This window comes from Scardinius erythrophthalmus, assembly GCF_964197995.2.
Source record: "Scardinius erythrophthalmus genome assembly, chromosome: 2".
Classification (NCBI taxonomy): domain Eukaryota; kingdom Metazoa; phylum Chordata; class Actinopteri; order Cypriniformes; family Leuciscidae; genus Scardinius; species Scardinius erythrophthalmus.
In genome coordinates this window covers 45,566,194-45,638,282 of record NC_138222.1, presented here as the reverse complement: position 1 = coordinate 45,638,282, position 72,089 = coordinate 45,566,194, and the positions used below count along the sequence as shown (strand labels likewise).

At 39.6% G+C, this 72,089-nt stretch overlaps 1 protein-coding gene across 1 annotated transcript; it reads left to right on the top strand.

The window, feature by feature from the left end:
• Positions 1 to 16,072: 16,072 nt before the first annotated feature.
• tub (TUB bipartite transcription factor) lies at positions 16,073 to 66,881 on the top strand (the record flags this gene model as incomplete). The annotated part of the gene is made up of 13 exons (XM_081389873.1): positions 16,073 to 16,199; positions 17,958 to 18,066; positions 25,746 to 25,797; positions 41,297 to 41,459; positions 49,297 to 49,431; positions 53,999 to 54,175; positions 54,748 to 54,869; positions 61,224 to 61,415; positions 63,530 to 63,642; positions 64,117 to 64,231; positions 64,499 to 64,597; positions 65,424 to 65,595; positions 65,800 to 66,881. The coding sequence occupies 13 exons, from the start codon at positions 16,073 to 16,075 to the stop codon at positions 65,931 to 65,933; spliced, it is 1,710 nt and encodes a 569-aa protein (XP_081245999.1). The 3' UTR covers positions 65,934 to 66,881.
• Positions 66,882 to 72,089: the final 5,208 nt, after the last annotated feature.

Below are 72,089 nucleotides of genomic sequence, written 5' to 3'. Positions count from 1 at the left end.
GTTTTTTATTATTGTATTTTTTTAATATGTGAAGCTTGTAACCTGTAGGCTCCTCACTGTGCATAATGTTATTTTGGTCATGAAAAATGAATATAAATAAAAGAAATCAAGCCACAATGTCTCACTTTTTTATAGATTTTTATTCAAAAATATTAATTTCTCTGCTGTGGAAGGACTAAGCCTACTTCTTTTTTACAGATAATTTCTCCAGCCTTTGAAAAAATCCTCTTACAAGGGACACTTGTTGCAGGCATGCAAAGATATTTTTTAGCAAGGACATACAAATGAGGAAAGATTACTGCTCTCTCTTTCCAGTAAGTTAGGGGATCATGAGTTCTGGGCAAAAGTTGAGGATTTTTTTCACTTCCACTGTGGCATCAGCTGTAGCATTGTGTATCATCTGGGTTTCACGATTACGATTACGATTATCAAAAAGTTCCCATAAACTGTCCTGTGTTGATGTTGATGATGATGATGATGGGCCTGATGTTGACATTTGTGGCTCTGAATGAAAATGAAAACAGTATTTAGTAACAAATCCTAAACTGACGGCATATATGAAGTATAAATGACATGAATCAGATTACATAACATAACATAACATAACATAACATAGTGAAAAGTTGAACAGTGAAGATGTTTTTAACATGATTGGCAGTTGTGATTGGGACGTTTGGTTGTAGGGCTTAAGTTGACACAGGCCTATGGACTTTCTAAACAGTGTCCCAACAGTTTGTTATTATATTTCAATTATAGGCCTAATTATATTTCAAACAATGCATACCTTGCTTAGATGGCCCAGCAGTGTCAGTAGCAGGCCTAGGAACAGGGGGAACGCTACCATCCTCTGCACCCTGCAAAATGGCAGGATGAGTGCTCCTCAAATGGCGCATCATGGATGATGTATTGTTGCAGTAGGCTAGCTGCCGATCACAATACATACATCTCACTTTATTTGGGGTTCCTAAATGGAAATGCTCCCACACCACAGATGTACGGCATCTCTTCTGTGGAGCCTCCATTTTTATCTATCTATCTATCTATCTATCTATCTATCTATCTATCTATCTATCTATCTATCTATCTATCTATCTATCTATCTATCTATCTATCTATCTATCTATCTATCTATCTATCTATCTATCTATCTATCTATCTATCTATCTATCTATCTATCTATCTATATTAATGTGTCACTATATGTATACTCTGTCTGTCTCTAGCCTATTAGTCAATGTGTAAATTTAAATGTAAGCTTAAATTTAACTCAACAAATCGCACTATAAATGTCACTATATCACCAAAAATCCGCTATCTCAAAATCAAACTCCTCTCACAAAAATACACGAGGTCAAGATGCGTTGACTTCACTTTTATACAGATGTGCGATTGTGTGGTCTGTTCCCGACCCCGTCAATCAAACGCTGATTCGGCGGACCATGCCATCTGTCGAAACACTTGTGAAACACTCTGAAGCTTCATTTAGCCGTAGTCACGTGACATGGGTGTTTTGAATCACGCTTCGGATCAGTGATTCGAAACATCTGTTTGCAGTTTGTAACAAATACATTGTATGGGTCAAAATTATCTTTTTCTTTTATGGCAAAAATCATTAGGATATTAAGTAAAGATCATGTTCCATGAAGATATTTTGTAAATTTCCTACTTTCCTAAATATATAAAACATTTATTTTTGTAAATGAATGCAGCATAATTGTGAACATAAATGGACAACTTTTTTTTTTCAACTCAACTTTTTTTTCTTTTTTTTTCACCCTCAGATTCCAGATTTCCAAATAGTTGTATCTCGGCTAATATTGTCCTATCCTAACAAACCATACATCAATGGAAATCTTATTTATTCAGATTTCAGATTATGTATAAATCTCAGTTAAAAAAAATGGACCCTTGTGACTGGTTTTGTGGTCCAGGGTCACATTGAATCTTGAATCAATGTGAAAATTTAACATCTTGAACACTGAAAATTGAATCTTCTTAGAGTGCTTTTTGTTCTTCATCACCTGCTTGACGTAATGACATTACCTTGACAACCATGCACACATAGATGTTACCATGGTAACTAAAATTACCTGCACCTTGGAGATGCTCTTTGTACTTGCCAAGTCAAAAAATAAAAAGTCAGGTTCACGAGGTAGACAAGCAAGGGCAACTTTGTATGTTTCCATATATATTTTCAGAATTAATCACATTATCTATGATAATCGGATGCTGTCCTAGTGGATTATTGATAAGAAGAACATTTCATGCATCACATATTGATATTTTGATAGTTTGGTATTCGTCCATTGCTTTGAGCAAAGATGTTTGATTGATTGAGCACTACCAGAGACAAATAACTGTAGTCCCTTTTCCTCCTTTGGATTTTGACTTGGACATTTTGAGTGTAGGTTATTAAGGTCACTGGTTGTCACCTCACTACTAGTCACTGTATCCATCACTTATAAGACTCTTAATTGTTTGCACTGACAGTGAAAAATGAAGGTGATTTTAGCTGTGGCATTTCGGAGAGCTGTGTGGTTGTCAGATGATGTCACTGAGGTAGATTCAGATTCAAAGCGTTTTGTGATGTTTTCCTACACTAATGTAGCCTGGGTTTCCCCATGCTGCCTTGCGCGCAGCGCGATTTTATTCACGCTGCTAGGCAACCTGGACACCATGGACCAGATTTTCCCCTCAAAAAGGGAACCAATCACAGAACGGGGAGGGAGCAGCAAATCGATGACGACGTCTATGCGACACACCGAAGCAGTTTGTTTATATCTATGGATCCAACATGGCATCAGATGCGAAGTTACCTTTCGATGCAGCCTTAGATAGTGTTCTAAGTAGTTTAGAATGCAAGTTTATTTTGTCTTCTTCCTTGTCGAATTTCTGTCGCTCTACATAAGTCATCTGGTATAATTGAAACGATTGACTTTGAGCTACGTACAGGCGCATTTGATAGACATTCGTAGCGCCCAATAAACGGCTCTGGGCCCGGTTCCCCAAAACGTTCTTATCGCTAAGTAGTTCTTAACCTATTCCTTAACCTCTCTCTTAACGTTATGGCGTTACGTTCGTACGCTAAGTATATCTTCTGTAAGTCCCACTTTCGTAAGGTTGGTCTGGACCACTCTTAGCTTTACCTTATCACTGTTGCAGGTCTATACGCATATAACTCTGAAGTTTTAATACTCCCAGACAGTATTCAATAAGGCTAATTCAAGTGTTTTCATGCAAAGAATAAAATTGTCATTACACTGATTGTTGTTAAATTTTTAATTATATTATTATACAATATTATTAATTTAATTAAAAAGCGCTTTTAAAGGCCAGTGAAAGCATAGGCTACTGTCAGTTCAGTCCTATTTTGGACGCTAATATTGTTTCTCATGGGCTTGTATAGTATTTTAAACATTTATAGGGGTGAGTCTGTGATTTTAGTGCCGTCCGAATCCATAATATCAGTGTTTTTCTCACCCAATCCGCGTAAAAATCCCTGGCCAAATTAGTACCTACTGTTTTTTGACAAACAGGTCATGTGGTAATTTAATTGCCGTCTGAATCTACATCTCTGAGTTTACAAGAAGAGATTCAAAATCCACTGTTTAAATAGTTTTTGATCACTGCCGAGCACCGTACATAACATGTCAACTTTTATTACTGAAATGCTGGAAAGTATTTCCAAGAACAATATTTCATCGCAGCTCCACCTCAGCGAACAAAAATGGGAAAGAGAAGAATGCACGTACAAATTTGAAATGGTTATTATGGCAGCAATATATGATACAATTTAAAAATATGTAGGCTAGGCTATTATTGGCTATTATAGTTTGGATTTTTTTTTATAATATCCCATGAGTCCTAATAAATTCAATTTCAACTATTTCTGAAGTGCTTCTTTTATAAAGAACACCACTTTCTCACATAATGCAGTGAAACAGCCCTGCACGAGAGAATAATTGATTCTCGAGCCATCGATATCAACCAATTCAGCAGCATCGCCACGGACAACACCCGGTAACGTCGCATGTAAGAAGGTATATCTTAAAGCAGCTTCCTAAGGTATGGTTCGGGGAACACACTTATGAACATAAACAACTTTGGTAAGATATATCTTTCGAGTCTTCTTAACACGCTAAGAGTGAGCGTTATCGGGGAACCGGGCCCTGGGCATTCGTAAACCACGCCTCAAATACGAGAAAATGAACATGTGGTTCCCAGACCACGTCTCAATGAGAAGAGGTCTGACGTTAGCCAGGCTAACACTAAAGAGGAATGATGCATGACAGTGCTCATCACTCACCCCTGCAAACACATTTACTAGCTGTGTATCTAGAACCCGGAATTATTGTAATTCTGAACATGTTTTAGTTTTCTGTTTATTATTTTATTTAACCACCAGTATGTCATTTAGCCACTGCAGATCCTTCATGAAAATCTTGTATATAAGGCACATTGGGATCCACATTGTTTAGTCATCTTTTGCTACAGTTATCAGAATGACAGATGGGATCTCTCCAGGTCTACTGCACCAGTAGCTTGACCATGCTGACGTTTTCAACCTCAGATCACTTTCGATGTATGCGCATGTTTCAGCATGGTGCTGGAGTGGAGCTGGGGAATTGTGGACCGCAGTGAGGCTGAATTGCTTAAAAGTGTGGAGAGTAGTGTTGCATCACCTTGTGCCTTCTGGTTCATGCACCTGCGCTTTACACGACTGCCACAGCTGCTGTGTGTTACGCTGCTCCTTTGATGAAATGGAAATTAACTTTCATTTAAAATTCTGAGCATTCTGGACACTGGAATGAGACAAGAAAGCCAAGTACTGTTACAGCTTCAGTTGACTTGTTAATTTTTTCAGTTACTACAAATAGTATGTTAGGTGTGACAAACATAAATTGAATCGGAAAACTATTATGGCATTCATACCCCTGAAGACTTTATTGAGTCTCGGTTGTATGTTTCTTTTACTGTAAGTATCAGCTTTATCTCAGATGTTTCTCATGAAATTTCTTTGGATAAATGAAAATAGACACATGAGACAATTGTTGACATCATACAGAAAGAGTATAGCACAGAACTTACTATTTTTATTGGACTATTCTGGTGAGAAATAATTATTGAATGAGTATGAGAATGTATTCTATAATTAACTTTTCACACTATTACTATTTAATTCTAAGGACTGGTTGGTTACTGTCGTAAAGATAGCACAAAAGTATGGATTACCTGGTCCTCGATAGCAAAACATGGTATTTCCTGGTTTTAAACATGGCAAGATAAATCTGATCCATATTAAACTTTTTTTTTAACAACTAGGACCTGGAAATTAAATATTTTCCAGATAATCTTTTAAACACACACACACACACACACACACACACACACACACACACACACACACACACACACACACACACACACACACACACACACACATATATATATATATATTAAAAAAAAAAAAATATATATATATATATATATATATAATGGGTCTTTGTTCATGAAAATACACTACCCCTCAAAAATTTGAGGTCATATATCTTAGAATAAATTATACTTTTAATCGACAAGGATGCATTAAATTGATCATGTAATTAAGCAAACAAAAGATGTATTAAGCAGCAATTTCAGTAATATTCATATTTTATAATATTAATAATATTAAGAAATGTTTCTCGAGCACTAAATCAGTATACTAGAAGGATTATTTCTGCTTCACCCCTAAGTTAAAGTTCATGGCATCATACTTGCCTTCAAGCGTAATTATACTCATTCATACACATTACATAAGTTCTGTTGCAGAACTAGGGCGAGTGCTTGTGCGCAGTCATTAACCCTGAGGTTCCAGACATCCTTGTGTGTCTCTTCCTCTTGTCTGAACTACTGCACTGAAGTATTTGTATTTGTGAATGTTCATTTTACTTGCCTGGGAGTGTCAAGCACTGCTTTAGTTTGGTATATCCATTTCATTGCGTCTTCAGCCCCTCACCTGAAAACTCCATGAACTTCTCTGAAAATCAGTTAGCTCAGAACAAATGGCACTAATGATGATCCCATTCAAAGCGTCCCATTTCGATCTCTTATGCTATCAAAAACATTAATCTTAATTATCCCAAATTGATGTAAAATGGCTTTTGCTTTTGCATGTCAACCATGATTAATCACAATGTACGGAGTACTTTGCAGAAAAGCAAATTAGATATGAGAGCTACAGTGGAAGGGAGGTTTATTGGTCATACGAATTTGGAACCACATGACGGTCAGTGAATGATGACAGAACATACATGATTTTTTTTTAAAATTCAATAGTGAATAGTCTGTTCATACTCGCTTCCCTAAGGAACATCTCTGGCTTATTAGCCATGTCATAGTGCTCTCCAGAGCTGAAACATGTTTCTAATTCGGGCATATTAACCTGAAGCTCTGCTCCACTAAATGAAATGAATGAGGGAGCATGCAATTTGGGATAAAGACTTGGCCTCATTAAGAGAGCTAATGTAGACCCTTTGTTGAATTGTCACCATCCAGACAGAAAATCTTAAAGTGTTGACAAAATAACCATATTATGCTCACATTAAATGCAGTGGCAGTTACTTAAAATTATAAAACTAAAAATTAAAAAGCCATAAGTCGCACAGAGCATTTGCGAACTTGAACTGGTAGCATGAAGGCTGACTTTAATATTAAATAGATTTTTTTTAAGTATCTTATAAATATCTGACTGTGTGTTGTAAAGAAAGTAAAGACAGAGCTGTGAAGCCTTATAAAAGAGAAGATTAATCTTTTCTGTCTGAAAGGGAAATATTTCAGTCTTAGGTTTTAGTATATCATCAAGTATTTGTTGCCATTCTCATTCATTTTTAATGGTAGCTGCATTGCTGTTATTAATTTAATAGTAAATGGCATTACAGATAAAAAAATGTGATTCAAGCAAAACCTCATGCATTTTCTGTTGGATAAGTATAATTTAATGATCAAATTCCTCTTATAATACATTTTTTAATGAAATTAAGTGCCTTGCAGAAGGTTTTGTAATACTGTAGCATGTAGAAAATTAATTGTTGACAAAAAGGAATTTGAAATTTACACATCTAACTTGACCTGGAACTCCTATACGTGAACATGTTTTCTTGTGACTCTTTGATCCTGAGACAGGGACGGGAAAAAATACACACAGTCCACACAGTTTAAGAGCCCTGTTAAAACAAATCAGGTACTGGCGAAAATATCTTCTATATAACAAACTATTTCCTTGTAAAATGTTTGATTTCAGCAGAAGACATGGATACTTTTGAATATTTGTCAATGCAGAAAGATGCTTTTTGCTGCCAGACGATGTAGTTATCAGCAGAAGCTAATGCAGCCATGCTAAACAAACCGTTGCCTTGTGGACAGAATTGGAAATACTGAAGTACTTTCTGGTTTCGTATTTTTCAATGCTTACACCTCCAGCGTCTGTCTCTTTTATCATGAGTAATCTGTGAATGAGATCTAAATGTCACCCTATAGACGAGACTGCAGACCATCAGCCAACATTTCTCGTACTTCCTCTTTGCCCTTCCCCATCTCTCGCCGCTCTTCACCACATAAAGATTTACTCCTCCGTTTGGAATAAAGACTCCTCTGTTTGCATAGACCCTCCTCTACAAACTGCCCAGCTGCCCATTTGGGATTTCCAGCCACTGCTAATGCAATCTCAATTAGATGTCAGTAAATATTTATCCTCACAATTGTAGCAGTAATGACAAAAGGTCATTGAGAACCGCTGCCGTCTGACTGTTTTTTAATGAAGAGGTCATTAGATTGTTTTAGATTAGAACTGATGGGCTTGAAATCGCTTGTGGTTCAGTGATCCAGTTTCTGCCTAAATCTAGGAGCCATTGACATAAAACGAGGAGAGAGAAAGCCTTGAGGAGTATCATGGAGGTTTAGTTTAACTTTGTATTGATTCCTTGTAATTTTAATGTAATTTTGTGAATCTTCGTCCCTAAACTGATTAAAAAAACACAACCTAGGAGCGAATGGAGCATCAATTGATCCCCCAATTAAAATAAAAATCCTTGGGATTGGTTTAAAGTAGTGTGCAGAAGCAGGAATATGTAATGTAATCAAAGGGGACGTCAGGATGTGTCGTCAGATGTGCTGCCTGCAAAATCACTTCACTAGCACTCAAGATGAGAGTGAGAAAGACTCTTGACATCCCTATATATCTTCTGTCCTTCTGCACAGTAACCATCTTATTTCAAATCATTGGTCTGCAGATCCAAGAAAACCACAGAACCCTATGACTTATTATTCAATTCTACTGAATACAAAATAATAATAATTTGCAAATGTTTATTATTATTATTATTATTATTATTATACTTTCTTTTCAGTTTTGAATAAAAAAAAGAGCAAAATCTTAATACAAATCCTAAATTTAACTGGTAGCCAATGCTGAGAGGCCAGAATATGTGAAAGTGATTTTTTGTGTGCAATTTGACAGTCAAAAAAAAAAACAAAAAAACCTTTTGCTACACACATACTCACTTGTCAATGACAGTGTCATTTGATCAGAATAATAAAGAAAGATCTTACATTCACATACTCGCCCACACACAAAGCGGTGTAGATTTATGTTCATTCATCAGCGACCGTTGGCACCTCGTGACCTGCATGGCTAATGGAGTCTCTGCATTATTAACAAAGCTCTTCATACTGTGGCTCTGCAGCTGCCCGCACGCCGGCCTTGGCAATGCTAGCTAGCCCCATGCTACACAGAGACCCCCTGTCATAGCTCTTCTCAGCACTGAAGCGCTACAGTGCATCAAAAAAGCCAATAACTACTTAGCATTTGTGCCAGTGTCACACTTTATTGACTATCTTTGGGACTTGGCCAATCGAGTTAGCGGCGGGTGCGTGCTGTTAGCTCAGCTTGATGGGGGGCTACATAATTTTAGGCACGGTGGCCGTAGGTTTCACTAATGGATCTGCCCAAGCGATGAGCTCGGTATAGTGTGACTTCAAACGGCTTGCAGTAGCATCAAATATTTACCAGCCATGCTGCTTTTCCACCTGCTCTCCCTCTGCTGGAGCGTAGCGGAGTGCGTGTGATCCAGCAACATCCCATCGTGTTCGCTGTTTTTGACCGCTGCTAGGAAGAGTGTTGACCTCGGTTCCCGTGCAGGGGCGGTTTGCTGGTCTCTTATGAACAACTTTGGCCACAGAATATGTGGCGTGATAATATCAGTTTCTTTTTTGAGCACCTGTTGAGAACAGGGCAGATATTCTGCTGGTCTTTGGCTTCAGTTCTTTTGTCTGAAAGCAAAATAACAGTGACTTCCTTTCAGAGAGATATAATAAAATGGTGTAATGTGGTCCAAATCAAAATAATTGCATTGATTTGAGTACCTTTTTTCAGGTAAATGTTTGAAATCTTATATATTTGTATAAGTGTTTATGGTCTCATACTCCGATAACAAGAAATACAAAGCTGCCTTTGGGAAATGCATGTTTCTTAGAGCGGTCAGAGCTCCTTCTGAGAAGTAGGCTAAACCCAATGGAAATAAATGACTGTCAATGATACTCAATTCAGGAACTAAGTTAATGGCTCTCTTTGTGAATGGGCTTCATTGAATTGAATCACTGGTTCACCCGATTGATTCGCTCAAAACGTGGATTCATTCAGAAATTATACGCAACAGTTCTGCTCTCGCTTTATAGGTAATATTTTCATTGGCAAAACTAAGCAAAAACAGACAATATTGTGTCTAAAATATAACACAGTATTAACTTCTTATTTATTGAACTATCGTAATAAATCAATATTACATTTGTACTGCTATTCAGGACTAAAACATCACTCGAGTAATATTGCACTTGTTATTCGTGTGATTTACTTAAAGGGGTCATATAATGGTACATGCACTTTTACAAGTTGATTGTACTGAAATGTGTGTTGGCAGTGCCTGTACACAACCATCATAAAATGATAAAAATCCATCCAGTGTTTTTTTTTTATCTTCTTATATGTTTCCTCCTCTCTCAAATCAAGCTGTTCGATATTGTGACGTCACAAAATCGACGCCCCTCCCACGATGGCTGATTGACAGCAGCGTTTCAACACAGACCCGCCCCGTGAGCGAGCTGTCAATCATAGCACGCGCCGACCGGCGTGTTCATTGTTGATAGCTGGAGTGCTGAGTAGAATGGCGTCTGACGATTGTGGTGTTCTGTTCTTGGGTGTAATAACGAACACAGCAGTCATATTGATGATGTTTCTAAATCCGTACAGCTGAAGACGCAGTGGCTGAGTTTGTTTTCGAAGGGAATATTCCCCACGATCAACGTCAATGCTGTCATGTTTGCGCGAATCATTTCACCAGACTGCTTTACAAACGAGGGTCAGTGTAAAGCTGGATTTGCTAAGAAGCTGCTCCTGAAAAAAGGATCAGTACCAACTATTCGTGTTCCTGCTGAACCTCCAGAAGAACAAGTGAGTGTAACGTTTTATTGACCTTTATTTTAATCTTTATATTAATCTTTGCAAATAGCTTGCACGCTTCACGATGAATGTGGCTATTTTTACTTTCAGGTACATTATGGCATGTTTTCTATATACGACGTTATCAATATAATTCATAATCCCACGTTTATAATGAACAACGCGTTATGGTTATTGTGTTATTATAACAAACAGTGTACGCACAGAACAGAGGGGCGGGGTGAGCAAAGCTCATTATCATTTAAAGACACATGCACTGAAACGGAGTGCTGAAAACAGAACTGTTTTTGACCAGGTAAAATATTTTCTTACAATACTAATGAGAATTTTTAATTAAAGTATATTACAAACTTTTAATTTAGACCCTTAAGAATCATATTAGCTTGTACAAAAATGACATTATATGACCCCTAACTATTTCATGATATAAATATGAGACAGAAACTCATAAAGGGGCATTTTTGCCCTGAGAGCTTGAATTTTAAGGGCATTCTGTTCATTTTATCAGAGAGAAGTTTGTCTTTTTCACTTGAAGATCCAGTCAAGACATTTTGATTAATCATTACAACATCACAAAAATGTGGACAACGAAACGTATATTCACAATACAATCATTAGCATGCATTTAAAAAAATAGATCGGGTGAATTTCATTTCAATCCAATGTCTCTACTTAATTTGGCTGTTTTCTGACATGCTATTTTATTTTTTAAATATTTTTTTTGTCTACATCAGTCTATCATTGTCAGCCGGCGCTTTGCATTGCATAAATGTACCCTAAACAAATTGTGATTGATCGCTTTACATGTCATACATTATACTCTTCCTGTCTGAGCAGGCCAGAATAAGTTACGATATGGACCTGGCCTTTTGCCTGTTAGTCAAATGTGCTGCTACATGAGACTTGTGTATAAGCGTGGTTCTTTCCTGAAATAATGTGCTCCAGTTTTACTTGTTTTCTTGTTGATTTTACTTATATTCTGATTCATATTAACAGCAAAAACAACATGCACACAAAGCACCAGGAGCATTTTATGAGCAAGGAAGGGTGCGCGCCTGAGCCATGAGCTAAATCAACATGACTAAGTGTGACACTGAGGAAGATGAGGGAGTCCAGAGGAAAGATAAGAAAGCTGATATACAGTAAAATAGAAATACGCTTCAGGCTGCTTGAGGATATTACAGAGAAACACGAAGGCTTGCAGGAGTGCGCTTGAGACAAATACGGAAGGACAAATAACCATAGGAAGCTGAAGAAAATAGTTTTTCATTTTTGGAACCACCGCATTATGCTAGCTTAAATCCAGCATAAATATTGCAGCAGAAGTCATGTAGCGTTCTTGAATTCTGAATATCATTTTGACATTTTAGCATTAAAATACAACATCCACAATATGTCACGTATCACACACAAAAGAGAGAGATCCAAGTGCAGTTAATTTATTGGGGTAATCCGTACTCACAATCAGTTCAGGCAAATGGTCAAAATCCAATAAGTCAATCCAAAACAGGAACAGGCAGCAAACAGGAACAGAAGTGTGAGGACATTAAACAAGGACTCCGTGACAAACACTGAAACTGACAAGGTATATATACACAAGTGTTAAACGAGGTGACGAGAAACAGCTGAACACAATGAACACTCAGTGACAGACAGGATCATGGGAAATGTAGTAACAGAGTGTAGGACACCGTGCGGGAAGAGGACCTCCAGTGGACACCCAGGGAACACAAACCAGACACTGTGACATAACCCCCCCTCTACGGAGCGGCTACCAGACGCTCCAAGACAAACAAAACAAGAGTCCAGACGGGAGGTGAAATGGTGGAGGATCAGGGGGCGGGATGGGGGGCCAGGTCCATGGAGGGGAACAGAAATAGGGAGTGGCGGCTTAACTGGCGGCCAGGGCGAAACAGACAGTCCATCGGGCGGCCAGGGCGAAGCAGACGACCCATCGGGCGGCCAGGGCGGAGCAGACGACCCATCGGGCGGCCAGGGCGGAGCAGACGACCCATCGGGCGGCCAGGGCGGAGCAGACGACCCTTCGGGCGGCCAGGGCGGAGCAGACGACCCCTCGGGCGGCCAGGGCGGAGCAGACGACCCCTCGGGCGGCCAGGGCGGAGCAGACGACCCCTCGGGCGGCCAGGGCGGAGCAGACGACCCCTCGGGCGGCCCGGGCGGAGCAGACGACCCCTCGGGCGGCCAGGGCGCAGACGACCCCTCGGGCGGCCAGGGCGGAGACGACCCCTCGGGCGGCCAGGGCGGAGACGACCCCTCGGGCGGCCAGGGCGGAGACTTTCCCTCGGGCGGCCAGGGCGGAGACTTTCCCTCGGGCGGCCAGGGCGGAGACTTTCCCTCGGGCGGCCAGGGCGGAGACTTTCCCTCGGGCGGCCAGGGCGGAGACTTTCCCTCGGGCGGCCAGGGCGGAGACTTTCCCTCGGGCGGCCAGGGCGGAGACTTTCCATCGGGCGGCCACGGCGGAGACGACCCCTCGGCCGGCCACGGCGGAGACGACCCCTCGGGCGGTGGAACTGGCACCACCGGCTCAAGCACTGGAACTGGCACCAACAGCTCAGGCACTGGAACTGGCACCAACGGCTCAGGCACTGGAACTGGAACAGACTCCACCGGCTCAGGAACCGGAACAGACACCACCGGCTCAGGAACCGGAACAGACACCACCGGCTCGGGCACTGGAACTGGCACCACCGGCTCGGGCACTGGAACTGGCACCACCGGCTCGGGCACTGGAACTGGCACCACCGGAACTGGCACCACCGGAAATGGCACTGGAACTGGCACCACCGGAAATGGCACTGGAACTGGCACCACCGACTCAGGCACTGGAACTGGCACCACCGACTCAGGCACTGGAACTGGCACCACCGACTCAGGCACTGGAACTGGCACCACCGACTCAGGCACTGGAACTGGCACCACCGACTCAGGCACTGGAACTGGCACCACCGACTCAGGCACTGGAACTGGCACCATCGGCTCGGGCACTGGAACTGGCACCACCGGCTCGGGCACTGGAACTGGCACCACCGGCTCGGGCACTGGAACTGGCACCACCGACTCGGGCACTGGAACTGGCACCACCGACTCGGGCACCATCGGCTCGGGCACTGGAACTGGCACCACCGGCTCGGGCACTGGAACTGGCACCACCGGCTCGGGCACTGGAACTGGCACCACCGGCTCGGGCACTGGAACTGGCACCACCGGCTCGGGCACTGGAACTGGCACCACCGGCTCAGGCACCATCGGCTTGGGCACTGGAACTGGCACCACCGGCTCGGGCACTGGAACTGGCACCACCGGCCCAGGAACAGACACCACCGGCCCAGGAACAGACACCACCGGCCCAGGAACAGGAACAGACATCACCGGCTCAGGAACAGACACCACCGGCCCAGGAACAGACACCACCAGCTCAGGAACAGACACCACCGGCTCAGGAACAGGAACAGACACCACCGGCCCAGGAACAGACACCACCGGCTCAGGAACAGGAACAGGCACCACCGGCCCAGGAACAGACACCACCGGCTCAAGTGTATGCATAGCCCACACACACCACATGGCTGTGGCCATAATGGCCAGTGTCACGGTCACTGAGGGCTCAGGAACAGACGCCACCGGCTCAGGCTCAGGAACAGACACCACCGGCTCAGGCTCAGGAACAGACACAGGCTCGACGGCGGCCATCTTGTCAGGGGACACAGGCTCGGCAGGCGTGACGTGAACAGGCTCGGCGGCGGCCTTCTTGTCAGAAGACACAGGCTCGGCAGGCGTGACGTGAACAGGCTCGGCGGCGGCCATCTTGTCCGAAGACACAGGCTCGGCAGGCGTGACGTGAACAGGCTCGGCGGCGGCCATCTTGTCTGAAGACACAGGCTCGGCAGGCGTGACTTGAACAGTCTCTGGATCGACAGACGTGACCTTCCTCCTCCTTCTCCGCCTACGATGGCAAGACGGTAGCCTCGAGCCCACCGCCTTAGGGGGAGTTCCACTCACCAGCTCAGGTGTGTCGGTCATCTTCTCAGGAGACCCAGACGTGACTGCTGTATCCCACTGACTCCGATGCTCAAGGTATTTGGTAAAACCCCAAAAGTCCAAGACTTCCAGACCCTTCATTTCCCACCCCGGCAATGGGTCATCAAGACAGGTATTAAAAATGTCTTTTAATGCTGCCTCATTGTATCCCATTCCCCTCGAGAGCGTCCAAAATGACTGAGCTATGCAACCCACCGGCAGGCCCTGCTGACGAAAGCTCATCAAGTTCTGGACACGCCCCATCCTCTCTTTCTCCGTGGCAGGAGGGAGGATACGGAACCCCATCATGCTGGATCTCTTAGGGGACGGAGTCCTTCTGTCACGTATCACACACAAAAGAGAGAGATCCAAGTGCAGTTAATTTATTGGGGTAATCCGTACTCACAATCAGTTCAGGCAAATGGTCAAAATCCAATAAGTCAATCCAAAACAGGAACAGGCAGCAAACAGGAACAGAAGTGTGAGGACATTAAACAAGGACTCCGTGACAAACACTGAAACTGACAAGGTATATATACACAAGTGTTAAACGAGGTGACGAGAAACAGCTGAACACAATGAACACTCAGTGACAGACAGGATCATGGGAAATGTAGTAACAGAGTGTAGGACACCGTGCGGGAAGAGGACCTCCAGTGGACACCCAGGGAACACAAACCAGACACTGTGACACAATAGTGATGAGTTCATATACCTTTGTTCTTGGCGGCAGCTAATGAAGGCCGTTGCGTGATGATGCTGATATTAAAATATGTATATGAAGTCATACCCTCATTTAGTTGAGTGAAGTACCAAGGGGACTAAAACAAAGCGCAAAGCCAATAAACAAAGACAAAATGGTGTGCTGAGTTTGGATTCAGCATGTTAAATCAAAGACAATTACAGCTGCGCTGCTCTGTCCCATGTTAATGAGCCCAGCTCTGAATGAAGGGATGAATAAATCATGGTTCAGAAAACACATTTGAGGCTCCCGCTTTTCAGAGCCAGAGTCTGTGTGTGTGTGTGTGTGTGTGTGTGTGTGTGTGTGTGTGTGTTGATAGACCAGCGGAGCATCGCAACAAACATCAAAGCAGCTAGACAAAAGGGATTCACTCTTATATGTTCTCTCCTTCTTAGGGCCGTGTGTAAGGTTATAATGACAGTGCTCTGAAAGAGAGATAGAGCGCAAATGAGAGTGAGAGAAAGAGTGAGAGAGAGAGAGAGAAAGAAAAGGGAGGGAATAAAGCAGTCGGTACAAGGCACAGTTGAGGAGAGCGAGAGCCACAGTATATAGAGCAGCATAAAAGATGATGACGAGAGACACGCAGTGAAGGTGAACGGAAGAATAAAACACGAGGGATTGTGAACAAGCAGAAAGAAAACTGCGCATGACGAGGGAACTGGATTCACAGCAAGGCAGCTGAGTCCGGCTCATGATGAAAAGGATCCGTTGCAGGCTGCAGGCAGGGGTTGTGTGAATGGAAGAGACACTAGATCTGTAGATAGTGGAGACAGAAGTGCAGGGGATGGTTGGGCTGCATGGGCTCTGTTGTTGGCATCACTGCTGCTGTCCTACACCGCTACACTCGAAACCCTTTCAACACGCTCAGATATGAGCTCCAAACACTCATCGGACTGGATCCCTTACAGGTACATCTGTTTATCGGTGAGCTTGCATGTGTTTGGTTGGAGAAGATAAATGTGATAGGGGATCGAGGATGATGAATGGATAATGCTGGCAGGGCTGCAAAGGTGACAAAGGTGATTCTCTCGTCCTTGTACTCTTGGGTTTGTGTAGTTGCTTCTGAGGTTTTTGTTTATATCGGCTGGTCTGATATAATATCTATTACAAGACTCAACGATAAAGATGGGCCGATGGCTACCGGAGCCAGTTGACGTAACTGTCACTGGTGCATTATCACTATACATTATCTTATGACTGTTTATGTTAATCTTGTACATGTTTTGAGAACTTCTTGAAACAATTTTGAGACTAAAATGATATTTAGCTGGCTAGCATAGATGAAATTCCGTTGAGATTGTGAGAATTTGAAGTATAAGTTAGAATGGGTAACGTTTTAGTTATGTTTTGTACTATATTGTGGTATATTTTCCAAAAAGGTGTGCTTATGAATTTAGAAATTATAATAAATATAGCTGCTGCTTTTATTTGATCAAAAATACATTAAAACAGTAATATTGTAACTACTCTATTTTAATATATTTTAAAATGAAATGTATCCATCACTTCAGTCTTCAGTGTTACACGATCCTTCAGAAATCAGTCTAATATGCGGATTTGGTGCTCAAGAAATATTTATTTTCATTAACGTTGAAAACAGTTTTGCTGCTTGATATTTTTGTGAAAAACTGGATTATTTGATGAATAGAAAGTTCAAAAGAACAGCATTTATTTAACAGCACTGTAAACTTCTTTACTTTTTATCCGTTTAATGCACGCTTGCTGAATATTATTAATATATTTAAAGAAAAATCTTAATATGTTAATATGTATTATTTTAATTCCATATTTTCCCTAATATGGCTAATATCTCATCATTAAAAATTCTTTGCATATATTTTGCTTTGTATTTTTACTGACTGTCTTTATTTCCATCCGGTATGGTGGTCAGTGATTATCACTGTATATAGTGAAGACTCAAATTTCATCATTTACTGTTGTTTTTAGTATTATTATTACTTTTTATTAATATGCGTAATCAGTAGTATTATGTATCTCTTTTATACTTTTTATATATATTCACAATCATTTGTACAATGTATTTTGTGAAGATGTGGGAGAAAGAGACACTTTGGGGGACTTTGAGTGTGTGCTGAGTTGGAGACTGAAATGTATATGCAGGGTATACATTCCTATGTTAATGGAAACCATATGTTCTTCTGCTGAATGTATGTGTTGCTATAGTGATGTAGTTTTTTCTGGTCAGTGGTATAAAAACCAAGCCCTGTTTGTCCGAAAATCAGGAAGAGATGGAAATGTAGGAAAGATGACTAAGAAGCTGAATTAGATCTTCGCTTGGTCCATTGTCTCTTCCTCCTATGTTTTATAAACCAAATAAATAAGAGATCTCTTGGCAAAATCACTGGTGTCTGTTTCCATGAAATTAAACAACAGGGGAAAGCCAGATTTTTAAATCAACAATAGGAACATAGCCATGCTTTTGGTTTATGTTTGCTGTTGAAGGCAGTCTTGCTGCTGCCTCATTGTCATGGCTGCACTGCCTCCTCTGCTCTCTTATTGGCTCTTGGTTGCTGTAAGTTACAAGCCTACTTTCCTCCACTCTTTCTTTGAAAGATTACATCAGGGAGCACTTGCCGCTTGTTGCAGGGAGCTAAAGGTACCGCTCAACATACCCTGGAGGGTCTTAGGCTGTCTCTATGGGAGTGTGTTTTGTTTGTGAAGATCTGCCCTCTCCCACACCCCAGTTTCCTGTGTGTGAGGTCTGTGATTGTGACCTGAATGGATTTAAGAAATCTAACGAGCTTTGGCACTGGATGAGCTCAAGGAAACAGTAACGGAAATTCTTGTTTTGAGAGATGCATACATGAGTCGTTTGTTTTATCTGAACCTGGAAAAAAAAACCTCAAATGATACAGTTGCTCTTACTTATTTGTCATAGGCATTAGTGGGATTAAAAGGAGGATGATTTGAACCTTTTCAAAATACTGTCCTTTACTCACTCTCATGTCTCTCTACACTTTCTTTCTTCTAAGGAACACAGAACAAGATGTTTGGACACCATTGACAACATATACTTTTTGGTCTCATTTGTATCTATTTTAAATATAGAAACATATCTGGCAACTCCATTAAAGCAGCTTCACATCTTGATAACAATTACTAAGTTAAGTAGCCGTATGTGGAAGGCGTAGGACCATAAAATGTTGATCAAATTATTGCATTACAGTCTGAATGCAATGATACAATGTCCTAGCTGCCTGTCAGCGAATGTATTTCCATACCTCCATGCACCCTGCTCACGCAGACATCACCCGTCATCGGTGCGTTTCATGCTATGAGTTAGACAGATGTCAGTCACCGAGACCGCAGCCAACTTTAACAATTCCTCCGGAACCAAAACAACGAGCTTATGCTGCATTCGCGTCATAACTACTGTAATTTGGAAGAAATGGAAACCTGTGAAAGTTATACTCGGAGCGGTTCGTGACTCGAATTTATGCTAAACAGTTAGGAATCAGGAACAGATTAGCTTTGCAAGTCAGGTCACCTTCATTTATTGTAGCACTTTATTTCAAATGTATTATAGTGCTTTATTTTTTTTTGTTTCAAAGCAGCTTAATAAACAGAAAAATAACTGAATCAGTGATGCAAACTATCAAATATGTGACACATTCAAATTATGCTGAAAACCAGCTCTAAAATGAAGATACTGTCATTTATTCAGATCAATTCAGTTCAAGTTTTGTTCTCATCTGATAGTATCAGTGTAGTCAAATCAATAATATTCTTGAATATTATTTTAAATATTCTTTGAAACACAGACTCAAGCAAGCCAAAGGTGACAGTGGCAAGGAACCCAAGTTCTATCAGGTGACAGAAATGGAGAAAAAAACTTTGTCGGTGGTCCAGTCCTCCTCTTGCCAAATAAATAACGAGGTGATCTCATAGATTAAATACTGTGTGTCTTCCATATTGTACATTAGAGTTGTGGTTAGCTGCAAAGTAACATTTGAATTGATCATATGTGAATTTCAGGCAATGATTTCCATCCAAAAAAGAAAATGGGTCAATAGAGGAGCAGCAGTTGGGCGATCTGCTATTAAGTGGCTTGCTTACAGGCAGATTGGTAATGCAGCAAGATCTGGATCTTTGTCTTTGTGGTAGCAGTGAGAGCAGGCAGCAGCAAATGTGTCCTTCTCTTATCTCTCCCTCAGTCAGAAGGGCCGTTGGGCCCTTCATGGTATTTTTTTTCCTGGTGTGATGAACATCTCCTCCCCTGCAGATGGGGCTTGCGATGAAAAATGTATGGAGCTTAAAAGTCGTGCTGGCAGAGCTGAGGTTGCCTCAGTTGGACCTTCTGCATCACACGCACTAATTTCACAGCCTTGTCCAGTTTATTTGAGGGCCAGTCTGCTCTGTTAGGTCACAGGCCCTACACATGGACACACACACATACTGTATATACACAGAGCTCGCTGGAGGTTAAGGACCTTGTTATCCACAAGCATGGAAAGATAAGTTCCATTGCCTGTTTTCCATTTGAGTGCTGTCATGCTAGCATGCTCGTACATAAAGAACACATGCATTTTTAAAGAGTCCTTACAATGTCCACATACTGCTACAGTCTAAGAATTTTGTCCAGATCAGAAAAATGTTCTCTAAACAACAGCAGCATTTTTTTTATTATATTAGATAAATGGATAGATGGTGTTTAAAAATTTTCCTCAGTCAAAATGTCCATGTATAGACTGAACAAATTAACAGTCAAAGGCAATTGTCAAGAGCCTTAAATTGATCAATGTAGAGTTTTAATTTTTTTTATGTTCTGTGATGCACTTAGTAAATTGCAGCAAATAGTAGTGAAAAGAGAAGATCAAAATAAGAGTCTAATTGCAGGTGGAAAGCACTGAGAAAAAAAGATGCAGGAAGATGTGGTGCTGAGAAAAAAAAAATTAGTAAAGAAAAGTCTTTAAAACTACCTCGAAAGTTTCATTGACCGTCTTCATATTTGAACTCTGCTGTAGTGCTGTGTAAATGCATCCATACTCCTTAAATGTATATCTCCCACCCTTGTCTTCACTTACCCACAAAACCTGTATGAGGTTATTTTTCATGAAACATGAAAGATATTTAGCAGAAGAAAAGTTAAATTAATTTAAGATATAGCTCTGAAAACAAGCCTTGTCTGATTCTGTCTTATGTAATTTTGATTCTAAAGTAAATCTTATTTTAAGGAATTTTAGACATTTTTACTGCAATACAAGACAAGAATGATTGCTTAGAGTGCCCCCTTTATGCTATTTTAAAGTTTCCTAATTTTGTTTTGGAGGTCTCCTACAAAAGGTTTACATGTGTCAAAGGTCAAAAAACACTTTAATTTTCTCATATTATACATTGCACATCTCCACATTTTTCAATGATTCTCAAACGATTTGTCGGATGATTCAGTCTATCTAAATCCCTCCTGCGAGCTAACTCTGCTCTGATTGGCCAGATGGCCCAGTCTGTTGTGATTGGTCTACCGCATACAGTGCGTGTTTCGGAAGCTAAACACACATAACCACAACTGAACTTCAGCTCTGTCAAGAGGCTTCCTAAAGCTCAGCGATTGTACACACAGACAGTAACAATGACGTCAATTTTACCATATCAATCCAAGTCTGATGATGAAACATTGGAAGAACTAGTTATTCAACCCGAACCTCCATCGCAAGGATGACTTGAGCAGGACATTTCTCAGTGATACACTACTTAGTTTGAGGTACATTATGATGTTGCAACTGTAATTCCTCACCATCAGCATTAACAAGTTTATGTCCATCAACAAACAAATTATTTCTAATTTATTGCGGTGCACATGCGGGAACTGTATCAATAACGGTGCATACATTAGCCCAGCACTAATGTGAATGACTGATGTAACATAAACGTTTGTAATACAAATCTTGCTCCATCTTTTATCTTTACTTAAAGTTGTAAAAACAACAGACAATCTGCATTACTCGACAATTTTAGGTAATAGTGGCCCACAGCTGCTTAGCAGATGTATTTCAGTAAGACAGTAATAACGTGAGCTATCCGGTTAACCGGAGCATTACACAATATAAAACACAAAACTACGTATTTTGAACGCCTGGTAGAAAATATATACATCAATATAATTATTCATACTTACAAGTTGTGATTCTGAGGAGCAAGCTGGTCCAAATAAACTGGGTACAGCCCATCTTTCACGAGCAAGTGTTTTGCGAATCCCAAGTTGTTCGCGGGCGGACAACGTACAACATAGGCGGGCATTATGCAAATGTATCTTCTTGTGACGTAGAACCGTCATGCAGTAGGATTCAAAACAAAAACGACTCGTATAGGCGGTTCAGAGTCGATTCTTTCTTTTGGGAGACAATAACTTTATTTATCGTGCACTTTCAACTTTACCACTTTGCAGAACGTTTACATTCACAAACAGCTATATTACACACTGCATGGAAGGGCATATTCGAAAAACCATTAGGGGCACTTTAATGCCTGAACATTCCTTCAGGTCATCGCTGTTTTGTAAGTGCTGCTTTTCACTCTGAAACACGCAGCACAACAGACTATACTTAATACTTAATTTAGGGCTGTCAAAAGATTAATCGCGATTAATCGCATCCAAAATAAAAGTTTGTGTTTACATAATATATGTGTGTGTACTCTGTATAATTAAATTTGTATATATAAATACACACACATGCTTGTATATATTTAAGAAAAATGTGTAATTTATATATTAAAAAATTATATTTATATATAATATAAATTATATATAAATATATACAGTATATGTATGCAAATATTTCTTAAATATATACATGCATGTGTGTGTATTTATATATACAAAATAATTATACAGAGTACACACACATATATTATGTAAACACAAACTTTTATTTTGGATGCGATTAATCGCGATTAATCTTTTGACAGCCCTAAATTATATCGCAGCCTTTGGTATGATAATCACACAAAGCTATATCACTGATTTAGTTTTATTTCGATTAATTGTTCAGCCACTTTTTTTATTTTAATTTAATTAGCTTTTTATCAACTATAATGAACCACTTTTGGGAAACCCTGCTGTAGTGCATTTGTACTTTGTTTTGTTTGAGAATTAACAGGTAAAAGTAAAGAATACAAATCGGCAAACATTACTTTCTGATTCCAGTACACACATACAGTGAAACGCCCACATGCATATACACACAAAGTGAATTGTCACTGTCATCAGTGAAGCTTGATGGTGAGGGAGAGAAATTCTCCCGCACATTGTAGGCAGCTGTCAGCACATATCAATTTATCTCTCATCCCTTGTTGACCCTCATTAGAAGCGCTCTGTTTATGTCATTATCTGCCAATCTGATGGGAACTGACACCCTTGACTGCTGACATTAGGCACTATGCTTTGTGCATGTGTGCATGTATTTTAGCTTTGGGAGGGGGATCATGAATGTGTACAAGTACGCATTACTATTTCTGTATCCTGCGGTTTGTCAGCTTGTGAGTGCACTGAATAATAGGTGTCTGTATTTCTGAATGAGTGTCTGCTCGTGGGCATGTATTTTCGTGCCTATGTGCGTGTGTGATAAGAATGGTGTCAGTGTTGGCAGTCTATAAAGAGTGAAATTTCTCAGGTTTAAATAGGAAAGTAGAGACTTTTAGTTGGGCGCTGGAAGATCCTTCTGAGTGAGAGAGGGAGAAAGAGATAATCCTCTTGAAAAGACAAGCTCAGAGCAACATGAATTTCCATGCTGGTTGTTATGCTACTGGTTTGAAAGTAGCCAACGTAGCCAAACTGTTTTCCAAAATGTCTATCTATCTATCTATCTATCTATCTATCTATCTATCTATCTATCTATCTATCTATCTATCTATCTATCTATCTATCTATCTATCTATCTGTCTGTCTGTCTGTCTGTCTGTCTGTCTGTCTGTCTGTCTGTCTGTCTGTCTGTCTGTCTGTCTGTCTGTCTGTCTGTCTGTCTGTCTGTCTGTCTGTCTGTCTGTCTGTCTGTCTGTCTCCTTCTGTCATTCTGTTGTTCTATTTATGTTTCTGTCTAATGTTGTACCTATCATTCTGCCATTCTATCTATCGTTCTGTCGTTATCTATAGGTCTTCTAACTATTTTTGTATCTTTCTGTAAGTCTGCCTGTCTGTCACTCACTCTGTCTGTCTAGTTTGTCTGTATGTCATTGATTCTAGCTATCTATTGTTCTAAATGTCATTCTATTGTCTTCTCAAAAACGCAACATAATATGTTTTTTGTACTATATATTTCCTACTATTATCATCTACTGTTATTATATACCTTTTATGTTACTTGGGGTGAAAATAACAACTGCCCCAATATACAATAAAAAAAAATAAAAAAAATCTGTATTACAGTTTTTCTCAGTCGCTTTGGTGCATTTCTCACTTCACTATTTACATTTGCACAACAGTTAGTTCAATCTCCACAACATTTAGTCATTTGTGCACATCATAGTAGCAGTTTCTCATTCCTTCCAACAAATTGCAAAGGCTTTTGGACATGCATCAAATGCTTTCATACAACTCTCTGCTGTTTTATAACATTATCATTTGCTTATGTCATGTCAGTCAAAATTAACTATACTTGTGAATGCTGAATAGTCATTCCATATAAAATAGTCCTCATTTCATTGCTTTAGTCATTACATACAAAAATGTTATACAAAAATGTTGAACAAATTTTACACATTTTTTTTTTTAAATCTTTTTTTTCCTGAAAATGTCTCCTAAATTGAACAATTACTCTCAGGTGAATCTCAGCTTTCATTGATGAGGAAAGTCTGGATGTGCATGAATGATTACAGCACTATGTATGTTGTATGTTCAGTTCCAATATGTACTGCAATATTGTTTACAGTTGTGCACAACTCTACCCAAAGGGAGTTTATGTTTGTTGTAAATAAGGGTGTATTTTTTCTGTTGCACAATGCTGTGAACAAATTAGAATTGCAAAGAGCATATGCATTAAAAATGTGAAACATTCATATTCAGTGTCTTGTACTCAGTTACCTCGCTAAATACAGTAATGTGTAACTTTACTGTATTTTTCAAATGGCTGTGCAAATATAGTGCTGTCTTGAGCATTTTCAGGTAGTGTCACCAAGATCTGACTTTTTTGCATTGGAAAACATTTACAGAGTAAACTGTCATAATGAAAACATGACAAAGCCATTTGACTATCTTGTTCATAAACAATGGTGTCAGGACTTTTCATCTTGATGACACTGACACTTTCATTGACATGAATACTTGCTTTAGAGGAATGGGCTATCCATTTTGAGTAAGTGACACGCTTTTGCAGGTTATCAACTAGGTTTTGCAGTTTGTACTAATTGTTTTGAGAACTGCATTAACTGTTGTGCAAATGTAAATAGTGATGTGAGAAATGCACCAAAGTGACTGAGAAAAACTGTAAATAAACTAGCTGTCAAAGACCTTATAGATTTCATATTCTTCACATTTGTGTGTTTGAACATATTTTTTTTATAGTGAAAGTAAAAATAGAGCGTCTAATTAGCATGTTTGTGTGTGTTTTATAATGTCAGCAAGAAAATGAGTAAAATGCCTGTGGTGTTCTGAACTCAAACTGCTGTAAATCTTTTATAAATATTTTGTATTGTCTGATGACATCCAGAGGGAAGCCAAATCAAAACAGATATAAAAGATAGCAGAATTCTTGATTTCCAAACAGTATTCTTACATGTGCATCTCTCTATTCTGATTGTAACATATGTTCCTACCACATGTTGAAAGCTACACCCTGGTTGTGCATTACAGATTACAGAACACAAATCCTTTTCCACACCACCCTTGATCTGTCACACTTCTTCTCTCCGCATGACCCACCACAGCCACAGAGGAAGCCCTCCATTGCCATTTAATTAACACAGCTTTTGGCTGAGCAATAACAGGCGGCAGAAATGCATAAGGGGATCTGGAGTGAATGTGTCATAGCTGACTAAAGGGAACGAGAGGAGGGACAGGCAGAGCCTCCCTCCTCTCCTCCCTCCTCACATGACCTCCCTCCTCACAGGACCTGAAAGAGGACAAAGAGGCATGATCAACACAGCAGCGCACTGTCTGTGTCCTTTGAAAAAATAATGTTCATACGTACAATTTACATACTGTTCTTCTGCCCATATTAGGTTTAATGGCCAGTAAATAGAGACCAAATCGCTGATTTATTTATATGATTATATTGGATTCGCTAGACATCAGCTCTTTTAATGATGCTCTATGAGATAAGTTAAATACTGAATACTGATGCCATGTTTTGTGCAGCAGACTTTAGTGAAGGACATGAACAGTTGGGAATTGTACATAGTGGACTGGATTTTTGTGTACGCAAAAGCTTGTTTGAATCGTATCTCTGCACTACTCTTGCTGTGGCACATCTTTTTTGTGAGCTTTCCCCGTTGAATCTTGTTTTTGTCCTTCTGCAGCACCTTGGATGATGAGGGGACGACCCTGCGACAACAGAAGCTGGACAGACAGGTGAGTCTTCCTTTGGTTTATTTTCAGCACTGTGGACAGAAGGCTCTGCTCAAGGAAATGAGATCAATTGAAAAGAATGAAAAGAAAAAACAGGCAGAAGTAGAACAATGAGAGAGAAACCATTCATTGAGGAATCACATCACAGAAACATATTCTCAAGACGGTTTAAAGAAAATGCCTTTGATAAGATTCCATATGCCATCCCTCCCTTTATATTACATTATGTGCTGTTACTTCAGCAGACTTGCCCCAGATAACTTTGAAGAACTTTGCCAAGATTGTTATTCTTACAGTTAGTAAGAGTTCATTAGCCTTGTGGTTTGTATTCTGATAATCTGATAATCCTTTGTTATTAAACACTCTGGATTCTAAGGAGAACAGGTGGGTTCCCTGGAAAGCTTCACAAAGTTTTTGGACAGTACATGTTAGTTAATCATAACTGTTAGTTATTCTTTGCCACAAGCATATTTGCCACACATCTGTTCAAAAAGGATTTTCAGACAAAATGTGGCATAAGGCATACTTTTTTTTCAAGTTGAAAGTATTTTAAAGTCTTAACTTCAGTGTCACATGATCCTTCAGATATTAATACTAATATGCTGATTTGATGCTCAAAAATAAAATAAAAACATTTCTTTTAACACCGGTATTATCAATGTTGTAAATGGTTGTTGTTCAAAATTCAAAAGAACACCATTTAATTTTTTGTCACAATATAAAAGTCTCACTCTCACTTTTGGTCAATTTAATATGTCCTTGTTAAATGCTACTGGCCCCAAATTTTTAAATGGTAGCATATACATTAAAATGAATATGAACATCCTTCAAGGACATTTTTACTACAGTCTGTTGCGACCCATTTTATAGGGACTGAATTTCATAATTTAACATAATTATCATGAGATTTAGTTCATAATTCAACATAATTTAAAAACTTGTGACTGTTACCATTATGTTCTGTTAGTGTCATTATCATGGACTTTTAGTTTGTTTTCATTCTCATAATGTCTTCTTTTGTTCAGTTTTCCTGCTCCTCCTCATTTGTGTTCTTGGTTTCAGCTGTGTTCTATTAATTATCCTAGTTTGTGTTTTCTACAGTATATAAGTTGATCCCTCACATTGATTCTCTGTTTGGTCTACGTTACATTTAGTGTGTGTTGCCTTGCCTGTCTGAGTATTATTTGTATTACCCTCATTAAACTCTCATAAATCTTCATCTTCATCTGCCTTCCTGCAACCACCCGCAACAGTGACCTACTGTGAAATGCTTGCAACTAGCAGTATTGAAATCAGGGTTGTTCATACAGATTTAGTGGGTTTACTCTAAAATCCAGACAGATATAGAAAGATTCAGTGAAGCATTCCCAGAGTATCAGAACTACAGAGCTGGGACAGATTTAGGGTGTTAGAGGAGACAGAAAGAGCATCCGCCTCAACCTTTATGGCTTTTTTTCCTGAGAAAACTGACAGCTCAGAATTCTTAGTCTGTATTATCCTTGCTCTCTTTAGCTGTCCAAAATATCTGGAGGTGGACTGTAGATGGGAGATAGGATTTTAATGAGGTGCGAATATTAGGAAAGCAAGCCTCCATGTTCCGTGCAGTGAGGGAGTTTGGTGGTTATTTCCTCGAGGGTACTTTGCATCGGTTTGTCTGCTATTTTGCTGTAAACATCAGTGGTTCCTGAAGCTGGATAGGGAGACAAGCATAATTTGGTCCAAATTTCGAATCAAGCCAATAGGTTTAGCCCACAGCACTCGGCTGCTCTTTAATGAACCTCCTACTCTCATCACAAGACCATGAGATCAAATTACCATGTTTATTGCCTGACTGCTTTACATAATAACCTTGAAGGAGCCAAGCCTGAAATTGTTGAGCATCACCTTAGCCAGCCTCTTTGTGCTCTCTATAGCTTCAGGAGTCTTTGACCACTGCATTTCAATGAATTTTAAGGTGCTGTGTGAGCACATATTCCGAGCGATCTGTTTCAATGATACTGAAAATGCTTATTTGGCACCGCATCAGTCCTTAGAATAGAGGAGAGCACAGACGGTGAACGAGTTTAGGCAATGTGTATGCAGATAAACAACTTTTTATTAGAACATCAATATGGAGATCTGTGCGCGCTGTGCAAAGGCATGTTTCCCCAAGCAACAAGGTACAGCCAATAGAACGAGCTTTGTATAGAATCCTCTGAGGGAGACGCGATCTTAGAGGAACACAAAGCATTATTAAAAATGCATGAATTCATTGTGTCTCTGTGAAGATGACACATTTTAGAGTTTAACAAAAGCACAGAGTGTGTCAAATCAAATGATTCTAAATCTCTTGTTTTAATCCTATCTCTATGATACAATGAAAAGTAGGGTATTGACATATAGGGCTTGGTATTAACATTGTTTCTGATTCACAAGCTCTTGATTCAATTTGATTTTAATTCTATTCGATATCGATTTGTTTGGATATATATCAGGTACAGTGCATGTCAAGTGCATGTAAATTTGTTTTGGGAAAACAATCTCTCATTTAATGCTGTGCATTACTATAATATTAAAGGAGTGGTATAATGCCCTTTTCACAAGAGGTAAAATAAATAGCTGATGTCCCCTGAGTGTGTATGTGAAGTTTTAGCTCAAAATACCCCACAGATATTTTTATATAGCTTGTTAAAATTGTCACTTTTTGAGGGTGTCAAAAATGCAAATGAGCTGCTGCTCCCAGCACAGGGGGCGGAGCTTCAAGAGCTCATGTCCTTTTACCTCACACAGACACAAAAAACTTTTAGCCTTTTATGTTCAAACTGAAGTCAGATAAAGATGGAGAGACTCAAGAAGAAGTGACAACATAGAAGCTAATCAACATCAATGATTAGCAAATTCTGTCATGATAATCTACAAATCGCATTCCCGGGGGCGCGGTTTATGTAAATGTTAGGGTTTGTGATGTCACTAACCCGCGAGGAATGTTATGTAGTCCCTACCAGCCGTTTGTTGTAGTCCTTAAAAAGCAATTTCTTTAAAAGAAAATATCTCCCTTTGCTTTGAACTTTGAGCGTTGTAACTTTGCAGATGTTGTTTATGTTCAAACAGCAACATTACACACTAAATAAAGTTAGAAAAGTGAAATCATAATCAACCACCCCTTTAAAGGTGCATTGTGTAATATTTAGGAGGATCTGTAGACAGAAATGCAATATAGTATACATAATTATGTTTTCAGTGGTGTAAAAGACCTTACTTAATGAACCATTATGTTTTTATTACCTTAGATTGAGCCATTTCTATCTACATACACTGCAGGTCCCCTTACATTGAAATAGCCATTTTGCGCCGACATGTTTCTACATGTTTCTATTTTTTATCCCGCCAAAGCCTTATTTGATCTGTAATTGGGTTTTGTGAGTGAAGCAGACTACTGATGGAGAGAACGATCACAGCGCCCCACCCCCGCGCGGGCACTCTCCGTCTTCAGTTCTGTCTTTGCTCTCTCCTGCTCGCATCAAAATCAACTGATCCTAAAGGTCGGAAGACCGAATCAATGTTTCACGTGGTGCATTCGGAGAATATTTTTGCTGAATTAGCGCTGGGTGTGAATTGCAGTAAAAAAAAAGTTGCCTTATCTTCTCTTACAACTTGTGACAAGCATTCCGCACATGCAGCTGACATAACTTTAAATAAAAAAAATAAATAAATAAATCGTACTCGGTTACTAACGTAACCTCGGTTCTCTCTAGAAGAGGGAACGAGTACTGCGTTTTATCAAAACGCTACGGGAAAAGTCTCTTTTCACGAAACACTGAAGCAAAAAATTATCCTTTAATTTTCATATATGTAAAACGCGTTGCGGCAGCAGCAGTCAGCTATGGCGAGACGGCTTGCTCGCTCATTGGCTGCTCTGCGGCAACTGCTTAAGCCTATCGAGCGAGGCCTGAGATGACGTCAGGCCAATGAGGGCGCTTCGCGCCCTCCTCGCCACTTCCCGCCGAAACGGGCGTGGCTTACCTCTATAAAAGGAGCTCGAGAAGGCTGATTCACTTGATTTTGATCGCCGAAGCGAACCAGAGTGAACCGTACGCACGGCAGAGAACGCAGTACTCGTTCCCTCTTCTAGAGAGAACCGAGGTTACGTTAGTAACCGAGTACGTTCTCTTACGAGAGTTCTCTCGTACTGCGTTTTATCAAAACGCTACGGGAACCCCTTGCAAAACGCCGTGCGTGCTGGGATAAAAACACTGATCACCGGAAGCTATTTCAGGCACACAGTGCATAATCACCAGATTGACTCACACAGAGTCAGGGAATAAGGGTGGGAGCCTTAATTCCTTATACTGTAGCGTCGTAGAATAGACATGTCCACAGACGCAAGTATAACATCACATAGACAGGGTAGGGAACCTGAACTAATGTGGGAAATGTGGGTCTTACACAGTTCTGCCCAAGATAGTCGGTAGCGCATTGCGCATGGGTTTCAGTGGTCTGACTAGACGGCTGAACAGATTACACCGACAAAAGCTTAGCCTGTAAGGCGGGAACCTCTAGGTTATAAAACCTGATAAATGTAGACGGAGAGGCCCAGCCTGCCGCCGTACATATATCCTGTAGGGAAATCCCGCTGGACCAAGCCCACGAAGAAGCAACGCTTCTCGTAGAGTGCGCTCTAACTCCCTACGGGCATGGAATGCCCTTGGCAATATAAGCCAGCGCTATGGCGTCAACTATCCATCTGGATAGACTTTGTTTCGAAACAGCCATTCCTTTGGAACGTCCACTGAACGAGACAAAGAGCTGCTCTGTCTGTCTGAAGACAGCAGAGCGGGACATATAAGCTCTTAAAACCCTAACAGGGCAAAGAAAACTCGAGTCCCCTTCCTCACTCGATGCCGGCAGGGCAGCCAGGGAAATAACCTGAGCCCGAAAAGGCGTGTTGAGGGCTTTCGGCACATAGCCGTGCTTAGGTTTGAGTATGACTTTAGAGTCATTAGGACCAAACTCCAAGCACACCGGGCTCACAGAGAGCGCGTGCGGATCGCCTATGCGCTTCACTGAAGCGAGAGCCATCAAAAACACTGTTTTGAAAGACAAATGTTTGAGGCTAATAGACTGGATAGGCTCGAAAGGGGCACCTTTCATGGCCGCCAGGACCGTAGAAAGGTCCCACATAGGGACTGAAGGAGGTCTGGGTGGATTCAGTCTCCTAGCTCCCCTGAGGAAGCGGATGACTAAATCATTCCTTCCCAGTGACTGACCCAGCGTTGAACCGGAGAACGCTGAAATAGCCGCCACATACACTTTGAGCGTGGAAGGGGATCTGCCCTTATCCAACAGCTCTTGTAGGAAGGAGAGAACCTCCGTTACCTCACATTCGAGGGGTGAAAGGCTCCGAGCTGTACACCAGCCGGAGAAAACCGACCACTTTGAAGCATAGAGTCGCCTGGTCGACGGCGCTCTAGCCTCCGTGATGGTATTCATGACTCCCTCTGCGAGACCAACGGGTATCCGTTGAGCGCCCACACATGAAGGGACCATAGTTCCAGGTGTGGGTGCCAGATCGAGCCCCTGGCCTGCGAGAGGAGATCTCTCCTCAACGGCACTGGCCATGGAGCGATGTCTGCTAACTGCATCAGAACTGGGAACCATGCCTGGTTCTTCCAGAACGGTGCTACAAGCAGCACTGGGCATTTCGTTTTCCTGACCCGTTCCAACACCTGAGGCAGGAGGAAGATGGGGGGAAAAGCGTATAGCAGGCAGCGCGGCCACTTTTGGGACAGCGCGCTGTCAGTCTTTGAAAAGAATGCGGGGCAGTGAGCGTTTTCGCGGGACGCGAATAGGTCCACCTCCGCTTTGCCGAATCTCTCCCACAACAGCCGGACTGTTTGTGGGTGTAGAGACCATTCGCCCGTAGGAACGTTGTTCCTGGACAGTCTGTCCGGGCCCACATTCAGCAGCCCGGGCACATGTACTGCTCTCAGCGAGCGCAGGTTGTGCTGAGCCCATAGCAGGAGGCGTTTCGCCAGCCTGTACAGGGGTATGGAATTCAGACCGCCCTGGCGATTTATGTAGGACACCACTGCCATGTTGTCCGAACGGACTATGACGTGTTGGTCCTTGATGTGGGGACAAAAACGCGTCAGCGCGTTGTGCACTGCCAGCATTTCTAGGCAGTTTATGTGTTGGAGCTTTTCCCGTTCCGACCATAGGCCGAAGGACGGTCTGCCCTCGAGCAGCGCTCCCCATCCCGAGGTGGATGCGTCCGTAGACACCATCCTCACCCTCGAGGAAGTCCCCAGGCTTACACCTGATTGGTACCAGTCGTTCGCCATCCAAGGCACCAGGGCTGTGACACAGTCCTGATCGACCTTGAGGCGTAAATGACCGGACACCCACGCTCTGCGCGGAACCCGCGCTTTCAACCAGAACTGCAGCGGGCGCATGCGGAGCAAGCCCAGCCGGAGAACTGACGATGCTGAGGCCATGAGACCCAGCATCCTTTGAAATTTTCTGAGCGGGGTGAAAGCGCCGCGGCGGAAAGACATCGCCGCGCGCTGAATGTTCAGCACGCGCTGTGGCGACAGCCGCGCTGTCGTAGACTGTGAGTCCAGAACTATACCCAGAAACGGAATCGTTTGGCTGGGGTTCAGTGAACTCTTCGCCCAAATGACCGTGATACCAAGATTCTCGAGGTGATCGAGTAAAATGGCTCTGTGCTCTATGAGCTGAGATCGTGATTGGGCTAGGATCAACCAGTCGTCCAAATAGTTCAGCACTCGCATGCCTCTGAGTCTGAGAGGAGCGAGCGCTGCGTCCATGCATTTCGTAAATGTACGAGGTGCCAGGGACAAGCCGAAAGGCAGGACTGTATACTGGTATGTCTGACCCTCGAAGGCGAATCTCAAGAATCGCCTGTGATGTGACGCTATCTGTATTTGAAAATACGCGTCCTTCAGATCTATCGACATGAACCAGTCTTCTCGGCGAACATGCGCGAGAATTTTGCTGGTTGCGAGCATTTTGAAACGGCGTTTCACTAATACTCTGTTCAGTCGTCTGAGATCCAGAATGGGTCTGATACCGCCGTCCTTTTTGGGGACTAGAAAGTATCTGCTGTATATCCCCTGTTCGCTTTGAACTCGGGGAACAAGCTCTATCGCCCCTTTGCTTATCAGTTTTGATATTTCGGCGGCGAAGTAGGTGTGCTACATTCAGCGGAACCGAAGTTTCGACGCGCGCTGTGAAGCGCGGAGGGCGTCGACAAAACTGTAGCGAGAAGCCTCTCTTTATAATGCCTAAGACCCAGTCCGAAACCCCTGGAAGCGCTGCCCATGCATCTGCATGGTTGGCTAAGGGCCGGATACAGAGCGCGCTCTGTTCGCCGTGCGACAGAGGTGCTATGGGGCTCACAAACATAGGCGTTATGCCTGCGGCATTTGAGGCGGGGGGCGCGCTTAATACAGCGGGCGGAGCGCTCGCCCTTGACCTTACAACAGTGTTTGGCTGAGTGAGGGGGGGCTGCGCGAGTCCCATGGGACTCATGTGTGCGAGTAGATGTGGGCTGTGAGCGGGCACATTTACTGCTTGGGGCGCGCTGCTTGTGTAAGCAGCGCGCGCGCTCACAGGTCTCGTTTTTACAGAGAGCCTGTGATCTGATAGACATAGTGTTCGTGGGCACTGAGTAGTGGGCACTTTTACTATGTGGGGAGCGCAATCAACCCGAGTCGATTTTATTTGCGCGAGCCCTAAGTGCAGGGCTGTGCTTGTGTGTAGGGATGGGCACTGAGAAGTGGGCATCGACACTACATTTATAGCACCATCGGCCGTGGCCGGGACACCAGAAGTACCGTGAGTAAGTGTGGGCGCGGGAGAGCGGGCACAGTTACTGCAATGAGTGCACTGTCTGTCTGAGCAGAGTGAATGCACACAGGTTTCGTCTTTACAGAAACCACAAGGCATGCAGAACATAGTGTTTGTGGGCACTAGGCAGTGGGCACGTTCACTATGTTGTGTGCGTGATCGACCCGAGTCGAATATATGAGCGCGGGCCCTGTGTGAAGGGCTGTGCTAGTGTGTAGGGATGGGCACTAGCAGTGGGCATCTTCTCTACACATATAGCATCGGCCGTGCTCGTGGGCAGCAAAAACACGTCTGTAGTTGCCTCTCGGGGAACAAACAGAGTGATTTGCATTCGGCGGCATAAATATTTTCTGCCGGCCGGCCTGGGATTCGAACCTCCGATCCCCCGCGCGCAAGTCTAAGAATCTACCACTGGACCACAGTGAAGATACATTGACAAAGTCAGCGCGAGTATTATCCGCACTGGCGTTTGCTTGTCAGGCATGTACCACGTGCTTGTGGGCAGCAAAAAACACGTCTGCAGTTGCCACTCGGGGAACAAACAGAGTGATTTGCATTCGGCGGCATAAATATTTTCTGCCGGCCGGCCTGGGGTTCGAACCTCCGATCGCCCGCGCGCAAGTCTAAGAATCTACCACTGGACCACAGTGAAGATACATAGACAAAGTCAGCGCGAGTATTATCCACACTGGCGTTTGCTTGCAGGCATATATACCACGTGCTCGTGGCCAGCAAAAAACACGTCTGCAGTTGCCTCTCGGGGAACAAACAGAGTGATTTGCATTCGGCGGCATAAATATTTTCTGCCGGCCAGCCTGGGGTTCGAACCTCCGATCAGCCGCGCGCAAGTCTAAGAATCTACCACTGGACCACAGTGAAGATACATAGACAAAGTCAGCGCGAGTATTATCCACACTGGCGTTTGCTTGCAGGCCTGTACCACGTGCTCGTGGGCAGCAAAAAACACGTCTGCAGTTGCCTCTCGGGGAACAGACAGAGTGATTTGCATTTTCAGAACGCCTGCAAAATGCCAGAATGTGAGAAGAGTGGAAATCGCCCAGATTCAGCGGGGCTGAAAACACTCCATTCTCTTTCGCCAGTGACGCGCGGGAACCGTAGAAACGGTGTTCGGTTGCAGGCAAGCGGGTACTACGCGCTCGCTGGCTGCAAAATGCATCTCTGCAGTCGCCTTCAGGGGACTTACAGAGCAAAGCATTGGCGGCATAAATATATATGCCGCCAGACCGGGATCCGAACCCCGGTCTCCCGCGAGGAGAACCTATAATTCCACCACTGAGCCACAGGGGGATACAGGCTTTGAAAGCGGCGTCAACATGTATTCTTCGGCGTTTGCTGGCAGGCAAGCATGTAACAGACTCACTTGCTGCAATAATATTTCCAGTCGCCGAACAGGGAACTGAGAAATGTGAGAGAAAAGAGGTCAGACCGACCAACGGTGGGACTAAGAACACTCTTTTCTCCTTCGCCGGTGAATGACGCGTGCAGAGGCAGGGTAGCTTTTCTTGTAACGTAAAGAAAAACTAATCCCGCCGTCCGCTTCCAGGAAGGGCAGCCTCGGAAAGGATGCCTGGCGAGTCCTCAGAGTCACCGTAGGCAATTGGCTCGGAGCGAGCGCGAGCGCTGCATGAGAAGGCGTCTTGAAAAAGACGCAGCTCTTTTAGGGGTGAGTGTTGCAGCGAACACACACACACACACACACAGAAAACAGAGCAATATAGCAATAAAGGATATAGGCGTCGGAAAGCGCAGCAGGTACGGCTGTAGAAGGCGGCGTTGGCCAGCGGCTTCGAGGGCTCGTCCCGCTGAAGTGCTTGCTTCGAACGACGCTTGCTTCCGTGATCCAGCGATGCGTGCGCTTCGCTGAAGAGATTAAAATCAAGTGAATCAGCCTTCTCGAGCTCCTTTTATAGAGGTAAGCCACGCCCGTTTCGGCGGGAAGTGGCGAGGAGGGCGCGAAGCGCCCTCATTGGCCTGACGTCATCTCAGGCCTCGCTCGATAGGCTTAAGCAGTTGCCGCAGAGCAGCCAATGAGCGAGCAAGCCGTCTCGCCATAGCTGACTGCTGCTGCCGCAACGCGTTTTACATATATGAAAATTAAAGGATAATTTTTTGCTTCAGTGTTTCGTGAAAAGAGACTTTTCCCGTAGCGTTTTGATAAAACGCAGTACGAGAGAACTCTCGTAAGAGAACTATCCAGTTTGAAGTGGGTTTTTTTTGTGTGTGTGTGTTGACAAATCTTTCGTGATGTCCTAACAGCCAGGATTCCCACACAACATGTCCGCTAAGTCCGATGAGCTTTATGCACAGCTGCACTACTTCCTGAACTAGTGAACTTTATGCCAGCTTTTTGTTTCCTGTCTGCCATTATTGGACAAACTGATTAATCCAGGTGTGCCTGACCTCAGTAACAATAATCAGACACACCTGGATTAATCAGTTTGTCCAATAATGGCAGACAGGAAACAAAGAGCTGGTTGAAGTTCAGGAAGTAGTGCAGCTGTGCATAAAGCCCATTGGTCTGCCCGTCAGTGTCTGAATTGGTGTATAACAAATCATTACTTAGAAGAACATACACATCTGAAATGAGAAAGTAAGTGTGCTTACCTCATTTAGCAAGAGTGTTTAGTAAAATTTAGCCTTAATAATCCACAGTATGTATAGGCCTATGACAATGTGTAGTAAATTACCTATAAAATCATTTAGTTTAAAGTTAGACTGGAGTGAGATGAAACTAGATCAAAGCACAAATCAAGCTGTTGCTAGCTAGCTGCTAATTTTATATGGTAAAAAAATACACTATTACACATCTTAACGTTTTTAACGCTACGTTTTTAATGCTACTTTTTAATTTATATGATTATACGATTATACTAAAATAATTATCAGGTCTATCAAAAAATAATTTTATCTTTCAAAACAATGAAAGCCAATCGTGGAAAAATCACGTTGTAAAATGTAAAATAAGTTGTAATCGCTTTCATTTACTATCTATCCTGACAGTGATAGTTTTTTCATGAATAAATAGGATAAGAAAAAAATCACAAACTGTTTCTTTGTATTTATTTTAAATGTAACATTTATTGTCAATATTGGGCTTGCGGATCATGTGGGTAGGGTACTCTTTGCTGTGTGTGGATGACCATGTCGGTCAGCCACCACCAAAGACCAATTTTGACCCAGGAAAAACCCTGGTGGTATAATGCCTTTTTCACAAGATGTAAAATAAGTATTTGATGTCCCCAGAGTGTGTATGTGAAGTTTTGGCTCAAAATACCCCACAGATATTTTTATATAGCATGTTAAAATTGTCACTTTTTGAGGGTGAGCCAAAACGCACCATTTTGTGTCTGTTCCTTTAAATGCAAATGAGCTGCTGCTTGTGGCACAGGGGGCGGAGCTTCAACAGTTTGCACTCACACAGACATGCACTGCAAATTTCAAAAACGTTTAGCCTTTTATGTTCAAACCAGACTCAGACAATGAAGAAGTGACAACATGTAGAAGCAACAGGACATTTCTGAATGGTTAGTTGATGAATTTATGTAGCTTATGTGTAGTTATCTAGTTTCTAGTCATTGATTAGCATATTCTGTCTTGATAATCTATAAATCATGTTCAGGGGGCGGGGTTTATGTAAATTTTAGGGTTAGTGATGTCACTAACCCTGGAGGAATGTCGTGTAGTCTCTACCAGCCGTTTGTTGTAGTCCTTAAAAAGCTATTTCTTTAAAAGCAAATATCTCCCTTTGCTTTGAACTTTGAGCGTTGTAACTTTGCAGATGTTGTTTATGTTCAAACAGCAACATTACACACTAACTAAAGTTAAAAAAGTTAAATCATAATCAACCACCCCTTTAAGAAAATTAATTCAAATTCGAGAAAGCTCTCAGATTCTTCAAGAATATCTTCATTTGTGTTCTGAAGATGAACAAAGGTCTTATGGGTTTGGAACTACATGAGGGGGAGTAATTAATGACAGAGTTCACATTTTTGGGTGAACTAACCCTTTAACTTCTTAATGATATAATTACGTTTCTACATTCCAGAATGTACAACATTTACAGTAAAAGGTGTCAACTTATTTTCATGACAGATTTATTCAAACATAGATACAATAAATAAGACATCTGTCACGTACTGGCTGTAGCAAGGAAGCGCACTACAGGAATAATCCATGTAAGCAGTCTTTCATCCAAAAATACACAGGAACACTCAGGGAAACAGACTTCACAACCACTTTAACACTGATGACACCGAACAAAGAACTGAATAAACACAGGACTTAAATACACAGAGGTACTGATGAGAAAATTAATTGGACAACAGGTGAACTGAGTCATTAATCAAAGGAACCACTGGCACACACCAGGAAACTGGGTCACACAGGCAAGCAGGCACAGGGAAAACAGAACCTAAATACAATGAAAACGAAATCAAAGCAAAGCATACACGTTACAGCATCATTAACAATAAAAATATAATGAATATACTGATTGAGCGATTACATGAGACATGATACATTGTTAGTTGTACTGTTTCTTTCAAAATACCTTCTGATGCTCATTCATGTTTATTTCATGGAATAACTAGTAAATAGCTAGAGATGATCGTTCACTCGCGCTCCACGCTGCTGCTTGAACTGAGGCGCAACAGTGATCTGTCACACCACATTAAAGAGTGCCAAAACCACATTTATTGTTCACATTTTGTGCTAAAATTGAAAGAATGAGAAAGCTGAACAAAACTACAAAGCACAAAGCTTATTGTGAATATTGGACAGTAGGCACTCTACAACTAATGCTAGTGAAGTATAATGCTTTTTTTCCACACATCAACAGAAAACAGCACAGACTAAAAAATCAATTTTGGAATTTAAGAATCAATATTGGTTCATCAAAATGAAGATTTATTCATTAGCTCTAATAAAATGTAAGAAAATGCTTTTTTATTTATGGCTATAGCAGCTAATGGCATTTTTCTGCTTGCATAATCTGTGATAATAGGTTCCTTTCTCATTTGCACACCACCCACTAGCACAGGGGAGGGTGTCTTTTCTGCCTGAGTGGACAGACCTGGTCTCAAGCCCACTATTCGCTAACGGATTCCTTTAATGTTTAATAGACTCCAGCGCTGGGATCTCCCCAGAACTCTTGACTATAGCTTTACATAATGTCAGGTTGCTGCGAAAGTGAAGAATGTTGTGTGGTGAAACCCATGCTGAGTTGAACATGCGGTAATGTGTGAAGAGAAGGCGTGTTGTAGTGGCTGGTTTTAGCTCTAGGACTAAAGAGACCTGCGCTCCAAGTTATTCTTTGTGTGGCTCTGTTCCATTGTTGTCAAAACTCAAAAGTTTCCAGATTTGGAGATGTGTTATGTTGCACTTCTTTTCTTTTAAATTAAGTAAAACATTTCATGAACAGAGAATGAATGTGAGTGATCAACTTGTACACAAACGAGGATAATTTATAGAACACAGCTGAAACCAATGAACTAATAATGACGATAACTATGGAGACAGACGAGTGGCGGGAGTCAGAACAAGGAAACACGCGACAAATAAAAACAAACTGAAAGTCCATGAACAAAACTAAACAGAATGGTGATGTCAGTGCTGTGAGTCATGGAGCTTCAGTTGAGCGACTGAGAAAGCTCACCTCTTTTGTTGCCTTGGCCCTTTTTTAGATATATAGTTATAGTTAAATGTATATATATATATTTTTTTTCATTTTAGTTTAAGTTTTAATAATTTTGTTTTTCTCTTGTTACTATTTCTGGTCAGGTTTACTATAAATTTATTTTCCTTCATGAGTATTGTATATTAATGCTATAATGCAGAATATTAAAGGGATCATGAATTTAGAAATGAAATTTTCCTTGATCTTTTGACATGTAAAAGGTCATTGTACTATAAAAACATCCTGTAAGTTTCAGAACTCAGAAGTTCCTCGTTAGTCCAAAAACAGCTTTTACTGAAACCAAGCTCTGAAAACGATTCGTTTTTTCAGTTTGGTCACATTATGACGCAATAGTGTGACGAAAGATAACCTCTACATCTTTGGCCACGCCCACTGGTGCATTAGTGAGATGAGAAGGATCAAACACATTTTTTTTTTTTTTGACATGTCAACATCTGTCACATCTGTACATAAAAAAAGTGAGAAATCAGTCATTGTGAAATCTACTGGAAATGAGAACTACAGGTTATTTTTATGGTATGCCACAAAAAGTTTATTTTTAAATGTGATTTTTGGTATATTTTACTAGTATTTACCATACTTTCAATATAAAAATTTAAATATGAAAAATATCCAATATGAAAATTATTTTCAAAAAATAATAATTTTCTTTATAAAAGACAAGATTTGGTCCTCAAAAAGGTACATCTTAAAAAAAAATGGTGGGGTGGCATATTATCATCAGGGTCGTCTTATATTCAGAACAATACGATAATTAATTACACAAACGGTCAATACTACGATTATTATTACGATTTTTAACTTATCAATTTATTAGGTTTTCAGAAAACACAGCAGATGCATTTCACATCTATGCACAGTGGTATCCTTTTGTGAAAGTGAAAGTGAGTTTTTGATATTGAAAGATCTGCATTATTTATGTTGAAATATTACAACAGATAAATGCATCCCTGAGGTTAAAACATGCAGTGGATACGGTCCTCATCTCTAGCTCTATTTTTCCACACACGCACAAAAAAAAAAACTTTTCAGAAGATGGAAATAAGCTGAATAAAATTGGCAGAAGTACAAAAGCAGTGCTATGTACTATGAAACCCCTTTAATAATACAAATACTTGCTGTAATACTGCAGTAATTTTAAGCAACTTTGCGGATGTTTGTTTTTTGGCGGACAAATTAGAATTAAGTGGCAGTTCTCTCCGAAATAAATATATTTTGTGCCAGTTATTTGTGCTCACATTTCATTTCAATATTTCTTCATATTTATGCCCCAATACCCCCAATCGCTCCCTGGGCGCCACAGCAAAAATGTCTGCCCACTGCTCCGGGTGTTCATGGTTTGCAGTGTGTGTGTGTGTGTGTGTGTGTGTGTGTGTGTGTGTGTGTGTGTGTGTGTGTGTGTGTGTGTTCACTACTCACTACTCCTAGTGTGTGCACTAGCTTGGATGGGTTAAATGCAGGGGACAAATTCAGAGTATGGGTTACCATACTTGGCCTTCACATGTCACTTTCACTATTAGAGGGCATACTCTAGTTACGCGGCCCCGAGCTAATGCCATCTACTATTTATGTTTATAAAGGGGGCAGATAAATATAAGAATATTATTCTTCCATCTGCTCCTTTCTGATCATGGAAATGTAAAGGAAAAATTCATATGAATTGTATGTGCCTTGGACAAATAATGCATTTTCATGAAAGGAATAAAAGAGAAATGAAAAATGAAATGAGAGGGCAGCCCTAGACGTTACATGTAGTCATTGATTGGTTTTCTCTTCAGACTGTGCATCTTTTGAATGTTTATACAGTTTTTGAACATCATTATGTTCTTTGATTATATATTGCATGGAGTATCATAGAGCACAATTACTGTAACTAAAATCTCAAAACTGTTTTGACCTATTGTACTGTATTGTGTGTCTGTTAATGTGTGTTTGTAGCGAGCTTTACTGGAACAGAAGCAGAAAAAGAAACGTCAGGAGCCCCTGATGGTGCAGTCTAATCTGGACGGGCGGTCTCGGGTGCGCAGGACCCGACAGTCAGAGGAACAGGCTCCCCTCGTGGAGAGCTACCTCAGCGGCAACAGCAGCACCATCTACCACGGTACACATAGCCACATAGCACAAAAACACTTTCATAAAATATCAAATAACCATAGTGCCACAGAGACTCAAGGGTCAGGTTCAATCTCGAGGGCATGAGACGTTATTCCAAGCTGTCTTTACACTGACATGCCAATATCGACCCAAGCTGCTCAAATAGAGCGGCCCACAAAGGCCGGTGATTGAAAATGGAAATGCTTGTTTGCTGATTGTTCGTCAAACAATGCTGCCATTCTTCGCACTGCCAGCGGTACTGGCTTGAGTTACTCTATTGATCTCTGTCCCAGACTGCTCAGTGTTAGATAAACCCTTCTTACAATGTCACTGCAGACCTCAATCATCTATATTAAAACATCTGTTTGGCATTATGGCTAAGCTCTACAGAATGAAATAGCCTATTCTGGAGAAAATGGCAGAGTAACACGAGTAATAAAGAACTCTGATGTGTGTTATGGATCTACATTATAGAGTTCAACAATATATTTAACAACATCTTATATATTTTGTTTGTTTAAAGCCTTGTGCACCAGTGCTATTTTAGAATTATTTATATATTTCACAATATTTTGAAATAAAATTGGTTGGTGACACTTTAGTTTAGGGTCCAATTCTCACTATTACCTAGTTGTTTATTAGCATGCATATCACTAGGATATTGGCTTTTTATTAGTACTTATAAAGTACATATTAATGCCTTATTCTGCATGATCATATTCTACATCCCTTAATCCTACCGAATACCTAATCTTACAACCACCTTACTACCTATTAATAAGCAGTAATCAGGAGTTTATTGAGGCAAAAGTTGTAGTTAACAGTTAACAGTAGTAATTGGACCATAAACTAAAGTGTAACCAATTTGTTTTTATATTTTCAGCTATTTATTTGGTTTAAATCATTTGATTATGTGATTTTGCTATTTTATTAGTATTTCTATTTTTATTTTTAAAACTATATTTTTATTTTTAGTACTTCAACTTATTTTTTTTTTCAGTTAGTTGCCAAGCCAACATTTCCATTCTAATTTTCATGTACGTTTTTAAGTTTTGTTTTTTTAATCTAAGGTTTATATTTGATTTTATTTCAGCTTTTTTTCAATTACTACAAACTTTTAATAGTTTTAATTTTAGTTCACAGTAACATCACTTCTGTGCACACTGTAAGCAGTCTTTAAATGTTTGTTTTGATATGCCAATGCCTCTGATGAAGTTCTGACCGTGTCAGAAGTTTGTGGTCACATTCCTGCATGTGACTGCTCCTATGACATTTGTCTAATGAAGAACCAGAAGGAGTTTTTCCTTTATTTATTTTTTACAAGCTGAGGGACTAGATTGTTTTCAGTTGACATGATGCCACAGATACTGTCGATAGAGTTGAACTTGTACTGAGTCCAAGACATTCCAGTAAATCAGTTGATACTGATCACCTGTACTCTGGGACTATACTAATCCTCACAGGCTTGTGTTGTGTTATGAAAGAGAGGAATGTCTGTTGATAGCGGTTTACAGTATTATGAATAATTTACTGTGTTTCCCTCGGTGTTGTACTGTCTCATCAAAGAGAGAGCACCTTTGGCTCTCATTCAGCCTGAGCTTCAGTGAATTGTAAAACTGTAATCGATTATGATGTGCATATTATTTCCTTCTTTGTACATTTGTGTTTGTCAGCCCTATTTGGATGTTTTCAATTTATTATGCCATCTTTACACTGTAAAGGCAACACAGATGCTGCATCTGAAGTGGCATACCTCAACAAGATACAATTTTTTTGCTGCACAAAGGGGCATCAATGCAGAAGTAATGTTATTGCATAAAATAACGACTAAAAATATGAAATTTGTTGGCAAATTGATTTAAATGTTTTAATCGCAATTGAAGGCATAGTTTTGTTGTATTCAGTTCCAAGAAAGCTAAGTAACAGGTCTTTGTGTAATTATTAGGTTTGGTAATTTGTGTGGATGACACTCATTTCATGGAAAATGCAAACACAATATGATCATTTATAATGTAATGATAAAACATTATTTTAGTATTAATTTATCAAATTTCTAATACTTTATAATCTTACATGTGTAAAATCCTGCTCTCAACCAGTGTTTGCTTTAATATTTATTTGCATGATTTTATTTCACCCGTTAAGCTTTGATAATGATTCAATTACATGTATATTTTGAAATGACAGCAAAAACATTTGAACAAAATGCAAGAATGCACAGAAGCGAAGCAGCATCAGGTCAAAGCTGCATATTTTTGCAGCATTGTGTCTTTACAGAATTTAAGCTTGAGCAGTGAAGAGTTTTTACTCACCTGTGAATTGATGCCTTCTGTCTCTCAAAGCATGAGTAAGAAAAAACAGCTTCATTGTTTCCTTCTGAGTCACTACCTCTTTTAAAAATAGCAACATCTCTGTTGTGTCTTTCCAATAACTAAACCATTGATCACTTTTATCTCACTCTGTCTGACAGGCTTGTCTTTTTAAACCTTTCAGTGTTAGTGATGTACTCCATCTATCGACAAGCTTCGAACTGACAGTGATATGCACTTTCGTGAGTATTGTCATGGGGCACAGACTCAGAGGAACCCTCCCTGATCCGTTGCTTAAAAGGATGGTTCGGAGTAAAATCAACCTAGGGTCCTTTGCTCCATGACCTCAAGCCAAACACCCCCCCAGAAGCCTTTTTTTTACCTTGGTCGAACATTATTAAAGTTAGAGCTTATTTAGAGATATCAGCCTTATGGGTTAGTGCAGGGGTTAATGGATCCAAGGATGTATCTCGTAAATTACCCCACTAATAATGCCCAGTATTGTACCAAACTTCTACAGTCGTACAAATAGGTTCTGTACTCATAAAACGAGGCATTGGAAAGTTTGTAAGTACATCAGGAGTTTATTTAAATAACACTTGCCTGATGGCTCATGGCTAACCCGGACGTCGAGGTCACTTCCGTGATTTGGGAAAAGCACGTAAAAGTGCTGGCAGAAAGCGATGCATAAGGATGTAGTGTAACAACGCCCAGTTTCAGGAATACACTAATATTTTGTTGGTAGTACCAGTTTGCAACAATTATTAGTTAACACTAAGTTGTCAACACTTCGGAAAAAATAATAATTCGTCATTACACTACATCCTTATGCATCGCTTTCTGCACAAGAGTCAACTCTAATACAGGCAGGCAAACTCGTGCATTAACGAGACCGGACAAAGAACACTGAAAACACAGGAACTTATATACTGAGGATGATAAGGTGAACAGAATGACAAATCATATTATCTAGCTGCCAACTGCAATTATTGGGGCCAAGCGCAAAGATGACAATAAGACATGCCAACATGGCTGGGAGTGTCAGATCAACTGCAACAATGAGAAATTAAAGACATTTAAAGATGATTTTAGACCAAATGGCTGAAAAATCATATGTACAGTAACTAAAAATATGATTTAATGGGTAATCAAGACACATACAGAGTTTTGTAATGGTACACCAATGCATTCGTAAAGTGTTGCATTTATATCGTGAAATTATAATGGCAATGTCCTTGTTTTGTTCTATTATAGCGCTGCTTTTATGTGTCCTCGAAGTGAGCCCATACATGTGCGTGTTAAATTTGGTGAAAATATCTCATTTTCTTTTGGAGGTATAGACATTTCTATGTATGAGAGCATAACAAATGACCCATGAGCAACTTTGATTGGATTTTTTTGCTACTTACTATAAAAATGTTGACATTTGGGCTGTAGCATGTAGCCAACGACCTATGTTTCCAAACTTCCTACAGTGATTTCGTCTCGATCGGTCTAACGGTTTTGAAGATATTTGCAAATATTTTTAAGTGCTAATTTTCAACATTGCGCTAACAATAAGGCAAACCCTAGAATTTTTGGTATCGCTAGACTCGGCAAGGATTCAGGAATGTAAGGAGATGACTCCCATGAAAATTAAGTTATAAGCATGTAAATAATTTTTCTCACCACTAGGTGGTGCTGGTCCGAAACTTCTCAGACTCTTTCAGAGCATCGTGCCAATGACCCATACTAAGTTTTGTAACGATACGTTCATGCGTCCATTAAAATACAGCTTTTCAGTACAAAATTCTAAATGGCCGATGCCCAAAATGGCCAATATGGAAAAATTGGATATGGAAAAATTGGATATTTTCGACTCGGCATGGTGCCCTGAATCTAACGAGAGGTATTATGATTTTATGATTTTTGGACAAACCGTTCAGAAGTTATAATCAAAAATAGCTATTTTATATTTGCTATGGTGACTGTTCAGACTGTCCTCTATCAGTGTGCCAAATTTCATAACTTTCCCGCAAGCGGTTCTATGGGCTGCCATAGACTTCCATACGGAAGAAGAAACGGATGAAGAAGAATAAGAAGAATGCCAGCGATTTCAATAGGTGCCTACGCACTTTCAGTGCTTGGCCCCTAACTTAGACGACAAACGAGTGGCGGGAACAGAACAAAGGAAAACAGAAACCAAACGTCAATGTGTGATCATCAACGAGTGGATCTCTGAGCTGGAGTGAGTGTGTGGAGGCGGGGCTGATTTGTATATTCATTGAACCACGTATAATAAATGATGCAAGGGTGTAGAGTTCCTATAAGTAATTTTAAGGCATGATGAATTTTTTTTCAAGGAACTTTTAAATATGTCCTTTTGGTTTTAAGGGATAAAATTATTGACTACAGGCTTTAAGTTAAATTTAGAGATCAGTTAAAACAATAGTAACTTTAGTCCACATGTGAACATCAACATTTATTTTAATTATTGATGGATTCTTATTTCTACTTCATAAATAATTTTTATTCATGTGCATACAGTACCATACAACGTTAGGATTTTAGATTAATAAACTCCATAGAAAGCATAACAATGTTTTGACTGAAGAGAACATGAGAAATGTTCTGTATAAATAGACGATTAAGAAAATATAATGTTTTTGGATATTTTTCACGCTGTCTCTTGATGTTTTATTTAATGAAGATAGGAAAGAGCACAGGTCACAGCAGTGTGTTTGTACCTGCATGTCACGTCCTGTCCACCGCACATTCAACGGATGATGATAATGTATGTTATGATGTGCATACATTGGAGACCATTTACGTTTCATTTATATTTTGTTTTAAGCTACATATATATGCAGTTTTATTGTTTCAGATTTCTGAGACAGATGATGTTATAAAGTTGGAGACAACCAGTACCGTGCCCTTACCATTCCTACTGTAATTTAATAGTCATGTTGCAAGCCATCCATTTTGACAGTTGTTTTAACAAGAGGTTGAAAGTCATGCATTGTTACTGTATTCACACTGTACTGTACTGTACTGTACTGTACTGTACACGCTCAAGGAATAAAGCCCTGCATTATTAAATAAAATATGCATTATTATGCATTATTCTCTTAAATTATTTAATGTTCCTTTGTAAAAATACATTTGTTACATAAGTTTGAACATTTCTGAATCCTTTGTGAAAAAAATCTATGTAAAATCACTTTACCAAGATGAATTGCATTGTTCCTGTTACATACGAAGATCATGAACTGACACTCTCAAATATGAAGGAGCACAACATTTAGTACAGATAAATATATGTCTGATTAGATAGTTGTGAGATTAGATCAGCTGACTAACAGTTTGAAGCTGGGCTACAAGTTCTTCAGTCAAAGGCTATTCTACTGCGGAACCACAATTCCATTCTATTCCATCTTCTTTTCTTTCAAAGTAGAAACATGTTAATGGCCAAATGATAAATATAAGTGCAATACATCAGGTGGAAAGATGAAATGTGTTAAATCCAGTCATCAATGGACCTCTCTCTTTATCTGTCAGGACATGTCATATTTGGTATTATATTTAAAGCAGTAAACTCCTAGTATAAGAGGTGCAGACAGAGGAAGAGCAAGAAACAGGAGATTAAGTGATGGTAGAATTTTTGAATGGAGTTTACAGAGTAATTTTAGTTGCATGATCTTATTTGCATCTCGATGATGTGCTTTTGTCTGATCAGCATAAAAACGTTTTTTTTTTACCAGGCAAAGTAAAATGAATGTTTCACAACATTGTCCTGTGACATTAAAAGAGACTGAGATGACAATACAGCACAGAACATTGGTAAATTAATTTTAACTATATTAAGACATTCATATAAAGATAAAGTATAAAAGAGAATAAAGAAACAACATGAATTAAGATGTTTGTGACTGCTATCCAGATATCACGCCAAAGGTGTTTAATCCTGAAAAAATACAAGGAAACAGTAATAAATGTAGCACTGCATACTGTGCACAAATGGCTTGTACAAATATCGTCATCACTAAACATTGAGTGCTCATAAAAATAAGTCTATTCACTATTTAGGCCAGGGTCAGCACTGGCCACCAAGATGATTGTTTTGCTCACCCTATAGCATTTGAGTGATTTTAAGTGAGGGAGCTGTCTGAGGGGCTTTGCCACCAAAATTTGTCTGTGTGGGCGTAGTCAGTCTTCCGGCGCAATCGGCCGAAGCGAACGATCGAGCGGCGGCCGTTTATGACGTCATGACCGGGTCGCGCCGGCGCATCGAAACCAGAAGCTGACGAAACCATTGTCTAGTGTGAATAGGTGTTCATGTGTGTAGTCAAATGGAGAAATTATGTGTTAAGTATATTATGTGTGAAGTGTTTATTATTAATATATTTAAGCCAAGGCCAAACCTGAAGACAGGACTTGTTAACCAAGTTCGGAAGCGAGAGTGCAACTGTGGTGCCTCAAGCGAACAAAACCTTTGTGTACTGGTGTACTGTAGATACGTTGTTTTTTTTTTGAAGAGTTTTCGTCTTTATTTTTTTGTTGTTGTACTTTTTATGTTTTTTTTCTTTTCTTTTTGTGTGCACCTGTATATATACTTCACTGTGGACAGTCTTCTTATTGGCACTGTTAATAAATTCCACCTTGCACAAAGTGCTTCTGCGAGTGCGCCATCCTTTTACATCCATACACGGACTCACATTTCTCCCCGAAGACGAGCTGGTAGGCTCTTCATCACACAACAAAAATACATCATTTCCTATTCATTTTGGACAAAGTATGGGACATCTTGGACATCTGATTCCCACAGCAGTTGCTTACATCTGTTAAACGCTTTAACTGATCTCTAACTTTCTAACACAGAAATTGACTTATCAACTGCACATACCTCTGCTTAGCCATGACTTGAACTGTGGTCAAAAGCTGATGACTTAACATCCAGGTTGGCATGCCCTCACATGATTATGATTGGTCGATTGTTAAGCTTAAATCTGATTGGCTAAAGAGTACGACTGACCCAGGTGGGAGGAGAGCGCTGCCAGGAAAGTCTCAAAAATACACACACAAATCCACGGCGATTCACATACGAATGATTTGCACATTCAGATTCAAGGATAAACTCATACATTTTAATAATTTAAAACTTTTTGTGCACAGTTGTGTTTCTATGAATTGTGTTTTGCATTTGTGAAATGTATTTTATGAATATCTAATTTTATTTTGCGCACATGAATAGCTTTTTGTGAAAAAAATGTGGTTTCCTGCGTGTGAAACTGCATGTGTGCTTAATGTTTTTTTGCGTGAAATAATAATGAGACTGACCTATCTCCATATACGAGAGCAGTGGGATGTAGTATTTTTTTGTGCTTGCAGCCATCTCCTGTGTGTGCGCTGAATACGTAAGCTTAGTTTTTGCTTTGTGTCTTTGCTAACTCTTTCCTCTCATTCATTTTAACCCTTTTCTTTATTTCCTCCCTTTTTTGTGTTCTCTCACACTATCTTCTCTGCTCCTGCTGGCTCCTCCTGCACCTCCTCGTTTAGTACAAGAAGCGGAACAGGAAGAAGTTAAAGCCATAGCAGAGGTTCAGGCCCCTCGCTCGGCTAAAAAAACCAAGCCGCCTACCTCCACTCCTCAGACTGGCAGCGCCAAGAAGGAGAAAAAGGGCAAGCACAAAGGTTAGCTGAGAAGCCTACTAACCGTCAGGCCCAGCGTGTGCACGAAAATCTGTGTGTGTGCTTGTGTCTGAGTGTGTGAAGGACATTTGTGTCATCCAGTGATTCATTTTGTGTCATGATCAGCACACTGTACAGAAATAAAAAAAAAAATGATTGAGGACGATCACATGCGTCATGACAGCATTGTTTGCTCCTTATGAATGTACACTACCATTCAAAAGTTTTCGGCCAGTAAGAATTTTTTTTTTTTTTTTTTTTTTCAGCAAAGATGCATTAAATTGATCAAAAGTGACAGTAAGGGCTTTTATAATGTTACAAAAAAAATATATATTTTATCTGCTTAAAATAAATGCTGTTCTTTTGAACTTTTTAGCAATTCATTTGTTCGCCTGCCCATTCAGCCTTAAAGGTTAATAGTAAACTAACTTGGCTTGCTGTCTTTGGAGGAGGCTCGAACCCGAGGTTTGGCTTGAACTCCGAGTTAAAAACCCCCATGATGAAATTGCGCATAAGAGGATAAAGATAAAGAAGAATTTGTCAATGAAATGACGTTGTGTCTTCTTCTGCTTATATAGTATGCTTTTAATGATGATTGACAGGACTGAATGTTTAGGCTCCTCCCGAACCTACGTTTTGAACTTCATTTAATCCTGAAAAAATGTATTATGGTATAAATTACAGGAATAAATTACATTTAAAATAAATTAAAAAAGAAAAGTTTTTTTAAATTGTAATAATATTACTATTTTTACTGTATTTGTGATCAAATAAATGATTAGTTGAGCATAAGAGACTTCTTTCAAAAAGATAGAAAAATCCTTACTGACCCCAAACACTTAAACAGTATTAATGTATTCATTTATTTTTTATTTTTTATGGTTTTCACATCAATTTCAACACTCAGTTTCACATCGATTTCAACACTGCCCTTTTGCCATGCACGTAAAGGTTGTGTGTTTCTTACCCTTTGTCTGTTGACATGTAAAACAGCAATGCCAGTTAGCATTTCTATTGTTTTGAGCTCTCCTGCTGAATTGTTACACTATTGACTTTGACCTTAATGACCTTAACAGTACTGCTTTTTCTGTCATCGTTTTCTCACTCTCATGTTGTTCCAAACTTGTATGACTCTTCCTTCTGTGAAACACAAAAGAAGATTTTATTGAAACATATCTTAGTGTGTTTTTGTCTGTATTTTCTATAGCTGACAGTGTACCCCATTGACTTTCAAAATATGTTCTTCTTCTGTTCCACAGAAGAAAGAAAGCCAAGAAATGATGGAACAGTGTTAATTTGCTTCCTAATTGGAAAAAAGTAAACATTTAAAAAGCACATCATTCCAGTCAAACAGCAGATACTGTAATTTGCAATTTACTTAAACTATACCACAGCTATATACAATCTTCTCATGTCTTTATGTTCTCCATACTGTTATTTTTTCTATTCCTCCTCATCTAATTCCATCTCCTTGTGAGGGTGTTGATTTTTTTTTTTACTGCTTTCTCAAATGACAATGACAGCATGGCACACAACGTTAATGAACGCACCCCTGGAGATAGACCAAACCGCTGCTCTACTGCCAATCCTTCCTCAAGGAATAACAAAATCCTCTCTAATACTGTTTATACTGTAGGAGCAGCTGCTGTCCGCCTGCCATGACCTACTGCAGCCTTCATCACTACAAGACACAAACATTCATGAAACAGACAAATGCCGTCTCTCTATAATGCCCTGGATATTAGACACATGGGCTCGATCCATCAAGCAGCAGCAGTAGTGATGCTTTTAGCTCAACGTCAGCACCATTATGACTCACACAAGGCATTTGGATTTCTTTCTGGGGGCGAATGTATTTTTTGCTTTTTATTCACTGAAGGTGTGACTTTTATTTGAGCAGCTGTCATTGCTATAAACAAGCCTACAATTCGATAAATGAGTAAAGTCGAGTTTAATAGAGTGCTGCAGGAATAATATTTTTGTAGGTCAACCCAGACGTTAGCACTTCTCTTGAGTTTAGTATTCTTACACATTTTGTCCATCAAGATAACCCTCACAACTGAACACAACTTTAATGAATTTTGACACCAAATACAATCTCCAAAAGCTAACGTTAGGCTATAAACAAAAGTTAGGCTTTTGCTTCTTGTCTGAACACAGCCATTTCTTCACCTTTTTCTCTTTTATTACAATTCTGCTAGTCGTCTTCTGAGACTGCGACATTTAAACCATCATTATGTCCCCGCACTCATGTAACAAACCTCGACACAGGTCATGGTGGTTTATACGTGACATAACCAACACAAACAGATCTGTGACTCGCAAATGATGATTTCAAATCAAACATGCTATTTCTGGACCCCAAGCTTTGAAAGAATAAGCTGATACACATGTCTTGTTCATGCTATGAAGACTATTCTTGATTGATTAAGATACTCTCTGTCTCTCTGGCTCTTTCTTTGATGATTACTCACCTTGTTAAAGAGCCCCATCACAGGGCACTTTAACCTCAATGACAATCACAGTCTAAATGCAATAGTTATTATTGTGCAACCACGAGCACTCATGCCTCTCGGCCATCTAGTCAGAGCTAATTCCCTGACATTGTTCAGCAGACGAACCCCTGAAGGGGGGTGAAGGGTCTCTTTTGCTATAATGACTTGATTTAGCCTGGTTGGATGCAAGGATGGATGGATGGATGAATGGGAGCTGTGTGCAGTTGCATGTTGCTGTGCTTGACATAGGACAACATGTTCTTCCCCTGATAGTGACTAATTGGATGAAATATAAAACCCAGACTGACATAAGAGCATCTATAAATAGATGATAGCAAATTCTTGAAACCCCAAGGGCACTTAAAAGCGTCAGCACATGTTCACTGATAAGGTTTTATATCGCATACACTATTGTTCAAAAGTTTGGAATAATGAAGTTTTGTTTAATGTTTTTGAAAGAAGTCTCTTATGCTCACCAAAGCTGCATGTATTTGATAAAAAAATACAGAAAAACAGTAATATTTTTTAAAAAAATTACAGTTTAAAATGTATTCCTTTATTACAGTGTAGCAGAATTTTCAGCAGTCATTACTCAGTCTTCAGTGTCACATGATCCGTTTTCATTTTTGTGATTTTAACATTTAAACAAAACGTTCTGGTGCACTCTGACAAGAAAATAGAGGGAAAATACAACATTTCCTTAAAGCAAAAAAACAAAAAAACAAAAAACCTTGACAGTAGGGCTGGGTATTAACACATATTTTACAATTCGATTTGAGATTTGATTTTGAATCGAAAGCTTGCAATCTGATTCAATTTTTTTTTTTTTTTTTTTTTTTTTTTGATACAGGTTCTGTACTTGGTAAAATCTCTCTCAATTAATGCTGTAAACTATTCAGGGAACCCCAGATATAATAATATTAAAGGTTAAAATTAACGATACCACTTTACAATAAGGTTTCAACTTGTCATGAACTGAGAATGAACAATACTTCTACAGCATTTATAATCTTAGTTAATGTTAATTTCTACATTTACTAATACATTATTAAAATCAAAAGTTGTATTTGTTAACATTAGTTAATGCACTGTGAACTAACATGAACAAACAATGAACAACTGTATTTTTAACTAGCATTAACAAAGATTAATAATTACTGTAACAAATCTATTGCTCACTGTTAATTCATGTTAGTTATTACATTAACTAATGTTAACAAATGATACCTTATTGTAAAATGTTACCAAATTAACTGATGTATAGGCTACTTGCATTTAAATTACACAAAAGGAAGTTTTATAATAATGTACTGTAATAATAATGATGTTTCTATTCATTTTTTATATATAAACATTTAAATGGTGGCTGTAATAAAATGGATTTATTCAAACATCCATTAAATACTGAAGAACAGGTTAAGTAAAAAAATACAATGAATATGCAATATAGTGCATATATTTAGCAAAATGCTCCTGTAAGTAAATTTTTCTAGCTGACTAATGAGTTTTTTGGACATTGAATGGCTTTTCTGAGGTAAATGTTTAATTGACGTCTTTCTGGTTGAAGCATTGATTGAGTGATTACATAAGACATATACATTCATTTAATTGTACTGTTTCTTTCAAAGTACTTTCTGATGTTCAAACATGTTTATTTCGTGCTATAACTAGTAAAGCGCAAGAGATGGTCGTTCACTCGTGCTTGAACTGAGGCACTAGAGCGATCTATCATGACAGGTTAAAGAGCATAAAAATACCTCGACAGCTCGAGATATTAATTGCGCCTCAAATATTTCACAGTATTAGTGTATTTTTGACCAAATAAATGCAGCCTTGGCGAGCATTAGAGACTTCTTTTAAAAGCAGTTCAAAAAATCGTAATTAGATTTGACTTTCGACTGGTAGTGTATGTGTCACAAAGTAATTCTATATGCAGAGGGATTGATTCATTTATTCATATTTGAATGTCTGTCTCCATATTTCCATAAACACCATTATTTTGTGAGAGCAAACTGGAAACGGGATGGTTGATATAGTCGAGTTAATGGTGTTACTGTGTTGTGGTGGTCCCAAAGGAATTGATGGGCCCGCTGCCTTCCAGGATGAGGGTCAGGAGCTGGGCAACCAGATTCAGATCCTGACAGTGGGCCACTCACCTGCCCAGGAGAGCGAGGCAGAGGGCCAGGGTGAGGCAGTGGGCAACACACAGTCACAGGGCAAACAGGACCTACGGGTCACCATGCTGAAGAAAGGTACACCAGCGATAGTCCTCGGAGTAACACAAACGAGAGTGGAGAGAGAGACGGATGGAGAGGCCACTATGATCATGACGACTAAGTCATGCACATTCGCTGGTTGTCACTGATCTCCTAACATGCAAAAAAAACATGTTCTTGTAATATCATCATATGGCGACTAACACTTTAAGATCTACTTACATGCTATAGCATTTATATTCAGTGTCTGCCTCTCTCTCCTCCTTCTGTGACATTTTTAGATTAGATCATGTCTTTACTGTCTGCATGACTATTTAGAGCTGGTTTGAGCCAAACTGGACTGTGGACAATCATTTGCATCTCTTTTTTTGCTAATTTGTTGAACAGACTAAAAGTGAATAGTTTTTTTACCCAAATGTTCTCTGTTTGTTGCGTCTACTGAATTTCATGCCATATTCTCTTTTGGCATTAGAGTGCAGTTATTTACAGTGTTGTTTGCAGTGCATAATGCCACCATGTTTGCTTCATGCCTGCTGCTGTTCTCTTCTCATGTTCTGTTATCAACGCATTATTTGATTAGCACCTCAAAACATTTTTCTTGTTCGAAGGAATCTCCAGTAGCATGAACTTCGATGAAGAGGAGGATGAAGACGATTTGGTCAGCTCAAGTTCATCTCAGCTCAACAGCAACACAAGACCTGGCTCTGCCACCAGCAAAAAGTCCAGCAAGGTAGCATTTCTCTGCTTATTTAAAAGTGTTCATTAATGACTTCAATAAATTAAGTTGATTTTTCAGTTTTACACAATGTGAACTGTAGATGCAGACAGCAAGGAGGCATGGAGGGAAACAAATCATGGTTACCATAGTTACCAATTAATTGCTCTGAGGCGAATAAAGATAAATATTTATGTCCACTGAAGGCAAATTTGAAGAACCGACGGTTTTATGCATAGGCATTCTAGGCACGTGCCTATGTTCGCACGTCCAGGATGGCCCAATTACAATGAGGACAAATAACATTTATTTTATTTTATTATTATTATTATTGTTTCATTCTAATGCTAAAACTCTGTAAGACAATTACTTTGTAAAATAAAACATTTAAAATCACTGTCGGGCACAAACTTCGTATCTCCATATTTACACATGAGACATGGGCAAAACCACTGGAAGGCAAGCCTGCAACCTTTAGCCAAAAAAGCTTAATGGCTAATGTTAACACTGCAGCTTTGGTGGCACGCAGCGAAGGAGACAAGAGGCTGTTTTTTTAAGAGAAGGGAATGTAGGGAACGTCGTGACAGGTAGGACTCATATATGGCATTACCACCAGCAAATGTGTAGTAGTATTATAGGCGTTGTGTAATATTCACTGTAAAATTTTCAATTTAAAAACTTTTCAACTTAAAAAGTTTTCGTGCTGCCTTAATTTTACGTTTAGTCAACTTGAAATGTGAAGTTGTACCAAGTGACAACTTGGATATTTGAGTTGACTAAACTTAAAATTTTAAGGTGGCATGAACACTTACATTTTTAAGTTGAAACATATTTCAATATTGTTTAGTGATATTGTATATTTTCTAAAGACAATATCAAAACAATAACAAAAACAATATCAATGTTTTCTTTCTTTAGCTTTCAGATTTTTTTCAGTTATAAGAATTGAATGACTGTTAGTGCCCAAAACTGTAAACACAAATCCATAATATCTCACCCAATTCCCCAAACATCCTATTTTCAGGTCAAAACGAAGCTCTACACTCAAAACCATTCACTCATGCTGAAAAACCTAACTTTGCCCTCAGACATCACACACAAGCCCTCAAAATCACACACACTACAACATAGTCTAAAACACTGGTGCAATAAATTCAAAACAACATTTCCAAAACTGGTAAGTAATGTTGCTTGTGGTTCCCCCCCTCACAAACCTTTTCACTTGATGAACACAAAAGACACAACCAGTGGATACATTGGTACATTTTTATTCATACACAGAAAACACACACACACAAAAACATTTTTTTTTCCTGTTTTACTGTTTTTTTTTTTACTCTTTCCTCTATTTTATATATATATATATATATATATATATATATATATATATATATATATATATATATATATTTACTTACAGTAAGATGTGTGTGACCATCATATGACAGTAAAAGAGCACACACAAATCATATTCTAATATGGAATTCGAATTGTATTGGAATGGTAAAGAGTGTTGGTCGTGACAGGAGGGCCTCCACTCAAGGATACAATATGGACATGTCTAAGAATGTTCCACATATGGTTGAAATATCATCATAAATAAAGATAACATTCTGGGAGTCAAGACTATAAAGGAGAAAGGATGCCCTCCCTTCACTGTCACACTCTGGGCCCTATCTTGCACCCAGCGCAATTGACTTTGTACACCGACGCACGTATCATTCCTATTTTGCACCCGCGCAAAGTGCGCTTTTCCCTCCACAGAAGCACGTCGTTAAACTAGGGAATGAACTTGCGCTCCCTGGGCGGTTCAGCGCAAAAAAGGAGGCGTGTCCCGGCGCAAACGTTCCTTCATGCTATTTTGCAGGTTTAGAAAACAATTGCGCCACAAACCAGGAAAAAATAGTTTAAAGTCAGCGGCGCGTTGCGCATGTTATTCATATGCTATTTTAAGGGCGCATGCTTGGCCATAACGCACTTTGATTCTCTCATCTACACAGAGGCAGCAGTTTTCATTTTTGCAAATCATACATTATTACGATAGATAGATAGATAGATAGATAGATAGATAGATAGATAGATAGATAGATAGATAGATAGATAGATAGATAGAAATAGATAATTTATTATAAAAACATACATCTAGCTTACACATTTACCCAAATTATCATACGCCTTTTTAACCGAAGTTAATTTGGGTGGGTTTCTCCATCCCCAACGTCCCTGACGAGTCCGTTGCTCTCCTTGGCTGTGAACCGCTCCTGGCGCGCGCCTGGCAAATCCGCCGTTAGAATACGCTTTAGAACAATCCGCCTGCTCTTAAAGGGAATGTGAGATGACGCTCTGATTGGTTTATTTCACGTTACGCCCAAACCACACCTATGAATAATGAAGCTACTTCAGACCAACCCATTTTAGACTTGCGCCTGGCGCAAATGTCATTTATCCCGCCAGGAAAATAGCAACAGCGCCAAGACCCGCCCACAAAGTTACTTGCGCTTTGCGCTTTGACACTTGCGTTTCAGATCGTTAAAATAGGGCCCTCTGTGTCACTCTGTGTGACTGTACGACTGCTGGCCTTTTCTTGCAAGAAAATAAACCTCATCAAAGACTATTGGAAATGTTTGTCTCTTATTCAGTGATAGAATTTTGTTTGCCACCACACCTCCCTGAAGGTTCTCGAGGCGATGGTAAAGTGACTCAAATTTGGCCTTACTCGTAGCCCAGCCTCCCTCATAGTCATACCATTGACAAAGACATGGGCAACTAGAGTGGCTTGAATTTCATCTTGAGACTGCTTGTCTTCTTGTCCTTGCCCTTACTCCTCATTCTTATCCCTCTTCCTTCATGTCTTTCTGGATCCATTGTTCCAAAACGCAATAAACTGATTTGGGCCCTTTTATCTATCTATTGAGGATCTGATTGATGTGTGTTAAATTTTGACTCCTAGTGTTTCCACCTGGGTAATTGTGTGCTAACTGAGCTGAAGCTGTGCTGACTTGAGTGAAAAATATTGAATGCTAGTGCTTTGTAAATGACAACATGGTCTAAGCAATAAGAAAAGAAGGGATTTGTGTGTAGAGTTTTGCAGTGACAGTTCAACAAATCTGACTCATGTGTCAAAACAGGGAATAGTGTTTATAGTTTAGTGAAATGGGTGTGCTTTTTGATAAATGGCGTTATGTTTTTGAAATTTTTGTTCAAAAGCCTGGTTATAGTGTTTAAGCAATCGAGAAAAACTGTAATTAAAAAATAAATAAAATAATGTGTTCTCTTTATGGCTTAAAGGTTTCAACAAATGAATTAGACTTGAATTTTAATGATTTATGACTGGTGTATGCCTAATAATGACATAACACTTTATAATGAATGAAGGCAACAAAATGCAAAGAGTTTAATTTAAAAAAAGTGTTCTTTCTACAGCTTTCAGATTTCCACAATTAAATTACAATTACATTTTTAGTGACTAGTATCACTGCTATGTATGCCCAATAAAGCGTTTTTTTAATGAACAGATCTTAAATGTGGTTTAATGCACACTGTAGTGACCAGTAATTTGCAGCTAATAGAGCAATTCGTGCTCTTTTTTCCGCAGTAAAGCACATTTCACAAACATCCTACTGTACGTTACGTTTACTAGAGATATAACACCAAATATAGAACATTATTCACAAGACAAACACACTAATACACAAATAAACTGTGTAATGTAAACTGTAACTGACTATCATAAAACTCTGAACGCTGGCCACTGACATCAATGCCATTATATGATAGGATGAGGTGCCTATAACGTGATCCAAGTTAGCCGTTACGCTAATGGTAAGAGCCACAGACCCTCATATCTCCCTATAATAAGACAATCTCTGGACTAGGAAAGCACAAGAAATGGGCAGTGTCCAAAAACTTAGGCAGCCGACTTGTTGACTTATGAGGCAATGAAGGCAGCGTTTGCGCATGAAGGTACCTTGCGAAACTGATTTCGAACAGACTTCTGAGGCATCTTAATGGTTTAATGATCTACAGCAAAATAGAGAGAGCTTTGGTGAAAATTAAGCAAATATTTAATTACTACAATAGTAATTTCTCACATGAAATGACATCAAAAGTGAAAAATGTTAACACACAAACTGACCACCAACCTTAACTTTCAGACGCCATCTTTATTTTTCTTGCCCAACGGTCACAGAATGTGACCAATTTAATACTCCACAGTACTCCATACCGTTAACTCCACAGTAAGTAGATCCACTTCAACAGCTAATTACTCTTTGACAGCGATGCTGACAGCGATGCTCTGTAAAATATACAGAGTTACTGCGAAAACGGAAGGTCCAAGATAAAACTCTAAAAATGGCTGCGCGTTTGTTTCTCTGGCGCATAAGGTCTATAAGCAAGTCATGATAGGCCATGCTCAATATGCAACTCTCAATTTATTTTTACAAGGTGAAGGTCAATGCTTGTTCATTCCTGTCTTTTCTGAGATATTTAAATTGAAGGTTGGCTCTTAATTCAAGCAGTCTCTGTGCGTTAGCTCCAAATGTGAACTCCTCAGTTGTGTTACATGTACAGTGCTGACACAAGCAGTCTGTGTTTTGTCATACAAGGATGTATTCTCTTGTGTCTATCTTGGCACAAAGCCTGCAATGCTGAAAATGGAGGGTCATAGTCCTGTTGTTTCCTATGGCAACAGTGAAATGATTACTTTCTTAAAATAACCTGATGGAAACCGTGCCTGTTTGAAGCCCCTTTTCTTGCCAATGTCTCATTGGTGATTTCTCTGTAGTCTGCATGGTGTTTTATAGAAATGTATAATAATTATTGCCATGGTTGTATACAGTTTATTAATAAAACAAATTCCCCCCTGGTTTCACAGACGAGGCTTAAATTAATCCCAGATGAAAAGGCATGTTTGAGCCATTTTAACTGAAAGCAACTTGCACTGACATATCTTAAAATATGTCAGTGCCATTGTTTTGTCTCAAGATGCACACCAGTAATGTTTTTTTTTTTTTTTTTTTTTTTTTTTCTAAGGCACATTTATAAAAGCTACTTAGATGCCCTAATTGAACTGTGGATAAAGCCTAATCCTGGCTTAATCTAAGCTATGGCTGTGAAACCAGGCCATTATGTATTTTATCTCGCTTTTCGAAATAACATTTAGGAACAATAATGAGAAACACCAGCACGAAACGTTAACACAAGACTGAACAGAGGATGACCTAAAATGATGACAAGGGGCTAAATGAAGGACAGGTGATTGGTTAACATGGTAACAAACCAGGCAAACTATGGGAACTAACAAGATAACAAATGAGACATGGGAAACAGGAACTAAAAACACAGGAACTGAACATAGGCACAACAAGACAAAAGAAAATCAAAATAGTGAAAATATAAACAAGGTAATTGTGACAGACTATTTGCACTTTTAAAAATGCACATCATTCTAAAACAAAATCCTGCAGTGTGACAAATAAAGAGAAAATATTATTAACACAGTAAACTTAAAAGACATAGTGATCACTAATATATATTTTTTTACTTTTGCATATACATACATTTTAACTTGGAGTATTAATGTTGAGGATGTTATTTGTCAGCTCTCCAAGATATTCCAGTAAACTTTAGTCATCAAGTCTAAATGTGTCTGTTATTTGAGTGTAGTGGATTATCCATGTCTCCTGGGCCTGACCTTGCTAACGTCATTGGGCTGCTTTGTTGCTCTTTATCATTTCAGTTTTAATCCCAGCTGCACTGCTTACATTTCAGACCACAGGGACATTTGATTCATTTACAGTGGGGTCCAAACGTCTGAGTGCACTAATGAAAATACCTCTGTTATGCATTTTTATAATTTATTAAAAGCAAGCATATCTGGAGTTCATGTACTTACTGTGAAACATTTGATTAGAAATACAGTAAAATATTTTTCTTGAGGCTTACATTCTGTCCTTATTTTACATAAACTTTTCTTTATTTTACATTTTTCAAAATTCATTACTTTCTTCCAGGATTAAATATAACAAATGTCTTAATTTTCAATGACGTTTCAGACTATTGTATGTATCCATCCATCCACTTTGTGCTTGTTTTAATTTTCTTTGTTTTATTTAATTTTTAAATGGGGGGGGGGTTAATAAATTCCAGTGAGATCTCAGACTTTTATATATTTTTTATTTTTTTTATATATATATATATATATATATATATATATATATATATATATATATACGATTATCTATAAAAAGGTAGCGTAACCTAAATCTAGGCTGTTCTTGTAGAGATAAGAGAAACATGTCTCTTTCTAAACATTCGAGAGGGAGCTTTAATGACGAACGATTTCTTTCTGCTTTATCAATGCAAAAGGAGGCAACCTCAGCTTCCACCCCATTGGCCAATGAGCCATCCATCGACGTGGATGACCTGGAGGAGTTCATTCTCAGACCCGCCCCCCAAGGGGTGACTGTGAAATGCAGGATCACACGAGATAAGAAGGGCATGGACAGGGGCATGTACCCCACCTACTACCTCCATCTGGAGAGGGAGGACGGCAAGAAGGTCAGACACACCGAAACACTGATTATTCCAAATTTTTCCAAAGAGTTTTGGCTTATTTGTAATTCATCATTGTTGTGCACCAGCAATCAAGACCTATCAGTGATACTGCATTCCTCCAATTTACTGAAGTGCTTGAAATGATTGATTCTGATGGAAGGAACCAAATTTAGCCCACAGGGATATTTAGCTATATATGACAATTAATCATAATATTGCTTCCCTGGGCAAATGTTTATCTTAAAAATATCATGGCTAATTGTAAATCACATAAAAACAATGTGTTCTATGCATCTTATTTACCAAATAGAATACATATATATATATATATATATATATATATATATATATATATATATATATATACAGTGAGGAAAATAAGTATTTGAACACCCTGCTATTTTGCAAGTTCTCCCACTTGGAAATCATGGAGGGGTCTGAAATTGTCATCGTAGGTGCATGTCCACTGTGAGAGACATAATCTAAAAAAAAAAAAATGATGATTTTTTAACTATTTATTTGTATGATACAGCTGCAAATAAGTATTTGAACACCTGTCTATCAGCTAGAATTCTGACCCTCAAAGACCTGTTAGTCTGCCTTTAAAATGTCCACCTCCACTCCATTTATTATCCTAAATTAGATGCACCTGTTTGAGGTCGTTAGCTGCATAAAGACACCTGTCCACCCCATACAATCAGTAAGAATCCAACTACTAACATGGCCAAGACCAAAGAGCTGTCCAAAGACACTAGAGACAAAATTGTACACCTCCACAAGGCTGGAAAGGGCTACGGGGAAATTGCCAAGCAGCTTGGTGAAAAAAGGTCCACTGTTGGAGCAATCATTAGAAAATGGAAGAAGCTAAACATGACTGTCAATCTCCCTCGGACTGGGGCTCCATGCAAGATCTCACCTCGTGGGGTCTCAATGATCCTAAGAAAGGTGAGAAATCAGCCCAGAACTACACGGGAGGAGCTGGTCAATGACCTGAAAAGAGCTGGGACCACCGTTTCCAAGGTTACTGTTGGTAATACACTAAGACGTCATGGTTTGAAATCATGCATGGCACAGAAGGTTCCCCTGCTTAAACCAGCACATGTCAAGGCCCGTCTTAAGTTTGCCAATGACCATTTGGATGTGTCATGGGAGAAAGTCATGTGGTCAGATGAGACCAAAATAGAACTTTTTGGTCATAATTCCACTAAACGTGTTTGGAGAAAGAAGAATGATGAGTACCATCCCAAGAACACCATCCCTACTGTGAAGCATGGGGGTGGTAGCATCATGCTTTGGGGGTGTTTTTCTGCACATGGGACAGGGCAACTGCACTGTATTAAGGAGAGGATGACCAGGGACATGTATTGCGAGATTTTGGGGAACAACCTTCCCTCAGTTAGAGCATTGAAGATGGGTCGAGGCTGGGTCTTCCAACATGACAATGACCCGAAGCACACAGCCAGGATAACCAAGGAGTGGCTCTGTAAGAAGCATATCAAGGTTCTGGCGTGGCCTAGCCAGTCTCCAGACCTAAACCCAATAGAGAATCTTTGGAGGGAGCTCAAACTCTGTGTTTCTCAGCGACAGCCCAGAAACCTAACTGATCTAGAGAAGATCTGTGTGGAGGAGTGGGCCAAAATCCCTCCTGCAGTGTGTGCAAACCTGGTGAAAAACTACAGGAAACGTTTGACCTCTGTAATTGCAAACAAAGGCTACTGTACCAAATATTAACATTGATTTTCTCAGGTGTTCAAATACTTATTTGCAGCTGTATCATACAAATAAATAGTTAAAAAAATCATACATTGTGATTTCTGGATTTTTTTTTTTAGATTATGTCTCTCACAGTGGACATGCACCTACGATGACAATTTCAGACCCCTCCATGATTTCTAAGTGGGAGAACTTGCAAAATAGCAGTGTTCAAATACTTATTTTCCTCACTGTATGTGTGTGTGTGTGTGTGTGTGTGTGTTGTATTAGTTGTTTATGCCATTCCTCAAAATATGGAAACGCTTTCTCAGAATGTTTATATAAGGTCTCTTTCTCTGATGGATCTTTTTGATGTCAGTTTTGTGCTGCGGTTCGGTGCCCAATTAAATTCTGTCACACTTTAGGTTTTCCTTTTAGCTGGGAGGAAGAGAAAGAAGAGCAAAACATCCAATTACCTCATCTCCATCGACCCAACTGACCTATCACGAGGTGGCGAGAGCTTTATTGGCAAACTGAGGTATAGTTAAAGATGACTCATCGTGTCGTGTGATTCATAAGGTAGCGTAACCTAAATCTATGCTGTTCTTATAGAGATAAGAGAAACGTGTCTCTTTCTAAACATTCGAGAGGGAGCTTTAATGAGTTCATGTGCATGTGTGCACTGCTGAACCTATTTAAAACTGTAATTGGGTTCATTGCTGGTGTGCTGGAGTGTCCTCATTCATATGAGAAGAGAGCAACTGCATGCATGTTGATGTCTGAGTCTCAATGCGGCACTTTTAAAAAACAAACTTAATATGAAATATGTTAAAATGCCATAATTCTTATTAGTACAAAAATTGCTTACATTTTTTTTCTTTTGATTTGAGGGTGAAATATGGATAGACATAGTCTTGGCAGTCTTTAGTTTTTAGTACTCAGTCTTTTTTCTGTGTCAGGATGCAATCTTAATTGTAAGAGTTTCTTAATAAGCGCAATGTCATCCCCACAGATCAAACCTTATGGGTACCAAGTTTACAGTATATGACAGCGGTTTGAACCCAGTCAAGACCACCTCCAGCCTAGAAGCAGGGAATCTACGACAGGAGCTTGCAGCGATCTGCTATGTGAGTTTGTGAGCATGGTGTTGGTCAGTGGCCAGCAGAGAGCCAGCACCCAGCCCTAAGGGCACAGTGGCCACTAGATCTTAGAGCCACGAGCAATGATGAGCCAAGTCTGACCTCTGCTGGTTGGTTTTGTACATAGCAATACCCCTGATAAAGGGAAAACGGGTTAAAATAATTTATTATTATTATTTAAATTTGATAAATGACAAGTATGTAAACATGGTGGCTAATTTAGGTGTGAATGATTGTTTGTCTTCTGTTCTACAGGAAACTAATGTTTTAGGGTTCAAAGGGCCTCGAAAGATGAGTGTCATTATTCCTGGAATGAACATGGACCATGAAAGGGTCTCCATCAGGCCTCGAAATGTGAGTGCAGGGTTGTTTAGAATGCCTTTTTGTGAATAAATATGAAAAATCAACTTGAAACAGAAGTTGTGATAGTCTTTTAGTCCCTGCCGTGACGGATGTCTGAGTGAAACGGCTTCTCTTACAAGAAAAATCTAGGGCAGGATAAATCATTTATAATAAATACTGCAATATTTCATTAAAAAAATAGGAACTGACAATTTTGATTTTGACTTTAATGAGCCAGAATCTCATAAGGGCAAAGGTAGTTCTCAAAATATGGTGACAATCAGTTAATTCTAGAAATGAAAAAAAATTCTATATATTTTGTTCAATTTGCCAGGTGCTTAAAATACTGCAAAATACTTGTATGACATGCGTTTGTTTGTTTGTTTGTTTGTTTGTTTGTTTGTTTTTGTTTATTCATTCACTCACTCAGCATTAGTACTGCATCTAACGAGTGCAAAAAAGTAATTTTGTATAATATGAATAACTTAAAAAGAATGTTTTACTGGTGTCATCAATGTGAAATGACTAGCACTATGAAAATACAAAAACCTTTGGAGGAAGAAGGAGAGGCCGTTCAAATGTGCACATGATAATATCATTGAAGACATTATTAATTTGCATTTTACTTAAATCATTTACAGTATTTATGTATCATTTATGTTACATGAGCAGTAAAATATTATGTAATGTCTGTTTTGGGCCAGTGCAGAACAATAGTCAGATGAAACCAATAAACGTTGAGTCGTTGACCTATATATTACATACAGCTGTTAGTGTTAGCAGCAAAGTTACATGCTCTAATGGAAAGCTAATCCTCCCCCACATCTGTCTATCGCAGGACCATGAGTCTCTACTGGCTCGATGGCAGAACAAAAGCACTGAGAGTGTGATAGAGCTCCACAACAAGACGCCTGTGTGGAACGATGATACTCAATCATATGTGCTCAACTTCCATGGCAGAGTCACACAAGCATCTGTCAAAAACTTTCAGATCATTCATGACAATGACCGTGAGTGAAACAAAAACTTTTTTTTTTTTTAGATAAATTCTACTATATCTGGATATATATATATATATATATATATATATATATATATATATATATATATATATATATATATATATATATATATATATACATATACATACACATACTCTAGAGATGGATTTTATTTGTTAATTATTCTGTATTCTCGCTCTTTTCTGTATACAGCGGATTACATTGTGATGCAGTTTGGTCGCGTAGCAGAGGATGTCTTCACAATGGATTACAACTACCCCATGTGTGCCCTGCAGGCGTTTGCTATTGCTCTGTCCAGCTTTGACAGCAAGCTAGCCTGTGAGTAGCCGTGTCTCTCTGCCAGCCACAACCACGAAAGAACCCAGCCAGACTGCTTTACAAGCTGAATCACTGAGTCAAGGGCTGCAGTGAACTCCAATGCAGCAGAGTCCCTCTCTCAAGATCCTCCTTTTGGAGGCATGAATGCGTATAGAGTTTGTGTGTTTGTGTGAATGTGTGTGAGCAAGGTTTGTGTGCGTGTGTGTGTGTGAGCGAGGTTTCTGCTTTTTTCTTTTTTTTTTTTAAAAGGGCATCACAGTTTGGGGAAAGCACAAAGACTTCACAATTCAAGAGCGTGGAGATTATCGGAAGATGGTGCATTCATTTAAATCGACAGTCAAAAAATCTCCTAGTCGATTTCTTTACTTAACCGACAAGGTAACACTAACATTTTGCTAATGTTAAAATAAGGATCTTTTACAGTAGTACTTTTGTCCCTAAGATTAAAATCAAAAACATAATTTTGCCATGGTCGTAATTCTAAAAAAACAAATTAATGTTCACTAACATATTTCTGGATATTTTATTTAATGAACTTTTGTCAAATGATTTTCAAATGTGACATTTCTTCAGTTATACGTCACTTGTGTCATACGTGTCATTTAATATATCGATTCATGCTTCACAAGGACTCCAAAGCCAGTATGAAGTATGACAGACTAACGTATTTATCCACTATTTATGTATTTATAGATTTCCAAACCATCTTCTGCTTATGTCTTACCCCATGCCCATAATTCACTGTGCTTCAAGCACAAAACTTGACCAGGGCGCCTTCACATCTGAGCTTTTGGTGCGGATTCATTATAATTCAACTGATGTGACACTTCCACGAAAGTTCATTATCATTATCAGTTCATGTCCTCCTGCACTTAAACTGCCTCAATTATGCTATTTTAAAGATTCCTAATTTTGTTTTGGAGGTCTCCTGCAATAGGTTTACATAAATCCAGGGTAAAAAAAAAAAAAAAAAAAAAACTTGAATTTTCTCATAATATGCATTGCAGCATCGCCTCATTTCTCACAGTGTCTGAAATGGTTCAATAAAGGATTCGCCCAACCAAACGCTCATTACCATATTTGAATTTCAGCTCTTATTTACATGGTGATATGAATAGTAGGCTAATGATGGCGTCAGTGTTCGCAGGCAGCCAATGAAGACCCTAGACTTGGATAGGTTCAAACCTACGAAGGTTCGTGTAGAAAGTAAGATTGGAATTACTGACGACTCATTTCAGGCAGTTCAGAATCGGTTCTTTCTTTTGGGAGACAACAACTCCATTTATCGTGCATTTTAATCAACTTTGTAGACCTATTACATTTACAAACAGCTATATTACACACTACATGGAAGGAAATATACGAAAAAGCATAATGGGGCACTTTAAAACAGTTTATCTACAGTTTTTGAGCGAACATGAGATCCTAAAACAGTTGTAATGTCATTAGAAGCAACCAAAATGAATGGTTCACCAGTAGCTCGAGTGTGAAAGACCCAAATTGTGGCCGAAGTGTGTAGTAAATGTGTATTTTATGTGAGGGTCAATATCAGGGTAAGTACATTATCATCTCATACTGACCCACTACATCTGTAGGGGAATGTACTGAATGGAGCACTTTATTCAGAGATTAATGGTGGAAAGCTGTAAATATTGTGCCTTTGGATGAGACACTTGTGATGCTTGAAGTTGGTGAGATGATACACTGTTTTCTTCAGACAGTGTTGTTTATCATGCAGCTACTTATAAGCTCCTGTCATTGTTCTTGAAAACAACCTGTATATTTGCAGTATACTGGGCTGTACATTTCCAGATAGATCAGGTTTAGTTGCCTGCTTGTGGAGTAGATGATTTTCCAGAACAGAGAAACTACTTATTTGACACAGTGAGACGAGTATGTTTACATGCACTTTAAAAGTTCGATTTCTGCCGGCCTAAAATGATGATTTGCCATGTAAACACTTTAGTCCAAGTGAAATTACACTAGTCGGATTTTTGCAAAGTCAGACTAACAGTCCTTGATAACGCAAGTGTTCATGTAAACATGCTTAGAGACAGTTTGTTCAAGTCGTCTATAAAATTTCCTGCTGCATGAAGATACAGTAGTTGTGAAATATGCGGCTGAACAAAGTGTCTGTGGAATTAACACAACTCAAATCATCATCCTTAATTGTACTATAGCTTGTACACTTCTGTGTCTTTGCTAAACAATGGTGATGAATGAAGAAGGGAAATAAGTTAAGTTGTATTATCAGTGTGGCAATTTAACTGACAAAATCCAAAATCCAGTTGTACCAACTGCCCTTAAAGGTGCATTGCGCAACATTTCATGTTAAAAATACCCGTTTTTCTAACCCATACATGCTTAAACAATTGCCTGATGGGCTGAATGAGCCCTTCTCTGATCACTGCGATTGCTTCTATAATCCTGTACAGTAAAATAAATAAGAGGGATTCGGGTCGGAATTTGAGACTGGGCGTGACGTCATGCGCGTTCAGTTGCAGTGTTGCAGTTTCGCTTGTCGCCAGAGGAGGCATAGTTCTGCAAAAACTCAGAGACTTGCGCAATGCACCTTTAAAGCCAAATTATAAAGCATTATAGAAGTCTTCAGATGGCCACACTGATTTACTAGCTCTGCTCCATTACGCATTAGCATGCCTTGTAGTTGATTTTTATCATGCCATTTTTCATTCCAGTTGAATGTCACAACAAAGTCTTAGAAATTGGATAAATCAAAAAAATGTTGGTCATTGATTAAAACATAATAACATTAATGTTGGATGAATGTTTTCAAGAAATTAAATAATCCTAATTTTGTTCTCTGTCGAGTGCCCTTTCAAGTTTGTTGTCCATCAAACGGGGAAAAAACTTCTTAATTTCACAGTGCAGTGCATTTTAAGTTAAAAATCATCTACTAATATTTAGAATGTTTGTATGTCTTATCGATCCAAAATAAAGGCAAGAAATGTGCTGCAAATGGCATAACTTTTTTGTTACTATTCTCTTTGGTCATAAATAATGTTGTGGCTTCAGACATCACGTTTGGAAATATATCTCTTTCCCTCCAGAAAAGTATTTTTACTGTTACTTTTTTAGATAAGAATATAAAGTGTATATTACATTCTATGGCCAAATTGCAAAGAAATATGTGTAAGTTATTAAAGTTTGTTTTTTAACTGCCTCGTGATACCATTCCAGCACTTTCTATACTTTATGTAAATGCTCTAACAGTTTTGGGTTTGCTCTAAATGGTTAAAAACACAGAAAATGTATGTGTTTTTCGGCTATTTTTTATATGTTTGAAAAAATCTCACCACTCTTGTGTTAAAGTGATAACGTATAACTGTTATGTCACACTGTTTTGTAAAATGTGTACATTGATCAATATACAGTGTTTGTACTCAAGATATGAAAAAAATAAATAAATCTGAACGTGAATTTTCGCATCTCAAATATTTAAGATTAAATCATTTTATTTGCTGTACTTCAATGCTCATGAAATAATGTCCATACAAGCATTTTGTTCAAACTTTTTATTGGCAAAGATTTTCTTAAGTGTTTATTATAACATAACATACTCTGAAAAATGTTCTCTAGGTGTTCTTTGAAACATTTTATTGAAACTTTACATTTTATTTTACTAGACAAGCCTAAATGATTACAGAGAAACTCAAAGTAATAGTTCACTTAAAAATAAAATAATTCTGTCATCATTTACTCACCCTCAAGTTGTTCCAAACCTTTATGAATTTCTTTCTTCTGCTGAACACAAAAGAAGATATTTTGAAGAATGTCGGTAACCAAACAGTTGATGGACCCCATTGACTTTTATAGTATTATTTTTTTTTCTTACTATGGAAGTCAATGGGATCCATCAACTGTCTGGTTACAGACATTCTTCAAAATATATTCCCGTGTTTAGCTGAAGAAAGAAAACAACTTGTTTGTCAAGTTGTTTGAAACAACTTGAGGATGAGTAAATGAAATTGACATTTATTCATAAATTACATTTATTTTTAAAGGAACTATTCCTTTAAGCCTCCTTAAGCAAAGTGAGAAAGATTCACAGTAAAGGCCCTTGCACACTGAGTGCGAAATTCGCGTCTGAAATTTTCGCACATTAAAAAATAAATACAACCTCACGTTATGTCAATCACACTTGCCTGCCTCCGAAACTTTCGTCAGTCCAAAAAAAAAATCGGATCGGGTTCGATTTTCTGCGTTTTTCGCATCCGTAACAAGCATTTGAATGGTGTTTTGACAGTTTAGAGCCACAGAATGACATATACGAAAAAACGCATGCGAAAATTTCGGATTCAGTGTGCAAGGACCTTAAAGGGGAAATGAAGCAGTCAATCAAGTTTACATGATTTACAAGATGGATTTCCACTTTAATCAACAATTATATAAGAAACATGACAAATGTAAACATATAAAAGAAAAAAAAGAAAAACCGTTATATCTTTTGCTGCCAGGGCGCTGCCATTGTGTGCAGTATTCTAAAGTGTGACGTCACGGGGTTGGTTGGCTTTAATAAACCTGGCTGAATGTATTAATATCACGACGTCAAACTGTCTACACCACGGAGTTTTGACCGCGAACAACTAACGTTAGGTACAGTCATTATTAGCTAACAGCTGTAAGCATGAACTAGCTAACACTAACTTAGTGTTTAGCTAACTTTAGTGGAGTTTATTAGTACCAGACAAAAAGACGACGTCTAAAGCCGGCCGCACACCGGACGCGCAGCTCAGCGCCGCGCAGCGCCACGTCTAGGACAACTGTCACCTGAAAATCCGTTAGCATCAGCAATTTTCTGATTTCTGTAAATAAATATAAAACTAAATGTATATTGCAGCACGGGGTTAAGTCCGTATATACATTAACTACGATTTGAGACACATAAATATAAATTTAATATAAAACTATGAAAATGGCGCTGTGTGGCGCGGCAGGGTTTAGCCGGTCGCACACCGGACGCGCAGCTCAGCGCCGCGCAGCGCAGCGCCACGTCTTTTAAATTCGAACACATTATTCTCTATGAGAGTACACACACCGGCGGCGTCTGTCCGCGGCGCCCAGCAACGGCTCAGGACCGTGTTCAAAACCCTGCCGCGCCACACAGCGCCATTTACATAGTTTTATATTAAATTTACATTTATGTGTCTCAAATCGTAGTTAATGTATATACGGACTTAACCCCGTGCTGCAATATACATTTAGTTTTATATTTATTTACAGAAATCAGAAAATTGCTGATGCTAACGGATTTTCAGGTGACAGTTGTCCTAGACGTGGCGCGGCGCGGCGCTGAGCTGCGCGTCCGGTGTGCGACCGGCTTTTTGAACACGGTCCTGAGCCGTTGCGGACAGACGCCGAAAGGCGCCGCCGGTGTGTGTACTCTCATAGAGAATAATGTGTTCGAATTTAAAAGACGTGGCGCTGCGCTGCGCGGCGCTGAGCTGCGCGTCCGGTGTGCGACCGGCTTAACGTTAACGCTATGTTAACAAACTGCACATGGAAACATTGTTCGCGATGTCTGCCATCATATTCATGTCTCTTGTCAACAACACCATGTAAGTTAGCATGTATTAATATATGCATTTGAGCCGATACGGCGTGGGAACCGAGCAGTGGTAAGTTACGTTGTTATGTCGAACAGCCGGTGGTGGTTTTGGGCGAAGAGCGGGTTGGTAAGTTGCAGCGCGTGTGGCTGTTGTAATGCGATGCCCACCGTGTCAGAGTCCATCTGCTGTATATAACATATGTTAGACTTCATTAGTTGTTCGCGAATCGCGGTCAAAACTCCGTGGTGTAGACAGTTTGACGTCGTGATATTAATACATTCAGCCAGGTTTATTAAAGCCAACCAACCCCGTGACGTCACACTTTAGAATACTGCACACAATAGCCGTTTCTCAATGTCAAGGAAGGATCCTCGGAAGCCAGAATTTCGAGGATGCTACGTCATCGACATCCGTCGAAGGACTGTTCCAATGTCGAGGATCCTCGGAATTTCCACCAAGGACTGAGTCCTCCGTTCGAAAAATATCCCATATACAGGAAAGGATGCATATGTGTAGCCTTCGCGCTCTTCACGCTCTCAAATCACCCACAATCCTATGCGCACAGCTTTGCTATCTTGTTCAAAAAATTCAAAATTT